At 42.6% G+C, this 63,922-nt stretch overlaps 1 protein-coding gene across 1 annotated transcript; it reads left to right on the plus strand.

Annotated features, from left to right (window-relative positions):
- The first annotated feature begins 20,138 nt into the window (after positions 1-20,138).
- SBSPON (somatomedin B and thrombospondin type 1 domain containing) lies at positions 20,139-58,089 on the plus strand. The gene is made up of 5 exons (XM_004047147.5): positions 20,139-20,478; positions 32,102-32,296; positions 41,453-41,543; positions 43,336-43,512; positions 52,203-58,089. Exons 1-5 carry the CDS (start codon positions 20,265-20,267, stop codon positions 52,318-52,320), a joined length of 795 nt encoding a protein of 264 aa, XP_004047195.1. The 5' UTR covers positions 20,139-20,264; the 3' UTR covers positions 52,321-58,089.
- The last annotated feature ends 5,833 nt before the right edge of the window (positions 58,090-63,922 follow it).

Consider the following 63,922-nt stretch of genomic DNA (forward strand, 5'->3'; position numbering starts at 1 on the left):
CCTCAATTAAAATACAAAGCAGAAGTGAATCACTCACTTGCCAGTGAGCATTTCATACTTCATTGAAATAGAAGGTATATTATCTAGGTATTCTCTTGGATATTTCAGTACACCTAAGAAAATTCTGAGGAAATACTTTCTTTAAAAAGCAAAAAAATGCCAGCCATGTTGGTTCATGCCTGTAATCCCAACACTTTGGGAGGCTGAGGCTGGTGGATCGCCTGCTCAGGAGTTTGAGACCAGCCTGAGCAACATGGTGAAACCTCGTCTCTACAAAAAATACAACAATTAGCCAGGTGTGGTGGCATGCACCCTGTAGTCCCAGCTACTCAGGAGGCTGAGGTGGGAGAATCGCTTGAGCCCAGGAGGTGGATGTTGCAGTGAGCTAAGATGATTGTGCCACCGTACTCCAGCCTGGGCAACAGAGAGAGACCCTGTTTCAAAAAGCAGAGAGAAAGAAAGAAAAGAAAGAAAGAAAGAAAGAAAGAAAGAAAGAAAGAAAGAAAGAAAGAAAGAAAGAGGGAAAGAAAGAAAGAAAAGAAGGAAAGAAAAAGAAAGAAAGAAAAAAGGAAGAAAGAAAGAAGAAAGAAAGAGAAAGAGAAAGAGGGAGGGAGGGAGGGAAGGAAGGAAGGAAAGAAGGAAGAAAGGAAGAAAGAAAGGAAGGAAAGAAAAGAAAGAAAGGAAGGAGAGAGAAAGGAAGAAGAAAGAGAAAGAAAGAAAAGAAAGAATGAAAGAACAAAATAAAGAACGAAAGAAAGAAAAGGAAAAGAAAGGAAGAGAGAGAAAAAGAAATCCAAAACCCCAACAAAACTGGTAATGAACTCTGGACTTTAAATTGCGTTCGTGTGAAGGTGCATCCTCCACACCGTGGTAGAGTGTTTCCCTCTCACTGTTCAAGCCTCACTGCGTTTATGGCCTGGGCTGCTGTGGCTTGCCGGGCAGGTGGGCATGCCCTGCTCCCCAGTAATGCAAGTGCCATGAAACAGCTTGATTGGTGGAAGAGGGAAACCTAACCAGACAGGGGAAAACTGCTAACGTCAGTTTAAAAAAAAATAAGTGTCTCTGTTGTCAGAATCTTCCAACATGCTCTCAATGTACACATTGTAGCAGACACCTCTAGTGCTTTAATCCAGAAGGGTGACTAGTGGGGGAAATTTGAAGCCCCATAATGAGGCAGTAGATACAGGGGATGGTATTTATGAAAGTGGGGCTTTCTGCCCATTTCATACCAAATATGCCATCACTCCTCATGCCCCTGGCTATAGCCAGCCCGAATGGAATAGAACTGACCTCAGAACAATTGTTTGGCTATACCAAGTGCCGCTTTTTCACTGCCAGCATGGAACCCAGGAGAGCTCAGTGAAATCTGTGGTTTTAACCATATAACGCCTGCCACTGCCTGCAGGCCACATATTTTCCAGGATGTCCCATCTCCAACTCTTGTGTCACTTCAGTTTAGCTACGCCTGTCCACATTGCCACTCCATGCTGCTTCCAATTTCCTATGTCCTATCTTTGCTTGTTGTCCAGCTTTTATTATGCTGCTACAGCCCAAATACTCGAGTGGTGACTACATGTTCTTTTCTTCATTATTTGTCCAGCTCATGATACCAAATTACACAGAGTCTGGCTTTGATGTCAGTTGGCTGGCTTCTTTCCAGGTGTTAATTATTGAAGACCTTGTCTTACTATTTGATATTAATTACTTTGTGTGGGCTTCAGTGGAAAAAAATGGTCCAGGAATGGAATGTGACCTTAGAAAACAGGTCCAAACCCTGAATATTCTCCCCACAAGACAGGCTGCACAGAGCTTTTTAACCCTGAGAGGAATGATGCAGTGCATGCGGGTACCTTCAGAGAAGTCTTAAGACATTGGTAAACCTAAAGAAAAATGAGAAGAACAAAAACAGGAGGATCAAGGAGAGTGGATGGGTGTGATGGGTGTGCAGGACACAGCAAGGCAAAGATACTAAAAGGATGGGGACTCAGGGAGCACCCCTGCTAGCCATCCTTGGGATTAAAATGGGCTACAAATGGTCACTTTCCATGTAGTTGCTCCTGGGAGACATAACAGTTAAGACTACAGACTTGGGAATCAGAACAGTGTGGGTTTTAAGTCAAGCTTTTCCAGTTACGCAAGCAGTCTTCAGGCAAAGTGTCTCATCCCCTACGTTCCCAGTTTCCTCCTCTATAAAATGGGGATAAAATTGACTGCAGAATATCTTTATTATTATGAGACCCTCATTTCCCACCTCTCCTTTTATGATCATCCCACTTCCATTTTACAACAGGAAGATACAACCTATCTCTAATCTTACCATACTGCATTGTCCTGCATCTGACAAACCTCTGGGATGCCTAATAAAGGGACAATTTGGCAGATGGGTTTTTTTGTTTGTTGGTTTGTTTTGAGACGGAGTCTCGCTCTGTCACCCAGGCTGGAGTGCAGTGGTGTGATCTCGGCTTCCTGCAACCTCTGCCTTCCACATTCAAGTGATTCTCCTGCCTCAGCCCCTTGAGTAGCTGGGACTACAGGTGTGGGCCACCACATCCGGCTAATTTTTTTATTTTTTTATTTTTTGTATTTTTACTAGAGGCAGAGTTTCACAATGTTGGCCAGGCAGGTCTCGAACTCCCAACCTCAAGGGATCCCCCTACCTCGGCCTCCCAAAGTGCTAGGATTACAGGCATGAGCCCTTGTACTCAGCCTGGCAGATGGTTTTGATGCTGGTCTTGAGAAAGTGAGTGATTCTAATGATCAGGTAACACGTATTTTTGCAGTTCAGGTCGTTGTCAAATATTTGCTCTCAATACAATTGAAGGAAGTCCTTTTTGAGTTGTAAGCTGATTATTAAAAATAATTTTGATTATAGAATACTTAAATGATGTTCAAGAGGCTGAGGGGCTTTGCTATGACAAAACACCTTCCACTCTTGTAAATTTATACTAACTCTAGATCGTTGTAGCAATAAATATACATTTATCCATGGATACATGAATGAATTTTTTAAAATTCCAGCTAACTCATTAAGAGACATATTTCAAGACATACCCCCTCCAGCACCCTAGGGCATCTCACTACTGGGATCCCTTATTGACAGTTCTACGAACTTAGGAGAAGCCCTTACTGCTGGCCCCCTTTCCTGGACATGCAGACTGACTGGTGGGTTTCCCCAATTTATAGACAATCTTCTATGGTTCTCCTTAGCATATTGACATTGCTCAGCTGAATTAATTAAAGGAAAAGGCCTATGTTTTTAGTGGAAAGATACTGCATAAATGGCTTATTGAACAGTCAGAATTTAGTTGATCACAAACACAAAATAGTACAATTTTTTTATTCAATCGTTGCTTTTTAAAGTACTCTGTCAAATCCCTCATCCACAACTTTCTGATCACTTGTGGCTTTTAAAAAGTAGGATCCTGTCTAACTTAAAATGAAGTCATATCCAATTTGGCAATTGACCTGTATTATTTTATTGAAACTTTCTCTCTCCCACTAAGTAGTTTATTAAGAAAAGCACATTTCAGGGCTCCTCCCACCCTCAGATGAGGCCACCAGTTCTCTAACGCAGTGGTCATCAAAATATTTGTTTATACTCCCCACCAAAGGAATGTTGAAAAACTTTGTATCCCCATACTTTAAAAAATGTGACAAATAAGTTTTTTTATTTTGATGCAAAAGCTGTAATTTTTATTGTATTGTAAATATTGGCACTTATAAATAACACTACTATAATTACTCTTAAATAAACCCACTATGCTACAGATATGGTAGTCATTTTATAACCACTGTCATGCGTTTGTAATACATGGAAAAGTTCTCTCCTAACGGTGGGAAAGTTTGCAGTGCTTCTTTGCCTCCTTGGACTTGTATTTCCATTCCACTTCTCCCACAGAATTTTATCCTCTTATCTTGTTCTGCTTCAAAGTTTTTGCTAACCACCCTATCATAATTTCCTACAATAAAAATACCTCATGTAAATGTAAATGTTTTGATTTCCTGTGTCTGTAAGACTGTAAGTATTTTTTAAAAATGTATTCTGGAGTGAGTTATCAAGTGTTTTTAGGGCCAGGTAAGGTGGCTTATGCCTGTAATCCCAGCACTTGAGGAGGCTGAGGTGAGAGGATCACTTTAGGCCAGATCAACCTGTGCAATACAGTGAGACCGCCGTCACTACAAAAAATTTTTTAAACTAGCTGGGCATGTGGTGAGTGCCTGTAGTCCTGTCTACTTGGGAGGCTAATGTGGGAGGATTGCTTGAGGCTAGGAGTTGAAGGCTGCTATGAACTGTGATCATGCCACTGCACTCAGCCTGGGCAACAGAGAGAGACACTGTCTCTTAAAAAAAAAAAAAAATTTTAGGGCCGGGTGTAGTGGCTCATGCCTGTAATCCCAGCACTTTGGGAGGCCGAGGCAGGCAGATCACTTGAGGTCAGGAAGTTTTCGAGACCAGCCTGGCCAACATGGTGAAACCCTGTCTCTACTAAAAATACAAAAAATTATCTAGGCATGGTGGCAGGAGCCTATAATTGCAGCTACTCAGGAGGTTGAGGCAGGAGAATCGCTTGAACCCAGGAGGAGGTGGAGGTGGCAGTTAACTGAGATCACGCCACTGCACTCCAGCCTGGCAACAGAGTGAGGCTCTGCCTCAAAATATACATATATATTTAAATTTTAAATAAATAATTATTAAACATGAAAAATAAAAGTTTGTTAGAAGTTTATTTTAGGCAGCCTCCAACTTTTCCCTCCAGTCCTGTCCCACCCATGGTGCTGGCAGGGACAGTGCAGCAAGTTCTGGGCAAGGAGCTTCTTTCTCTTTGGGAATGGAAGTGAATGGTGGCTGGTGTGCAGGAGCCCCCGATGTGGGCCAAACAGCTGCACCTCAGTTCTTTCCCAGGTGGCTACCTTCTTCCACAGGCCGCTTGACTTCTTTTAGTCTCTGTTTCCTACCCTTGTAAACTGGGGTTAATATAACATGTGCCCTGTTTCCCTCAGAGTTGTAGAAAGCTTCACCCAATATAATGCAAAAGTGCTTTGTAAGGATTAAAAACAAAAATACCATTGTTAGTCAGTGTTTTGTGTAAGAGGGAAATGTCCTTTCTGAAATTTGGCATCAGAGGCCTGGAATTTACACTGCAGTTTTATCTGACCTGTTTGGTATTGCTTTAGCCTTATCTGTATCCAAGATATTAAAGTACATTTATTTTTCTAAAGAAAATTATAAGGATCTTAATGATCCTTGAGGTAATCTTAAAAATAAAATTAAAAGAATTCTTAATAATCCTAAATGATTCAGTGATCACTCGAGTGAGAAGTTAGCTCTGGGTCAGTCCCCAACCAGGACCTGGAAACCAGGGAAGGTGTATTACCAACTAGTCAACCAGGAGTGAAGTTGTGAATCACGGAATCACACAACCAGGCAGCTTCTGGTCTTAGGAGCTTCTCATTCAAGGCCCTTAGAGGAGAGGAAAGATGGGAAGGGAGGGAGAGGAGAGAGGGAAGGAGGGAGAGAGGGAAAGAGGGAGAGAGGGAAGGAAAAAGAATGTCTTTCAAGAGTACACAGATATAAGGAAATAAGCAAGAGAGAGAAGAGGGGAAAAGAAAAACAGAAAAATGCAGCATGTGCAAAGTGCCCTCATCTTGATTCCATCAGTTAAATCTCTGGAGAGTAAACAAAGTGAGCCCTGCGCATCTGTAGTCCCAGACCTGGGTGGGTCCCAGTGTGGAGGTGGAGGTGTGGCATGCTCTCCCCTGACAGATCCTACATCTCAGCTCCTCTTTGAAGTTGACCTGAATGATCCTTTTTTCGGGTTTTCGATATTGCTGTGGCTATAATTTAAACTTGAAACAGGAACAAAGTGTTTTTGCTATTGAGTAACTCCTCTGTTAGAAGAGATTCTCCGCATGCAGATGGCTTCCCTCTGTTCTCCTCTTCCTGGTGGTGCATTTAGCCCCCACATTTCACACATCAAGTCTGGAAACACATCACTCTGCAGAACAAGACAACAAAACACACATCGGGACTGACTGTGGGGTCTAAACACTGACAATAGCTTTTCCCAAGCTTCTCTTTGTCCCTTCCGACCTTACTCTCTCCATTCCTGTCTCCTTTTCTTTTTCTTTTTCTTTTCTTCCTTTTTTTGGGGGGGCTTATTTTCTTTTCTCCCTTTCTTAAAATAGTTTCTTATAATGCTAATGCAGTAGTATTGTAAATATTATAAAACATTAAGAAAATACAAGTAAGCAAAACCAAATCAAAATAAAAACATGAATTGCTTTATCCAAAGTTTCTCGGTTAACATTCTAGTAAAAATTCTTCCAGGATTTCCATCTACTTCTCTCTCTCTCTCCTTTCTGTCTTTCTCTTTCACTCTGTGTGTGTGTGTATGTGTATGTGTGTGTGTGTGTGTATGTGTATGTGTGTGTGTGTGTGTGTGTGTATGTGTAGGTAACTCTACTAGAAATAAAGTGTCTTGAGGGTAACGACTTTCATTTTTCTCAATTTGACCCAGTTCTAAATAGAAGCTTCCTCTTGTTTTCTTCAGTAGAGATATTTAAGCTTTATCTACAAAGAGCTAACTCTCAGACCATGTAATCCAATGTGATTTTTAGGTCACAGTTACTTGAGAAGGTCAGTACTAAAGTTTTTGTTCCTGATGGTGACTTGGGGTTAAACTTTCAGGGGTGTGAATAGATGCTGAAATCAGAGCTATTTCTCTGAGCAGGCTTTTCTGATCTTGACCAATAAGGTGTGATTGAAAAGTGTGAAGTAAAGCATACCCTCAACAAGTCCCTCATCAACTGCCCTCCTCCTCAGCTAACTCTGGCCCCTACACATTCCAAGAACCCATTGTTCTTTGTGCTACAGGAATTCTGGGAGGATTTGCAAATGGAAATGTGCCTGCTTGTAGATATCACACCAAAGCCTTGTCATTGGTGTGACGGCATTGAAGGACACTGACTTGGATTAGATCATCAGTTCCTGGGAAGAGAAAAAGACCTTGACAAAGGTGTGGGTTGGGTTGGAGGAGAATTAGGGAGACTGCAGAGTTAAGGGAAGGGAAAAATGAGGAAAGATTCTGACATTATACAGTTCCTCTAATTTGATGAGTGTTCAATAGCAAGGATCAGAAACCCACTCGACTTAGTGCACACTCATACACACACACAGAGAGAGGGAGGGAGGAAGGATTCCTGTAAAGATCCAGTATTCTTAGAAGCTACGGGGACATGAAATAAAGTAGAGCCGGTCCTTGGCAGTTGGAAATTCAGAAAGAGTTCCTCTCTTCCTTCTCTGACTCTTTCTCTCCAGTTCCTCTATCCCCCAAGCAACACCTTCTAATCACTCACTTGGCACTTGGCCTAAAATGGTCTCAAGCTGTGATATTACAACAACCCTCTTCCAGTACCCACCACTGCTGAGAATTGTTTCTGTATCTTTTAATTCAAATTTACCGGAGTAGTGGCTCCCAAGACTGGCTTGTTATTTACATCAGTTGGGGCAATTTTTAAAGATCTAGATTTCTAGGGTCTCACCCCCGAGGACTCAACCAGAATCTCCATGGAGAGACAGTAGTAACCAGCACATCTCTGTCTTGGCAGACTCTGTCATAGCTGCTGGTTGGTTGCCCTTAGGTCAAGTGACCATCCAAGGACACTGAGCTGTGGTTAGGGTGGAGGGGCTTCCAGAGACAAAGGGGGCCACTTTAGGGCTGCGGCTAGGGCAAACCCTTCAGTGCTGCCTTCAATTCACTCTCTACTTGTCACTAGGGAGTTTTTTAAAAATATGTAGAAATCACATCATGCTCAGGCAGCTTCAAATCCTTTGATTGATTAGCGATCTTTTTAGATAAGGATCAAAATTCTTAATGTGTGGCTCACAGGGAGAGAAAGACGAGGGCAGGAACAGAGGGAAAAAAATAACTAGACAGAAGAAATAAGTTCTAGTGTTCTGTAGCACTCTAGGATGACTGTAGTTAACAATAATATGCTATATAGTTTCAAACAGCTGGGAGGATATTGAATGTTCCCAACACAAAGAAATTATGTTTGAGATAATGGACATGCTACTTAGCTGGGTCTGATCACTATCCATTATATGTACTAAAACATCACCATGTACCCCACAGATATGTACAGTTATTATTTGTCCACTTAAAAAATATAGCCGGGGGCGGAGGGAATATGGCTGAGGCAGGAGGATTGCTTGAGGCCAGGAATTTGAGACCAGCCTAGGCAACATAGAGAGACTCCATCTCTTAAAAAAAAAAAAGGAATAAAATAAATAAATACAATTTAAAAAATAGAATGGGAAACATTAAAAGCAAAACTAGAGTCTGGAGATCTGAATGCTGGTTTGGATTCTGCGACATCTTCTCAGTCTTACAACTTCTCTGGCCTCAGCTTCTTTACTATAAAAGTATGTAGGTGGGCCAAGCATAGTGGCTTAGGCTTGTAATTCCAGCACTTTGGGAGGCCAAGGCAGGAAGATTGCTTAATCCCAGGAGTTCTAGACCAGCTTGGGCAACCTGTCTCTACAAAATATTTAAAAAATTAGTTAGGCATGGTGGTGCATGCCTGTAGTCCCAGCTACTCAGGAGGCTGAAGTGAGAGGATCACCTGAGCCCAGGAGTTCAAGATTGCAGTGAGCTATGATTGTGCCACCGCACTCCAGCCAGGGTGACAGAGCAAGACTCTATTAAAAAAAATATATATATGTATAATATTTAGCGATATGGATAAGATGATCTCTAACTCTCTCAGCTTTAACATTCTGACATTTCTTGTTCCTGTATCACAATTTTGGGGAAAGAAATCCATTCCAGGGCAAGGTAGGATTTGGCTGGTGCAACATGGGTCATGAATACATTCACCTCTTATTAATTAATGAAATGTAAAACTAAAAAATCAGTGGTAATAGAGGACTCTGTGTACAAGATCCTGACCAAACCTTGGCTTTATAGACAATAAACATGCAGACTTTTTCTGTCTTTTGATGACACAAATGATTTAAGTGAAAATCATGATTCTGAGACTATTCTTTCAAAAAGGATAATTCTAAAGCTGACTTGCCAGTGCATCCAGGTTTTAGCTTGGTGAGTATGTGGCAAATGATGAAATAATTCAGTCCTAAACAAACTGCAAGAATTGGTGCAAGCGGAAATGATGTGAAACTAACTACCAAGAGAAAATGAAAAGTTTCTATGGATGACTGGCCACATTGCAGCTCATAATAGTCATCTGTAGGGCAAATGAAATAGTGTGTCAACAATTCATTGGTTGGATGATTATAATGATACTTGTAAATTGATGAAGAGGCTTGAATTGCAATTTTTAAAGCAAGTTCAGAAATACTTCATTCATTTCCACCGAGCAATGTCCGTGTCCCTGAGGTCAAAGACAGCATCCATCATTTTAGTGTACCCAAGTCCTTAACAAATTCAAACTAATCTACAGCAGTAGACTGAGGCCCGTGGTTGGATGAAAGACTGCTCAAAGACCCTTTCACCTGGTATCCCACTTGCACTTCCAAGCTGCCTCCCAGGCTTCCCGCAGTGTACTAAAATGCCTTTCTCTTCTGCAGGCCGGGCTTGGTTTCTTAGGCTCAACCTACTGAAAGATTTTATGTTCACCAAAAATGCTGTCCTTTATTGCACGGATAGGGACTGATGACTTCTGATACCTGATGTTTAATTAATCTCTGCATTTTGTGTGCTGTCATGTCATCTTACAAATACCATGATTACAAGGCTTGGAGCATTATGTCTGTCTGCCCTCTCATTATAGCAGACATCATGAGTCACTTCTGTATCTCCCACATCTACCACAGTGCTCAGCACATAACTGGTTCACAATAAGTACTTAGAGAAAAAATTGTAATGATGTCTTGGGCGGAGTGACGTGGGTGGGAAGGGGAGAAGAGATAGTTACCATCTCATAAGGACTTTTTTTTTCCAAGTGTTTTTTCCTAGGGATAGGGTCTTGCTCTGTCGCCAGACTGGAGTGCAACGGCATGATCACGGGTCCCTGTAGCCTCAAACTCCTGGGCTTAGCCTCCTGAGTTGCTGGGACCACAGGTGCATGCCACCAGACCCATCTAATTTTTTAAAAATTATTATTATTCTTATTTTTGGTAAAGACAGGGTCTTGTTATGTTGCCCAGGCTGGTCTTGAACTCCTGGGCTCAAGCAAACCTCCCGCCTCAGCCTCCCAAAGTGCTGGGATTATAGGCATGAGCCACTGTGCTCAGCCAGGAATTTTATTCCAATTTATTTTGTGCCACTTAAAATACTACACATTGACAATGTAAATATATCACAGTGCAATAGAATTTGAATATTAACGATTGAAACAGGAAAATGCTATGTGGGAAATATTTATCTTGAACGATGGTGCTTGAGAGAAAGAAAACAAACTGGTTTAAATAAAGGACAGTGAAGAAAAACCTTCTGAAGATAATGCATACCTCCTGAGTGATTTTAGGGGTTGCTCACAGGTCTAGTTAAATTTCAAAGCACATGGCCTTCTTTTCCTAGACATGCCCATTCTTATGTGTTCCCATTCTGTATGGGATAATTTGTAGGCTGATGGGGTAGGTAGAGAGCATGTAGAAGAGAGATTGAGAATAAAAGATTGCCTTGAGGGGTCTGAGCAAATTGGAAGAGAAAAGAAGAAGAGGAACAGTTATGGCTTGAACTGTGTCTCCCCCCACCACCAAATTCATATGTTGAAACACTGGGTGTTAAGCCCAGTATTTCAGCATGTGACCTTATGTGGAAACAAGTTTGTTGCAGATGTAATCAGTTAAGTTGAAATTTGGGAGGGCTTCAATCCAATATGACTGTTGTCTTCATAAAAAGGGAATATTTGGACACGGAGACACGTACACAGGAAGACTGCCATGTGAACATGAAGACAACCTTCTATAAGCCAAGGAGAGAAGCATGGAACAGATTCTTCCCTCACAGCCCTCGGAAGGAACCAACCCGCCAACATCTTGATCTCAGACTCCCTGTGCTACTGTGAGGCAGTCAATCTCTCTTTAAGTCACCCTGTTTGTGGTACTTTGCTATGGCAGCCCTAGCAAACTAATGCAGGAATGACAGAGAATGTGTGTGTACATGTCAAAGAATGATTTACTGAGATAGAATTAATTGAATCGTGGGCTGTGAAATAGCAGGTCTGGGGACGACAGCTGGCGCTAGACAGTTCAGAGGAGGAAAAAAGGTGAGAAGATACTGACTCTGTTCCTGGCACTAGCCTGCAGATGGGATGCTGATTGGAACAGCTCTCTGTAGGAGGAGGAGAGATGTTTGTACTCAGTGGGTCTTTCTGATTTGTCAGATATTTGAAAGCAGAGTGGCCACGTAGCCACAACATGGAAATTGCTGGACAGGCTGACTACTGCTAATCCGTGGCCCTGCATCCTCTGTGACTCTTGGAAGGCTGTAAAAGCAGGAATCTGTGGGAAATAATATTGGTGGCTATAATCTAGGTGGGTGCACATGTGTGCTGTGTGGTGTGTGGGCATGGAATTTAAACTTTTGCCACATCTGACATTGTATTTTAATGCAAACTCCTAAAGAGTTTGTAACTGTGGCTGTACCACTCTCTTGGCATAACATCCTATGCAAAGTTAGAAGATAGTTTTTCTTTGTGATAATAATTTTATCCTTTTAAGCTTGGTGAAAGGAGACATACTTTTGAAAGTTATATTTTTAAGCCAATAGTAAATGTACAAAGCCTGCATTTACATCTACTGAAATCTTTGAGACATGCTTCTGTTTATTTCTTAGAATATAAACATTTTAATATAAAAAACTTCAATATAAAAAATGGAACCCAACAGTAACCAAGAAATAATAGTGAGTGTTTTCAAAGCACTTTCACATATACCATTTTACTTGACCCTTACGAGATCCCTGTGGGATTGTCAAAGTAGATCTTGCTGTCCCTCCCTTACAGATGAAGAAAACAGACTTGTAGAGTTTAAGTAAACGCCCTAATCACACGGGTAGAGAGTAGCAAAAACAAAACTAGAACCTTGGCTAGTTTCAGTGGCTCATGTCTGTAATCCCAGCAAATTGGGAGGCCAAGGCTGGAGGATCACTTGAGCCCAGGAGTTTGAAACCACCCTGGGCAACATGGCAAAACCCTGTCTCTACAAAAAATGCAAAAATTAGCTGGGTGTGGTGGCGCACATCTGTAGTCCCAGCTACTTGGGAAACTGAGGTGGAAGGATCCCTTGAGCCCGGGAGGTGGAGGTTGCAGTGAGCTGAGATCGTGCCACTGCACTCCAGTGAGGGCAACTGCACTTCAGCCTGGGCTACAGAGCGAGACCCTGTCTCAAATAAATAAATAAATAAATAAACCTTTAGAACCTAGTTCTTTCCATCTCCAATTCAATATTCTTTATCATTAACTAAATATCTTAAAATTTAAGAAACTTAACAGAAAATAATACCACAAGGTTTAAGGTCTTAGGTTTTTTAATTGTCTAACTATGCCCTATTTGTCATCAAGATATTTATCATAAAAAGCCTATGAAATCTTAATAGAAATCCAATTGCTAACTATGCAATTCGTTTTCTAAGTAGAAAAAAAATGTGGACTCTGGAAATTGCAGAACTGGTTTGAATATCTCTAATTTGGGCACGTTATTTTACATCATTAAACTTCAATTTTTTTCAGCTGTGGAAGATAAATGGTAACACCTGCCTTATAAGCTCCAACAAGATAAGATACATTAAATATTTAATATAGTTCCTGGTACTAAATAGGCCTTAATAAATGTATTGTGAATAAGAGAGTATTTGGAGGCTTAGTGTGCAAAGAACATGTTTTCCCTCAAGCAAATGTCCAGGATCAAGGTCAAAACCATAATATGCACCCATGAGCTGCATTCACACCCACACAGGGCTCTGCTGCTGGCCAGTGAGTGCACTTACTTCCCACTTACTTGTTAGAACTAAATGGGATAGAACATTCCTCTCCCTCGAAGGGGCACATTTCTCTCTGGTTTGTTGTGTGGCAGGCTTCTTAGGACTCTCTGCCGTTCGCTGACACAAGGAGAGTTTTGCACGTAGGAAGAAAGAACAATTTGCTATAAAAATCTCTGCTGTGGATCAGAGAAGGCTATTTACTACAAAAGGAGCAAAATTAGATGACTTCTTTAATCTCATCCGATGATTTTCTCCTTTTCATTTTTGGAAGCACTCTTATAATCCCACAGCATTTTCTAGCAGCACAGGATTAACCTTGGCACTATCCGTAGTTTTGCCATCATAAACAATGTTTGCTGGGCGTGAGTGTTCTGGCTGCACCTTTTTAATTTTAGAATTCCATTTTATCTGAACCCCTTACATATGGATGAATGCTGTGTAGTTTACAAAGTGTTTAATGTCACTTTGCCTATTGAATGCATCCAGCTCTAAATTTTATTATTTTTTATTTATTTATTTTTGAGACAGAGTTTCGCTCGGTTTCCCAGGCTGGAGTGCAGTGGTGCAGTCTCAGCTCACTGCAACCTCCGCCTCCTGGGGTCAAGTGATTCTCCTGCCTAAGCCTCCCGAGTAGCTGGGATTACAGGTGTGCTCCACCACACCCAGCTAATTTGTGTATTTCTGGTAGAGACGGGGTTTCACCATGTTGGCCAGGCTGGTATCGAACTCCTGGCTTCAAGTGATCCACCTGCCTCAGCCTCCCGAAGTGCTGAGATTACAGGTGTGAGCCAGTGTGCCCAGCCCAGCTCTATGTTTTAGTTCACGGAATTTTAGAGCTGGACAGATTCAGTAGGCATTGGCAGACATTTTCTATAAAGGCCAGGTAGTAAATATTTTAGGCTTTGCAGGTCTTACAGTTTCTGTCTGCTGCAACTACTCAGCTCTGCCCTTCTAGCATAAAAACAGCCATAGACCATATGGAAACAAAGGGGCATGGTTATGTTCCAATAAAACTTTACTTATGGACATTGAAATTTGAATTTCATTTAAATTTCACATGACACAGAATAATATTCTTTTTTTGATTTTTGCCCATCATTTTAAAAAATGTAAAAAAAAATTAGCTTACAAGCCATAAAAATAGGCATAATTTGCCTACCCCTGAATTAGAAGGTTTTATTCATAGAATCAGTGTTGGATTTGTAGGAGATCTCATAGATCCTCTCAAAGCCTTTCTTTTTATAGCTGGGATTCTGAGCACAGAGAAATTCCATACTTTCCCTAAGGTCATACAGCTAGTGAGTTATGGACACAAAACTACAATATCCATCTCCTGATTCTTAAATCAAAATTTCTTTTTACCATGTAATTGCTTCAATAATCACCACGACTTATGCACATCCAGGAAAGCATCTACGATGAACTTGTAATTAACCTGTGGACATAAATGTCTGTCTCCAAATTAGCTGTACTTGGAGAGACTTTGCAAAGTCACTTCTGCAGTTGTGTTACTTGCATCCTACTATTAAGGTCAAAGAGATCACATGTGAGACCACTCTCTTGTGGCTTACACTGTTACTTAAATTGAATATTACAATTTTTGAGCTAACAGGGTTCTTGGAGATTTTCTTGGCTCCCATTATCAAATTATATAAGGGAAATTGAGGCCCAGAGAGTCTAAATGAACTGCCCCAGATCACTCATTGGCAGGATCAAAGCCAGGGCTTTAGACTCCCACTACAGAAGTCTTCTGATTGCACCATGTAGCTTGACACACTAGTTAATGGAAAAAAACAAAATTAGTCATCATTAAAGCATGTCTTTTGTGTTAAAGTCCAGGGCTAAAATACAATAATTATTAATTACCAGCTCATTTTTATGAAGGAGGAACTATACTAGACATGTATAAATTATATAATTAAATGCTTTTCTTATTTATCTCCATTTTTACAGATCAAGAAGCTGAGGCTTGAGTTTACAATAGTTTATTTCATGTTGCTAGTGATAGAGCCACAGTTCAAATCTACTTTTCTCTATAAAACTTGAGCTCTTTTCACTTTCCATATCCCCTCTGTTGAGTGCTTTTGTTTAAAGCCATGGAAACTGCAATTGAAAATGGCATAAATTATAAAAAGAATTTAATAGGGCAGAGGATTGAGAAGGGGGAAATTCGACTTCTAATGTCAAGCAAAGCCCCTGTGATTTCCTGGCTCTCTCTTCCCTGGCTTGTCGCCTAAGATCTCAGGCTGGCTTCACATGGCCAAATGCGTCCCCATTCTCCCCTAGTATGTGAAGAGATGAAACCAAGTCATCTATTGAACAAATGTCCCTGATCCCTGGGGCTGTGATTGGACCAGCCTCTGAGTGATGGGTTCATAGACTGAGAATAAGATTAACCCTCAAAGCTCATCCCTAGAACTAGGGGTGCAGTCTAATGATGGAGGGAAAAGGTGCTTCCTCTGGAAATGAAAATCTAAAAAGTCTGTTAGAAAAAGAAGGGAAAAATCGACTGAATTTATTTTTACCACTTCCATATCCAATTTACATTTTTTTCAGTGACAGGGTCATCAATTTTTCTCTTCTTTCCTCTGTCAATGAAAAAAATGTAAACTGGATATGGAAGTGGTAAAATAAATTCATTGACAGGGTCAAGGGCATAGAAATGGCAGCATAAACCTTAGTGGTGATGTACTTGACTGCTTTCTATAAGGTGATAGGAGAATTACTCAAAGGGAGTTATGCATACCACCTTAAACAAGCATCTTTGGATACTTGTCTGCACATTTTGGCATTATTAAATAAATGCAGGTACTAGCCTATACAGGCAGTACCTTTCCAAAAGTTATTGGAGGTTTCCTGGTGGCTGAATCTGCATTTTCCCGGGAGAATGTAAAGGGATGAATCCTGATCTTTATAATCCAAATTCAAAATCCTCCTTGTCTGCCCTGATCCAGTGTCAGTATCTCAGACATCCCTCCCCCTTCCCTTTAATGGTAACACTTATCACCACCTGCTGTGGTGACTGCTTACATGTCCAGCTCCTCCACTGGATTTTGATCTCCTTAGGGAAGAACCATTTTTATCCACGTTTGACCCTCAACGTGGAATGACATCACACCCTCAGGAAGAGAATGAATGCAACCATAGGAACAGTGCTAGCTCTCCAGAGGGGGCTGGGCTTCAGACCGTGGGACACTGCCCAGGTCATTTAGCTCCTTTTAACCTCCCCTTCAGCAAAAACAAGTAAGTTAACAACAACTTCATAGGATTGCCACAAAAGCGTGTTATAAAATGTAAAATGATGAAAATGATATCTTGTTCCGTTTTTTCATTGGTTGAGGGAGGCACATGCTTCCAAATTTAAACATCTCTGAAATTGAAATCTGTCCTACAATCACGTATAAGTATGCATCACAGTGTAATTGGCAGGCAGGGTTTTTTTTGTTTGTTTTTTGGTTTTTTTTCTGTGTCAGTGTCAAATAAAATACTGGTGCATCTTATAAGCAAAAGTGGCTAATATCCAATGAAATATTCTCTCTCTCTCTATCCATGCAGTATTCTGCCTCTGACAAATGTCCCCAAACTGTGTAAGAATCAACTACCTTATTTGTCAACCTCAAAATATTCCCTCTACAGCCCTTATAGCATCCTGGTTGCTCTTAAAAACTTTTTATTCATCTTACACAGATAAAACATAGGCTAGGCACGGTGCCTCATGCCTGTGATCCCAGCACACTGAGAGGCTGAGGCAGGCAGATCACTTGAGGTCAAGAGTTAGAGGCCAGCCTGGCCAACATGGTGAAATCCTGTCTCTACTGAAAATACAAAAATTAGCTGGGCCTGGTGGCACATGCCTGTAATCCCAGCTACTCTGGAGGCTAAGGCACAAGAATAGCTTGAACCCAGGAGCTGGAGGATGCAGTGAGCTGAGGTCCAGCCACTGCACTCCAGCCTGGGTGACAGAGTGAGACTCTGTCTCAAAAAAAAAAAAAAAGTAAAATTTACGTTTTAAATGCACCCAAACCTTTCTGGAAAGTATTTGTATTTTGATTTCCACATACACTATTATAGTTACAGAATTTAGTACAGTACTTAATCAATCTTATTTGTCTTTACTTTCTATTCCAATCTTTCCCAACCCCTCATAAAAAGCTTTATGTAAGGGGAAGAACATTGCGGTGTTTTGGAAAGAATAATTTCACTTCTAGTCCTGTTTTGCCACTAATTAGCTACATATCTAATCTCTCTGTCATCTGCGAAATGAGGATGCTAATATTTTCCTAACAATTATGCAGCATCAAATGAGATCATATATGTGGATGTTTTCTTAAATTACTATATTCTGGCCAGGTGTGATGGCTCACACCTGTGATTTCAGTGCTTTGGGAAGCCAAGACAAGTGAATAGCTTGAGACCAAGAGTTTGAGACCAGCCTGGGCAACACAGCAAGACCTAGTGTTTCCAAAAAATAATTAGCTGGGTGTGGCAGCATGTGCCTGTAGTCCTAGCTACTTGGGAGGCTGAGGTGGGAGGATCGCTTGAGTCCAGGAGTTTGATGCTGCAGTGAGCTATGATTGTGCCGGCGCACTCCAGCCTGGGTGACACAGCAAGACCCTGTCTCAAATAAATAAATAAATAAATTACTATGTTCTAGAATGATGAATAGGTAGATCTCCATTCTCTCCCCACTCTCACCCCCCCACCCCACCCCCGTAATTTTACCAATCCTGGACAGCTTCCAAAGACAACACTTCAGAAGAAAGTGTGTCTTCTAAGGTGCATTTTATTACTTCCTATAGTCATCCACCTGATCACTGGGATGATTTCTGCTCTCCAAACATCTCCAGGGCAAGGAAAACAAAGCCACTAATTGTTACAGTTGACTGCATCCAGTTTCCAGTAAGGATGTGAACTCCATTGCTTTAAATGTCAGGGTCCTCTGACTTTGCCCATTCCTGCAGGAACTGCTTCCTTTGCTACAGCCTGCTACGGGAGGATTTTCTTCATATTTTCAAGACAGTACAAGCTTTAACTTGAGATTGTTTCTTTTAATGTTACTTACCAGAGACAAACTCCTTTTTATCTGAGCTGTTAAAGTAGTAATCATTTGTGGTTTTCTTTTCCTTTCTTTTTTTTTTTTTTAAGTGACAAAATCTTTTTGCTTTCCCCTATTTTGCACACAACCAAAACTGCACTTGTCTTTGCTTGGTTTAGGCTTAAATTATGGAGTGGGAGTGGGGTGGACATTATGACATTAATAGATATTTAGTTCCCACTAACATCGCCTCGTCTCTGTGGGCATCTCACAACAATCTGAAAAGATTTAGTGTTCTGTGTTTGAGTTGAGGGCACTGAGATTTGTCAGAAATCATAGAATCAGAACTAGACCCAAATTTTGTAATTCTGGAACCTAAATCTCATGAGCACAGACCCCCTAACTTTGTTTTCGATTTCCAATTTTGGTTTTGTCTATAAGGAAAAGGGTTGGTGGGGGTGGGGAGCGGGCTGAAAAAAATGGTATTTGAGCAGGCGTTTGGCATTATACTTTTAATTCTCTTAAACCAGACCTCCTCTTCTCCTTCCTGTTATCACTTCGTTTCATGTTTTATTCCTGAAAGTGAACTTGTCGGCAGATCATTTTCCTTTACATCTTTCTGGAACTGTTCCAGATTCTTATGGCATTACAAAAAAAGTATCTGCCTAAAGGCGTTCTATAAAGCAGACAGCCTTAGAGAAGGCGTGGGTATAAATTACATGAATGAGTTAATACAAAACTGCTAATAAAATCTGTGACATGGGAAAAGGCAGAGGGTATAATTTGCTGGCAGTTATTTAGTTCCAGCTACAAAAACTAAAGATACACACCCACACCCACACACACACATATATAAATATATATGTATATGTTATTTCTTTAGACTACAAAAGTAAGAGAGACTTACCTAAAGACAGAAAAAAAATCTCAACGTTGAGAATTTATTTGTATAAGCTCACAAAGAAAAAATTTCTTTTTGACTTTAGAGTGTGTTTTTCTTGGAAGATGAAATAAGATTACAGTCTCCACTGGTCAAACTTTGTGGTTAGAGTTTATAAGATAAAATTCTTATAATGTATTAAATCTTATTCATTTCACAATGTGTTTTGTATGGTTGATTACCGTATTGTTTCACTACTTTTGTAGTCAAGTTTTTCATTTCTACTTTTGTTAACTTTTCTCTCTGATGAGTAAAGAAAATTCCTCTGTAAATCCTTATATGAGAAAGAAAGTCTATGAAATTAATTTGATTTCTTAGGTTCGCAGATGCAAAAAACGTTATATTCCTGGTTTCACATAAAAACCATATTAGGGTAAATGATTTAATAACATAAAATGAAAATTCCAGAATAAATTTGGGTGAACAAAAAGAGTGGTGCAGAAAACGTAACACATTTGGAGAGAAAGGGGGAAGAAAATATATATATTAAAAGTTAGGCAAGCGTTTTATTAAAGTGAAAGTTCTAAAATATCAGTACACAGAGTTTTTAGGGGGAGAAATTGGTTTATCAGAAAACAGAGCCCCGTTATTTTATTTGTTCTTCCCACCATTCACAAATTGCCTCCTCGTGAAGCGAAGTGGCATTTTCCTGGGGCAGAAGAGTCCCATTATAAATGCAGCAGAAAGAAAGGATGCTTCTTTGGACTTATCTTCTAGCTTCTCTGCGGCCTGCGGGGACTGAGAGGGTGGGCGAGCTGGTGTCCACTCTGTATTTGAATGAGCTTTCCCGGGCGAAGGCGGGGTGGCCCGCGCAGAGTGCTGCTGAGACACGTTTGGTGCCCATCGAGTGCTCTTGGTCTCATGGCTTTAGAGTGAAAATGCCCGCTCGCTAATGTGTCCCCAGGCGTTAGAAGTACAGTTTAGAGCCAGGAAATGTGGCCTCCCCCGCCGGGCTCCTGGCTACGCCCCGGCACCCCACCCCGACCCCCGCCCCGCCAGCACCTGCTTTTCCGCTCCCGCGCCCCGGAGGTCCCCGGGTTGGAGCTGGGGCGCGAGCTGGCAGCGGGGAGTGGGTGGCGCCCGGACCGTCGATTGCGGGCGCGTCCCGGGAACTGCAGCGTCCTCCCCACCTGGGCAGGGCAGCCCCGCCACCCGCCCGGGCCTCGACGGGCGCGCCGCCAGGGCTGGGGAGGGGCGGCGCGGAGGGCGGGGGCCGTGCGCGGGGCAGGGCCCGGCTGTGCCTTGCCGGCCGCTCGGGCAGCTCCCGGGCCGCGGCCAGCCGAGGAGCAGAGCGCTTGCCCCGGGGATCTGTCGCGTCGCAGGCGCCGCCGGAGCCCTGGCCATGAGGACCCTGTGGATGGCGCTGTGCGTGCTGTCTCGGCTGTGGCCCGGGGCCCAGGCCGGCTGCGCCGAGGCCGGGCGCTGCTGTCCCGGCCGGGACCCCGCCTGCTTCGCCCGCGGCTGGAGGCTGGACAGGGTCTACGGGACGTGTTTCTGCGACCAAGCCTGTCGCCTCACCGGGGACTGCTGCTTCGACTACGACAGGGCGTGCCCAGGTGGGTGGTCAGGCCGAGGGTGGGGCGCCGGCCGTTCGCCTGCAACCAACGGGCACAGGGCAGGGCGCTGTGCCAAGGACCTCAGTCCCTGAGCCAGGTGTCCCCCAGCCCCTTTATCCCCACCCATCCCCACCACCGCCATCCAGGTACGCCCGGCTCCGTTCATCCTAGGGTCTCCCAGTCCTCTCCTAGACATCGAAGTGTCCCCCCACCCCCAAGACAGACCAGAGCCCGGATGGAAGGGCTGGATCCCTCTGTTCTCCAGCGGGATGGAAGGGAGCCGGGAGACGAAATCTCCGACTCAGAAACTCCAGCTGGATAGGGCCACCTCTGGCCGGCAGAGATGGCACTGACAGATAAGGGGCATGCCCCTGGGCCAGGCTCCACCACCTTCATTCTGTTAACCCTCGGGGATCTTTGGGGCTGGTAAGGGGTGATGAGGGCAGGACTGTGTAATCTTCCCACTTTGTGCCAAGGGCGTGCTCTGGGAAGGTATTAATACTTTCTTCTGGAGAGCAAGGTCTTAAAAATCTGAAGATGTCCTCATCTCTGGACCCCAAAATGTAGCACAGCCTCTTTCTCCTAGGAGGTGTACAATATGTTCTTGGAATTTAATTTTCTCTGTACAGCATGACAAGGATTTTATCTCGAGGTCCCTATTATGCTGTAATCTTGCTGGTTTTCCTTTAGGGTCAGTCTTTTTCAACTTTAAATTTCCCACAGTATCTCACAGTTCCTTGTCCTCGTAAGGGCTCAATAAAAGCTGGTTTAATTGAATTAAAAGATAAAGGAACAAATGATGAGTACAGCCCTGAGGAACAAGGTGTACCTGAGAGAAGCCAGCCATGGAAGTGGAAGTCGCCCTGCTCCTGTTAATCACATCATCCCCAAAGCCACACAGATATTAGGGTTCGAGCTGAAGGATCCCAACATGTGGGAGCCTCAGCATTTTCTGGGGCTATGCCATTCCCTGGGCAACCGGATACCCAGTGGCAGGGAGCACCCCTCCTGCCTCTGCGCTGTTTGAAGAGGTTTTCAACCCGTGGCCAGGCCTGATGCTGAAAGAACACAGTTGAAAGCATTAAGATTTTTTGACCCTGGTTGAAAGCTAATAATTTACCTGTGAATATTGATATTCTTTTTGATAAAGCTTTTTGATAAGCTTCTTTCCCTTTCTGGCTCTAAGGTCAGAGTATTTTACTACTGAAGTAAGATGGAAGAGTCAGCTATTTAGGAAATGCAGTGCCCTTGAGCCAGGTAACTCCAGCCCCTCCTCACAGCATCCTAAACAGTCGGCTTCATTTCCCTGCATAACTCAAGCAAAGCCTCTCTCTCATGAGGGGCTTGCATACATTTTAAAGGTAATTATGGAATTCCTGTGACCCAGCTAATGTCCCCTGATCTGTGGTAAGCGCAGGGATAGAGAAGTGACGAAGATGCAGTCTCGGCTCTCTAGGACTTTCTACTCTAGCTGGGCAACCTGTGCAAACTCCTCTTCGACACACTTAGCACTGAAATAGGTGATCCAGGAGCTGACCTGGAAGGGAGCACTTAAAAGACCCAAGGAATTCAAGGAAGACTCACCTGAGGAAGTAATGGGCGAGCCTGGGCCTGGAGAATGAGGAAGAGGCCTGCTGGAGGAGAGAGAGGCAGGCTGTAGGAGGGAAGCCCAATGTCACAGTCCAGCAGTTACTGTGGGCATCACCTGCTTGTGCCAGGCCCTGTGCTAGGCCCTGAGGCCAAAATGGTGAACAGGACAGATGCTGGAGGCAGCCAGATCTGGAGAGATTCAGGCACGTAAGAGGGATGAGGAGAGACAAGGCGAATGTCTCGAGAAGAACTTGCTTTCCAGTGAGACCTAACAGCGCTCCCAGGAATTGGAAAACCCTGTCTTTATTTGGTCAAAAAGAAATTGCTTATTTTCAGCCTAGGCGGTAGAATAGTGAGACAAAGAGCCTATGGTTTTGGAGTGGAGATTTAGTGGGTAAGTGTGGAAGCGGTGAGACGGCCTGCTGTCTTGTGAAGCTCTCAGAAATCACTGTAAGTGTGTGCCCCAGAGAAGAGCTGTGAGTGGGGGAAAAGGAGATGGTGTCAGATGGAATTTTAAAAGGAGCATATTCTGAAGCCCTCAATACCCTGTGGCAGAGTCAACAGAGGACCTTGCAGGCCTAGAAGGAAGCAGGTGCGGGACTGAAAAGCTCCGTGTTGAGAAATTCCCTGTGCCTGAAGTTTCTTGCGAAGGGAGGAGGAAAACAAAGACAATTGGAACGTGGCCACTTGGTGGGACTGAGCCTGCCCCTCCGAGGGTGAGAGCAGAAGGCCCGGAGCTGAGAGGCCCAGCCTGCTCAGCCCTGGACCCGTGCCACAACCATGCCGACTGTGGCTCCTGGGCAGGGCGGCCACCGCCTGCCTCCCGGGCTCAGAGCTGACCTGGCAGCTGGAAGCTGGTTCGGGGCAACTCCTGGAATGCAGCCTTCCCTCTCACAGAGTCTAAGTCTCAAATATTTGTTTTTTATTTGTGATTTTTTTAAATCCCAGAAGTAACCCGAATGCCTCAATTTTGCCTCTAAAGTCAGAATCCTGGGTTCAGCCTTTACCCTGGTGCCATTTGGCTTTGTGACTTTGGAGAAGTCACCCTCGTGTGGCCTAAAGTACCTCATTAAAGCGGAATGATACTGCCAGGCAGCAGTGACTCATGCCTATAATCCCAGCACAGTGGGAGGCCAAGGCAGATGGATTGCCTGAGCTCAGGAGTTTGAGACCAGCCTGGCCAACATGGCGAAACCCTATTTCTACTAAAAAGACAAAAATTAGCTGGGTGTGGTGGTGCAATTGTAGTCCTAGCTACCCAGAAGGCTGAGGTGGGAGGATCATCTGAGCCCAGGAGGTAGAGACTACAGTGAGTTGTGACCATGCCACTGCACTTCAGCCTGGGCCACAGAGTAAGACCCTGTCTCAAAAAAAAGTAGGGGCAGGGGAGATGAAACCACTGTGTGGTACTGTGGAGTTGACAGAAGGAGGCTATGCCTGGCAAGCCCAGAGCACTGCACCTGGCATGTGGTAGACATTTAGGTAGCAAATGTACTGTTGGTTGGCTGTTAGCACTGGTGGACAGCGGAGAATATTTTATTTGATTAAATATTTACATCATAATTTTCTGACAACATATTGCTATAATTTGTATTTGTTAATATTAAATCATAAATACATTTTATTCAACTCACACCATGTGCCAGATACTTAATACTTTGTCTCATTTAATCCTCCCAACAATTTTTTTTTTTTTTTTTTGAGACGGAGTCTCATTCACTCTGTCACCCAGGCTGGAGTACACTGGCGTGATCTTGGCTCATTGCAACCCCCACCTACCAGGTTCGAGCGATTCTCCTGCCTCAGCTTCCTGAGTAGCTGGGATTACAGGCACCTGCCACCATGCCCGGCTAATTTTTTTGTGATTTTAGTAGAAACAAGTTTTCACCATGTTGGCCAGGCTGGTTTCAATCTCCTGACCTCAAGTGATCCACCTGCCTTGGCCTCCCAAAGTGTTAGGATTACAGGTGTGAGCTTACCACGCCCAGCCGTCCTAACAATTGTTAAGAAAGGCAGGTCAGGTCCACAAACCCATATGACAATCCCAATCTAAAAAGTGCTAACATTTTAAAGCTTTTTCATAACTCATTTGGTGGCAAAAATCTCACCTGACTTGCACTGATAGAAGGATATTGATAATCTTTGTTTATATTTTGCCTCAAAAATATTAATATATTTTGCAAGGATCTGCTCCAGACCCTGCTGAGGAGAGGGGGACACCCCAAATAAGGTACATAGACTGTATTCCCTTTCTAAGATCCAGGAAGTCCTGAGTACTGAGACTCAACTGCCTCAAGCATTTGGGAAAAGAACCTGGTGACCTGTACTAGCATTTTTACAGACAGAACAGCTAAGGCTTTCCAAGGGTTTCCATTACTCAAGCTAACACCAATGAGCAGAGCTGAGATCTGAAGTGCCTGATTTCAGACGGCCAATTGCTACATATATTTGCCAATTTATGGCTATTACTTATTCCTAGATAAATCAGGTTTCAGCATCTTAGAACCCCCAGTTACTCTATACTCATAGAACCATTCTGCCTCTTAGACTCTCTTCTTCTCTCTTTTTTTTTCTTTTTGAGATGGGATCTGATTCTGTTGCCTAGGCTGGAGTGCAGTGGCATGATCTCAGCTCATTGCAACCTCCACACCTCTGCTTCACAGGTTCAAGTCCATCTTCCCACCTCAGCTCCCTGAGTAGCTGGGACTACAGACCTGTGCTGCCAAGCCTGGCTATTTTTTGTGGAGACGAAGTTTCCCCATGTTGCCCAAGCTGGTCTCCAATTCCTAGGCTCGAGCAATCTGCCTGCCTTGGCCTCCCAACATGCTGGGATTATAGGTGTGAGCCAGGGTGCCTGGCCCTCTTTTCCTTCTTACCCATTATTTTACCTATTGTTGCTGCCTAAAGCCTTTTTTGACTGATATTACATTCAATGTGAATGGAAAATGTAACTGAGTCAGTGTAACTAAGCATGCTTTACTTCTATTCCTTCTGATTTTTTCATCTTGATAAATGCATTATTATTATTGTTATTATGTGGCTAAGAGATAAAATACTGGCATTTCTTTTTCTAAGTAAAAAGACTTTTTTTCTCATGTAAAAACTAAAATGTTATTGAATCTATACAATTACTAAACTGTCAAAGACATCTGTTCCGGAATGATCTCAGGAAATCTCCTTATGACAATGGCATGAGTTTCAACACCAAGGGAGCATCACAGCTCCCTCCCCACCTCCTCTAAAAAAGGGATGGAAAATTCTCCACTGGCTGTGCCTTACCAGGGATGGGGAAAAGTAGAGTAGGGGAACAGATCCAAGTTACCCTGCCCTGGAAGAACTTCTTGGAAAACTTGCTTATGAGGTGGATAACACCCCAATCTCTGATTCTCCAGCTGGGTTGCTAGAATTTGCATTTTCTAAGATCATAGAACAGTAGTTGCATTAGATCATTGATTGGCAGCTTAAGGAGAGGGTAATAATTAACCCAAGTGAAGCAGGACAAACATTGAATAGCCTATATGGGCTGGTGTCTTCTCCTAGATTTATGGAGAGTCTAGGAAACAAACTAGCCAAAGTCTGATGACATCATATCTGGAGGGAAAGAGGCACCATGCTTGAAAATATGGGCTCCAAACTCACCCAAAGGAAAGATGCCAGAGTCTACAATGATTTAGAGAGTTGAGGCTTTACAGGAACCAGAACAGTCTGAGAGACATCGCCTTTGGCTTTGAAGGAAAAAAACGAGCGGGGCCTGACTGGAGCCAGTATTCAAATGGACTTGACTTAGCAGAATTTGGCTGCGGCCCTGGGTGAGCAGTGAAGGAGGGTCAAGTTGTTAACACTTCACATTTCCTCCATACCAGGCGCTCTCCCAAGCACTTCACAGTTATTAACTTACTTGGATCCCACAACCCGCTGATGTTAGTCCTCATTTTGGTCTCATTTTACATACGAGGTAAGCAAGGCACAGACAGGTTGGGTAACTTGTCCAAAGTCACACCACTAACAACTGGTGTAGTGAGATTTGAACCCAGGTCATCCGGATCCAGAGCCCATATGTCAAAACATGTTTTTCTGCCTCAGAGAAATGAGGTCTTATGAGAAGCAGTGTTCTTTGCGGGGTAGGCCCCACATAAACACCAACAGAGTGAGCAAGGCTCCTTCCTCCATCTACTCGGGGCTCCTCGAGGGCAGAGTGTGTCTTGCCTGTGTTCATAAACTCCAGTGGCTATCATGATGCCACTTAATAATGTTTGTCAAAAGAATATGAGCAATCGTCCCACCCATCCCCACCAGGTGATGTTATCCATGGCTTCAGACGACACTGCCATCCAGGGTGGAGCCACATTTCCTCTATAAAAGATTTTCTTTCCTTAACTACAAAATATATGTTTGTTGCAGAAAATTTGGAAAATACAGAAATGCACAAAACAAGAAAACAACTCACCTGGAAACCTGTTACCCAGAAAGAAAAAGTACTATTATCTTTTTTATTCATATCTTTTTTTCTCCTGGGTTACATAGTATATAAAATTCTATTTATCAAATGACACAGCCCATATCATCTTGCTAGTACTTCAGGAACTAACTAGTCCAGTAAATGTCTCAAAAGAAAAAAAAAACCCTTTGGGGGCCAGATAACATGGTTTCTGCAAGAGGGGGAGAAAAGTCTTGATCATTTTATTTGAGCTTTCTGAGGGAGTAATAGGCACTTGGGGAATGTAGTCTCATTTGGCTTTCAGAGAAGCTTTGACAAGGTTCTACGGAAAGAGGAATACACATGGAGAAAAAGAAAGGAAGGTGATGGCCGGGCACGGTGGCTCATGCCTGTAATCCCAGCACTTCGGGAGGCCGAGGTGGAAGGATCACCTGAAGTCAGGAGTTCGAGACCAGCCTGACCAACATGTCAAAACCCCATCTCTACTAAAAATACAAAAAATTAGCCAGGCAGGGAGGTGCGCTCCTATAATCCCAGCTACTCGGGAGGCTGAAGCATGAGAATCTCTTGAACTCAGGAGGCGGAGGTTGCAGTGAGTTGACATCACGCCATTGCACTCCAGCGTGGGTGACAGAGCAAGACTCCGTCTCCAAAAAAAAAAGAAAAGGGAGATGATATATATTTAAATTTGTGTCATTATGAGGTGTGCATGTGTGGGTGTTGGGGGATAATAGGGCTGTTTTATTTTTCTTCCACAGAATGTGAAGAAACAATAGCTATGCATAAATGGGTACTGCTGTGGGTACGGTGTAAGAACATTTCCTTAGGAATGATTAGGACTATTTGAACTTAACGATGTGAGGGAGAAAGCACTTGTTTGTGGGTGGCCTTAAACTTTTAGATGGCAAAAAGCCAGTAGGCAGGGCTAGATTACAAAGGAGAGTGCTTGAGTCTCTGTGATTAACCAAGGAGACACTGCTACATGAAAACAAGAACAAGGCCTCACCTCGAAGAAAAAATAGTCCAAACTCTCTTTATAAAATGAATGGCTCTGGCTGTCAGCTCATTTTGTTGCTCTCCGTGTGCATGTATTTGACATCACCTAGAAAAGCATTTGAAAAAATATATATATTTTTAAATGACCCTTTGGTACCTAAAGGCTGAGAATAGGGTGTCTTGCTCTGGCTGGCACAACTCCTCGAGCTGCGAACAGACCTGGAGAAAGTCCAGTGGTAACTCCGAGATGAGAAGTGCCTAGAAAGATGGGTCCAAAAGCAGAAGACATGACCTTGGAGAGTCTGGCTGGGAGGAAAGGAGACCTCCCCAAACCATGAGTGGCACAGACCATGTCAGACCATGAGTGGCATAGAAAAGGTAAGCATGGATTTTTTTTTTTCACCATATTCTGAAATTCTTGAGTGAGGGAAATTTGGATCAAATGAAAGGAAATGCCATTTTGTGCCACAGATAATAAAAGTAAAGAAGCTTGTTACTTTCAAAATGTGGTCCTGGCAGGAGATATAAATAGATCAGAATGGATCTAAAGGACTTATAGCTGCCAGGAGAAGCTTGGACCTACCTGATCTTAAGGCACAGAAAACAATGCTCCTTCCAATGGACACCCTTGGGGCCATTGCTGCCAGGAGAGCCCAAACTCTGGGCCAGGCTAAGAATTCCCATGGGTTTGGCTGTGGGGGCTTCTGATTCACTCGTCTCCTTCCACCCCACTTCCTTCCTTTGCTGGAGCCTCCTTCAGTACTTTGGATTCTAACTAATGGTCTGTTTTAATGTAGAACATTATCTAGGGAGGAGGGGAAACATGCCCAATGCCATGTCATTCATTCATTCAATGAATATTATTAAGCACCTACCATGTGCCAAGCACCAGGAATGAAATAAAAAACTATCATGATCCTCAGGGGCATCAATAATAAACACAACAAATGAATAAGTAATTATAAATTATGGCAATGCTACAAGGCGAGGAACACCAAGCTCTGAGAGGAAATAAGTGTGTGTGTGTGTGTGTGTGTGTGTGTGTGTGTGTGTCTGTGTGTCTGTGTAGTGGGGCTAGGCGAAGACTAGAAAAAGCTGGCCAGAAAAAGACTCCCTGAAGACGAAGTAGTTAGCCTGGGAATTAAAGGGTGAGTGGGACCCAGCCATGCCCAGTGTAGGGAGAATATTCCCAGCAGAGTAAAAATGTGTACAACGGTCCCAGGGTGGGAAAGAGCTTGGTGTGTTCAAGGGGTAAAGAGGCCCATGTGGCTGAACTTGGAGCAGAGGTGGGCAGGGAAGTGCAGGTGGAAGTGGAAGGTCAGGCAGATGCCAGGTCACACAGGAACAGAACCTTGTAGGTCACAGCAGGGAGTTCAGATGTCAGATGAAATCCAAAGGAAATGAGGGAGTTTAAGTCATTTATACTTTTAAAAAATTAGTGATACATCTTTTAAAGTAATTGTACTTGGACATGACTGGCTATCTCCATTAGGACTGTGAAAATGTGCTGCACTCTTGTGTGTGATTCATTACTGAGATATATAACTTATTCTCCTTTGGCTGTGGTAGGAATCTCTGATAACTGGAAAGGTCTTGAGAAAGGGGGACCAGTTGGTAAATGGGCAAGGACTTGATAATTTCTTGCACTCTGAACCTACATCCATTATCTCACTCTCCAATGAGCTGAAAGTCAGGGATGCCCACCAGACCTTCAGCAGAGCTTTTAGCTTTTTTCATTTTCTGTCTGTGCTCTCTTCTGTCTCCCTCTCTGACTCTGTTCTCCACTCCTGTATGGTGCTTGAGATCACCTCACAAATAAATTACTTGCATTTAAATCCATGTCTCACAGGCTGCTTCTGGGAAGACCCAACCTGAATATTAGCTTGAGTTTAAACAAAGAAGAAAAGAAAAGAGCAAGCTTACTGAGCTTCCTGGCACCCATTAAATCTAGGCTTTCTTCTCCTAAAAGGGGTGGATGATGTCATCAAATCCTAACTCTGAAGCAACTGAGAAGCTGTGACAAACTTGGAGTCAAAGGCCACCATGCCGCTCCTAGGTGCCACAGTCTATCGGCTCCATTAACAGCTGGTGAAACTCAAGTGAAGATTGAGAAGGTCAGATTGTAAAAAGAATATTTTGATATGCTGTGAATAGATGTGAGTTAGATAAGCTAGTGGGAAAGGGGACATGAATACTATTGGCATCGTCCAAAAGGAAATCTATGTCAGGCAGCTGTAATAAATGACTTGAAATAAATCTGTCAGAGGTTTCCGTATTTCCCCTAACCTCCATGACCAAAGATCTCTTGTGATCTATGATGGCTTGCAATCCAAATAATCAAAAGTTCACAAGCTAACCAACAATAGAATCTTTGGTGCAGAATAGGAATAAATACTTCTTAATTTATTTAATCTTCCGACACAAAATATTTTGTGAAACACCTTTTTATTCCCATAATTCTGAGTGAGTGTTTTTTATTTTGTCTCATAATGAAGCTATTGAGATGTCATTGTTCTGGACCCTACAACTTTCTGATTCTCTTTATGGAGCTTTTAAAATCATGGATTGGAAAAACAGGATATAGTGTTTTGCTAAGGACAAACTTTAACGAATAGGAGCAACTTGATGCAATGATTGATTCTGTAATTTTGAGGACTTCAACTGTGAGACCAAACCGAATACAAGAAACAAATACTAGACAAGAGACACATATGATGATGGAATCCTGGGAGGCTAAGTTCAGTCAGAAAACCTTCCCCCGTGTCATCTTTTACCATAAGGACCAAGTCTAATTCAAGGCCATATTACTAAGTTCTGAGTTAATGCTATGGCAAAATTGTATTTTATAGTGATGTCCAAATGTTAATCTTTGAAACAAGTGCATTCTTTTGTATGCAATATTAAGTGTTGTTCAAGCCCAGCACATCACAGCAGGACTAGCTAGACTCAAGGCTGAAGGTGGAAGAAAAGAGGCATTGAAATAATGAAGGATAGGAGTCCTTCTCAATCAGCTCGCAGCCTAGGAGATCTCTTGAAATGCTTTTTGGTTTGATGGACCAATGAAATTATGAAATTAAGAAAATAAAAAGGGAAGGGCTAACAAGAGCCAACAAAAGCAGGAAGTGACCTGTTAGTGTTTTTCCAAAAGATGTATGCATGGCAGATATTGGGAATAAACTGTAACGTGGCTTATTCTGGCTTCTTTAGGTAGTTGACATGTGATACCTGTGGGTATTTCGTTGATGAATGAAAGCATGTTTTAAACTAATATGGAAATTTTAAAATTACTGACATGTTTATGTTGCATGGGACCCTTTTTATGTCAGGGGTGGCTATGCGCTGCCAAATCACATGTCCTCCAAAAACCATGAATGCAGAAGTTCAAGTCAAGCTTTCAAAGAAGTCAGAGTGCTAATTCTTGTGGGAAACATTATGAATTGGAAAGTGTGAGGATGATAGGAAAGTGGATCACACTTCAAGGGGAAAAAATGTTTAGCATCTAGGTCATGGGCATGTCTTCTGTCTTCTAGTTCTTTCCTTTTCTTATATTTAATTTTAAATCCTGAAATAATTCAATTTAAAAGCTGATTACAGTCTGAGATACATTAGAACTTTCAATGAGAAAGTTAAATGTGACGCCATATTGATTTTATGGTCATGGTGAGGAAATTGCATTTTTAAATTACATCTTCAGATTTGTTAAGTGGACTTCACAATCAAGGAAGAAGAATGGCTTTAGTTGTCCATCAGGGGAATCCCAGTACGTATTGCTGGACTCCAGGGAGCAGCCCAGTGCACGGCTGTCTGCTGAGAAACCAGCTGAGCCCCACGCCGACCAAATCATGTGGAAAAGCATAGACCAACAGCACAAACAAGACTCCAGGGCCAGATTCTTGGCCTGACACTGCTTCTTCATGCGTGACTGTGAATACTCTTTACCTCTCTGGGCCCTGGTGGCTCATCTCTAAACTTCAGCCCTCATAGTTCATGAGTCTACAAGCCGTGGAGAAAGAAAATAGAGTAAACAGGAGAAGCTTAGAGTATAGGGGTCCCTGTGCATGGCCCTAAGCCCTGTTTCTTATGAAGACACATTTGCTGAAAAGAATTGACCTGGGTAGGTGATGGGATTGCTGGTGGGTGAAGTACATTTTCTTTTTTATACTTTTTTTTTGTTGTTTATGTTGTCTATGATGAGAATATCTTGTTATAATAAAAATGTTATGGGCAGGGGCAGATAAAGTTCATATCAGGGAAAAACAAAAGCAAATATCTGATCTCAGCCCAGGGAGTATGAGAAATTCCCCTGAAAGCATCCATTTCATCTCCTTGGGTGTGTTTCCCTGGGTCAGACCCACATTTAGGATCCCAGGGTGTCCAGCTACTTCTAAGGGGTACCAGGTTATCAATTCACCATCGGGGTGGGCAGGTGTAATCAGTGTCATCTGGGACCTGCTGAGGCTTTGTGTGCGTCTCCTGGTACAGGGCCTGGGGCCAGGCAAAGTTTACATGGGGCTAAACTCAGCTGTTTGTGTTGGCGGGAACAGCCTGGCAGCCTGGCGGCATTTACTCAGGTGAGCGTCCTATTGTGCTGTTTTTCAGCTCGCCCGTGCTTCGTGGGGGAATGGAGCCCCTGGAGTGGTTGTGCAGACCAGTGCAAGCCTACAACCCGTGTGCGGAGGCGCTCGGTGCAGCAGGAGCCTCAGAACGGCGGGGCGCCCTGCCCACCCCTGGAAGAGAGAGCTGGCTGCCTGGAGTACTCCACCCCACAGGGCCAGGACTGCGGGCACACCTATGGTACTGATGTTTTCATGGTTGCTGCCTTTGTTATCTGTGATGACTTTTTGACCACTTCATTCTATAAAAGGCCATATGCTGTGCAGGGAAGGTTCCATGCACCACAGGGAGTGGTATGGGCCAGGCTGCCCAAAGTAGATAGGAAGCTCAGGAAATGCTTAATAAAGGAATTATGGCCAACTGTGCAGACGCCTCCCTTTCCCTCACTTCCCTTGGTGTGTTTTATAATCCGATGGCCCATTCTCATTGTGCATGGACTCAGTAATGAAATAAACCGCATGCTTGTGGTTTTGAGTGAACTCAATCAAGCTGGTGATAAAGGACTTTAGATAGGAGGATGACATTTCACACAGCACAGTAAGTGTCCAGGAAGTATAACGCTATTTCACCTTCCACTGCAATTCCTGTTTCATTATGCACACTCACACATGTGGAAAAATCGTGGAAAAATCACAGAATTCTAAACAATGATAAAGTGATTCTTTTATTATTATTATTATTTTTGAGACAGAGTCTCGCTCTGTCACCCAGGCTGGAGGGCAGTGGCATGATCTCGGCTCACTGCGAGCTCTGCCTCCTGGGTTCACGCCATTCTTCTACCTCAGCCTCCCGAGTAGCTGGGACTACAGGCGCCTGCCACCATGCCCGGCTAATTTTTTGTATTTTTTAGTAGAGACGGGGTTTCACTGTGTTAGCCAGGATGGTCTCGATCTCCTGACCTTGTGATCCACCCGCCTCAGCCTCCCAAAGTGCTGGGATTACAGGCATGAGCCACTGCGTCTGGCCTTTTATTATTATTTTTTAATGATTCGTTTTACCTGCCTCTCCTCTCAAGACTGGATTGGGGCTAATGTAATTTGAAAAGATCACTCTGGTTTTGGAGTGGCCAATGGAGGGGCCAGGAATCGGCTCATTAATGAGCCAGAGACCATACAAGTCTCACAGAGAAATAAATGAAAAAGCTGATGTGTTGATCTGCATTGAATCCAATAGGGCAAAACACTGACTTCTCAGGATAGCAAAAACCATATGTTTCTCATAGGAATGTGGAAATTTCATGTCAACACAATCCTTGTCAAGCCATTTTGTTTCTTCTTTTTTTTCACACACAAATATTTATTGAGAGTCTACTTGATGCCAGGTGCTGGGCTGGCGCTGGGGTCATGATGGTTGATGTGGAGAAAAGTTGATGTGGAGCCTACTGTCAGGTAGATCACAGCCTAGTGAGAGGGGTGCAATTATCAGATAATCCAGGGAATTAATGGATTTACAGCTGCAGTAATTGGTGCAGCTGGTAGCAAACGAGTGAGAGGTGCAGGGAGCTCTCAGCGGGTGTAATCAGGTGATTCCCCTCGGTCTTGGGGGAGAAGGAGGAGGAGGGGCTTTCCTGGAGATGGAGCTGAGGTATGTGGGGCTGAGGTGTGTGGGGCTGAGGTGTGTGGGGCTGAGGTATGTGGGGCTGAGGTGTGTGGGGCTGAGGTATGTAGAGCTGCCCAGGCAGGCAGACTAGTGTGGTTAAACCTGATGGCCAGGTGTAGAGGGTTTGAGGGATTTGGGAGCTGATCAAGGGAAAAGCTATATCCATGAGAGGCAGTAGCACAGCGAAGTTTATTGGGCATTGCTTGGACAGGGCTGCATGAGAGAGGACGTCCTCACAGCATGAGACTGTTCAGAGGCTTATGGTGGGCTGGGGAGGAGGGCACAGCAACTCCTGGGGGAGAGGGAGATTGGAAAGAGGCCTTAAACGTCAAGGTGAGGTCATCCAGCAGCACAGTGGGGAGTCTTTTGGTCAGAGACCTCAGAAGGGCAGCAGCATCTTGGGTTCTGATAACACAAGGCCTATCAGTGGCCAACAGATGCTGGGTATAGTTTCACAGGTGTGCAGGCAGGCAGGCCCTAATGGCTAAAAATCTGCCTGTTTGTCTATTTAAAAACAGTTGCATGTATAAAAAATTTGAGTTTTGTGCCAGCATGTTTGAGCTAAAGGGTCTCAGCCTAGGGTGAGGAATAAGCATCTTTGGCTCTTTTATGTAACATGGGGGAGCACAAGGCCCGCATGCGATTGGCAAAGGAAGGTCGGCATGTGGGGCGCACAGAGAACACCCTATTTGGGATTCTGGGCTTTATCTTAAGAGCCATTGGGGTGTTCTTTGCCGGGGAGAAGATCACTGTGGTAGTGGAGTGGCAAATGGAGGGGCCAGAGTGTTGTTCCCCCATTGATACGGTGGTCATATTAAGGTCACAGGGAGGTCATTCAGTGCTTCAGACGTGGTTGCTCACAGACACAGCCATAGAACAAAATTACGCTCAGTCACTTTGCAGAGACAGTACACAAACTGCTCGGGGAGGAAGACGCTGTAGGACATTATGGATGTTTTTGGTGGTTCTTAAAAGCTAGCGCCAACCTATCTGGAAAAGCAGCCCACCTACTCCTGTGCCGTGCCTGACTGCTAGAGGGTTCCCTCAGCACATCGGGCTCTTCAGTGGGGCACCAGGCCGTCGCACTCACCTTCCCAGCCCTGGGTCTCTACACCAGGACAATGCAGGAAGTTGTTAGAGACTGTGTCTTAACATATCTGTACTGAACAGCCTCCTTCCCTACTATCATAAAATAAAAGATGTCAGCTTGGGAAGAGAGGAGAAATCTCTACTCGAGGTAGGGCGGCTGGCATTTGCAGTCCTGACTTTGGTCCCCAGCATTCCCCTCCTGCTGGAGATGTCTTGGTGATGATTACTCCTGTCACAAGCTAGTTGGGGAAGACAGGATCCCTCCAGCAACCCTGTCTGATGATTCCTAACGGGTGGTCCTGGATCAGCAGCATCAGGATCTGGTTTCTCAGCCCCACCCAGACTCATGGGATCATAATCCCTGCATGTGGGCCCAGCACTCTGCATTCTAGCAAGGCTTCCAGGGGCTTCGGATGCTCACTGGAGTTTGAGAGCCACTGCAGTAGCCCAAGTGTGACAGATGCCCCTCTGTCATAGCTGGGTCACCTAATCAGCACTTTCCTGGAGGCAGAAGTTCCCAAAGAGTATCCTCTTTTATTAGAATAGTTGTGCAAGAAAAGGGATTAGTAGGAAAATATGGGGTAAATCAGACAGTTTTCTCTACCAAAGAACTTTTCAGAGCCTTTATTTTGTGGATCTGCATTTTCATTCCATAAGAGAGAGAGAGGATTTGCAGTGTTTTCCCACTTAATTTGATTATATGATCCCCTTTTCTATGGGGCGTCCCACTAAAATCATTCATGTGCTGTCGAATGATCTTTGAAAAATGATGGCTTACCAGAGGAAAACAAGAGGGACATGAGAGGCAATCACGTGAACATCCAATTTGGTGGATTCTCCATGGGCCCCAGGCCCTGTTTGGCTCCACGCACTATGCATTCACTTATGTGTTTCATTAACTTAACACTCACTGAGCACCTCCTGTGTGTGCCAGCACTGTGCTAGGTTTTAGAGATCCAAACTTGATTAACAAACATATGACAGCTAAATAGAACTCACGGTGGTGAGCTCTGGGATAGAAGGAAACACAGGTTGGTGTGGGAGCATGGAGAAGAAGCCCACACTCAACCTGGAGGCTCTCATCCTGCTGCATGGTCACCTGTGTCCCTGTTACTGCCTTCCACCCCCACTAGACTTCCTGTTCGCAGATCAGGCGCCTTTGAGGCGCGGCACACGAATCCCTTATGTTTGCATAGCAGAGAGATCTTATAGGCATCATTGGTTCAGCCTTCATAGCAACCCCGTGAAGGAGTGTATTCATTTTCTACGGCTGCTGCTACAGATTACCCCAAATTTAGTGGCTTAAAACAACACAGATTAGGCCGGGTGTGCTGGCTCATGCCTGTAATCCCAGCACTTTGGGAGGTCGAGGTGAGTGGATCACCTGAGGTCAGGAGTTCGAGACCAGCCTGACCAACATGGTGAAACCCCATCTCTACTAAAAATAAAATATTAGCTGGGTGTGGTGGCATATACCTGTAATCTCACCTACTTGGGAGGCTGAGGCAGGAGAAATGCTTGAACCTGGGAGGTGGAGGTTGCAGTGAGCCAAGATTGTGCCATTGCACTCCAGGCTGGGCAACAAGAGTGAAACTCTGTCTCAAAAAAACAAAACAAAAAACCCCACAGATTTATGATCTTACATTTCTGAAGATCAGAATCTGACATGGGTTTCCCCAGGCAAAAATGAAGGTGTCAGCCGGGCTACAGGCCTTTCTGGAGGCTCTAGGGGAGACTCTTCTTCCTTGCCTTTTCCACCTTCCAGAGGCTGCCCACATCCTTTCCTCACTGCCGCCGTCCTCCATCCTCATAGCTAGCAACAATGCATTTCTCTGTGCCTTTCTTCCGTTGCCACATCTTTTTTTTTTTTTTTCTTTTCATATAAGATGGAGTCTTGCCCTATTGCCCAGGCTGGAGTGCAGTGGTGCGATCATGGCTCACTGCAACCTCTGCCTCCCAGGTTCAAGCGATTCTCCTGCCACAGCCTCCCGAGTAGCTGGGATTACAGGCACACACCAACACACCCAGCTAATTTTTGTATTTTTAGTAGAGATGGGGTTTCGCTATGCTGGCCAGGTTCTGACCAGCTCTTTCTTAGGATCCTGTGATTACATTGGGTCCACCTGGAAAACCCAGGCTATGCTTCCTATTTTAAGGTCAGCTGAGCAGCAACCTTAATTCCACCTGTAACCTTAATTCTTTGTTCCCATGTAATATAACATATTCACAGATTCTGGGGATCAGGACATGGACATTCTTTGGGGGCCACAATTCTGCCTCCACAGAGAGGTAGGACAGAGTCATTATCCTTGGTTTACACCTGCGGAAACTGGAGTTCTGAGAGGTGACAGCACGTGTGAAGGACTATTGGAACTAAAACCTGGATCTCCCGGCTCTAAGTCTTATGGGATTTTCCCACCTCAATAGTGTTTTGCTATTAACTGTCATCATTACAGCTAAAATTGTAATTACAGATTCTTGTAACTAAGTAGAAATATAAATGCCCGTGAAGCTAGTGAAGGAAACGTGATCCCTGAAGCTCTCTCATTAATGACTGAGTAGCTATTTCCTTTTTCCTGTTTCATTTAATGCATACCATGATTCTATTTTTATTACAAAAACAAATTTAAAAAGCCACGTTACTGAATGTGTTGCACATCATTGACAATTGTTTATATATATGTGTTTTCCTCCTAAAAGGAGATCAATGTGCATTATTATAAACCATATGCCTCTAGGTAGATATTATTTGTCAATTTTTCATTTTACTCTCTTCTGTACTATATCTACAGACCAGTGATCCCAGGCCTGCTTTTGTGACACCCCATTGTGTCAGAGGGCGTTATGAAATTCTCAAAGCAAATTTAATTTACTTTCATGTTCAAAGTAAGTATATGCAATGCCCTGCTTTTAGAAGTGGAAGTTGTTGTAAAACCAAACAATGGGAGGCTGATAGAACGCCAGAAACATTGGCAAATTGCCTGTGAACAAAGAATATATTGCACTTGAATACTGTTGCCAGGAAGGGGAACTTAGATTTATTGGGGGCCTTTGTCCCAGGGATGCTGGGTTACGTGCTTCCGCACATTAGCAGAAGTGTGGCGGGAGGCAAAAATAATTTCTAAGTTATTTCATTACTTAAGTAATGAAAATTGAATTTGGGGGGTGTATTAAAAAGTGATGCTGGTTCTGGGACCTCCAGGCAGTCTGGCTCATGTGAGAGGGACCTTGGCAATAGAATGTGCCACCACCAAGCCCAAGGCCTGGGGACAACCCTGGGTACCTGGCTTGCTCTTAGGATGCACCCTAATCCCAAGAGCATGAAACTGAGCTTGATAGAAAGTCCTGAAAAACAGATGGGCCAAGCTTGGTGGCAGATGCCTGTAATCCTAGCACTTTGGGAAGCCAAGGCAGGATTGCTTGGGCCCCAGAAGACCAGCCTGGAAAACAGAGTGAGACCCCATCTCTACCACAAACAGAAAATGGAAAACAAAAATGCAAACCCCCAAGCCCTCAGAAGATAGCTTCTGTGCTGGGTCCTTGCTTAGTCACTTACTACTTATTTTCCCTTCATTTAACCTCGGTGAGCCTCAGTTTTCTGATGAATGAAATTGGTATAACACCATTTTACAAAGTTTTTGTTGAAGGTAACACATGATGTGAAATTACTTTGTAAATGAGCAGGCTATACACATACCAGGGGCCATGGTACCCAGAGGGTGACCCTGCACCCACTGTGTGCCCTCCCTGGCCTCCTCACCTCTCTCATGGACTGAGGTGACTCCAGATACAAGGGGCTAAAAGTTTCTCTTTTCCTTTCTTAAATCTGACTTCACATAGAGCATAATGATTCGTGACAGAAAGGGAAAATAAAGCCAAATTTAAATAATTCATGGGAAAGATGCTGCAAACAGTACTGGAACTTTGTCATCTGTACTATTATAGAGGCAGTGGAGTGCCGCCCTGAGGAGTTTGATTTCGGAGATGTTGCCTGGCTGTGCTATATTTAGATGTGAGCCTTAAACACATTTCTTAACCTCTCTGTGCCATAATTTTCTCGTCTGTGAAATGGGGAAATAATAGGATCTATCTCAAGAGGCTTGTGAGAATTAAATAAATACCTGAAAAGTGACTTAGAGTTGTCCTGGAAACTTAGAAGTGCGTATTTTTATTATTATAGAACCTTTTCCAAGAATTTTGTATGAGAAACTAGAATCATATATTTATGTTTTCCTTCCACTTCATAGCCTCTTTTTCTGAGCTATACATTAAGTACCTTGCCTTTGAACTTTTGTAATGATATATGCAGTACAAATTTGATTACATAAATATCTGAGCTAAAGAATCCCCAAAAAATTACAGGTGGACTTGTGTAATGCTGCATGGATTTAGCAGTAAATTGATTCTTCACTTAGTGAAGAAACACATATGTGTGTCTGAAGAACAGAAATGAAAATGGATGGGAGAATTAAATCCTTTAGATGTTTGTGTTTCTGATAATTAGGTCTCAGAGAAACAGAGAGGGATCCTGATATACATGCACTTACTTGTTCTTTCTAATTCTGTCTGTAGATCTTAGAAATGCAAACGCTACAGTCACATTTAGAAAACAATTAAACATGTCAGTGCAGCAAAAAAGAGCCACACAGGAACAAGTGGCTACCCGGTATTAGGCAGCTGGTCTTGTCTTTTTTTTTTTTTTTTTTTTTTTTTGAGACGGTCTTACTCTGTTGCCCAGGCTGCAGTGCAGTGGTGTGATCTCGGCTCACTGCAGCCCCCACCTCCTGGGTTCAAGTGATTTTCCCAGCCTCCCGAACAGATGGGTCTATGGCCGAATGCCACAAAATCTGGCTCATTTTTGTACAATTTTTAGTAGAGACAGGGTTTCACCATGTTGGCCAGGCTGGTCTTGATCTCCTGGCCTCAAGTGATCTGCCTGCCTTGGGCTTCCAAAGTGCTGGGATTACAGGCATGAGCCACTGTGCCTGGCCTTTTGTCTTAAATTCCCTAGTAATACAAAAATAACTCCTCATTAAGAAAAGCTCAAAAAGAGTTAAGGTTTATCATCTTGGGACAGTAAAGAGACAGGTAAAATCAACATGTAGGCTTGAAGCATCTATTTTGCAACCAGTATCCTCACATTGTTGCGTTCATGTTGATGATGACTTTGGCATCTCACAAGTTGATATCAGCTTGTATCTACCCTTCCTGGAATCGCCCAGTTTCTGAAACAGAGGTAGAGGACTGCTGAGCCATCTTGGCTGCAAGGTTCAGTATAGGAACGGAAGACTGCAGGGAAGTAGGGCCTGTGTGTCTTGGCTGCAAGCCATGACCTCATTCATTCACTCACTGGCCCATTTATTCCTTGCACAAATATTTATTGAGTGTGTAAATGTGTGAAGCTATAGTGATGGACAAGGCAAAACCCTGCCTTCCTCAAGATGACAACAGAGTCAGTCCAGGAGACTGACACCTATAGGTGTTATTATAGCAACAAATGCCTCCCTAGACTTAGTGATGAGGTAGAGAGGAGACACACAAACACAATAGAATTAAAGTGAGCAGAGACAGGAGGAAGGATTCTTGGTGCCATTTTTTTTTCTCTGACCCAGAGCATCAGAGTTGGGGTAGGGTTGTGGGGAGGAAGAGGGAAAAGAAGGGGACCACTGAAGACTTCCTTTCCCTGAGCTGGTGTGGGGACAATGCTGTGCAGGCTGGCACTGGGCAGCCACATTGATACTATGTGGTGGGCAGAGCTTCCATGAACTTTTCCTGCTGTGGTTACCTGAGGCTTGGGGAAGACTCACCTTCTTTCCTCCTCTGCTTCTTCTGCCTTTTTCTTTTTGAGACGGAGTTTCACTCTTTTGCTCAGGCTGGAGTGCAGGGGAGCGATGTCGGCTCACTGAAACCTCCGCCTCCCGGGTTCAAGTGATTCTCCTGCCTCAGCCTCCTGAGTAGCTGGGATTACAGGCACTTGCCACCATGCCTGGCTAATTTTTGTATTTTTAGTAGAGACAGGGTTTTGCCATGTTGGCCAGGCTGATTTTGAACTCCTGACCTCAGATGATCCACCCACCATGGCCTCCCACACTGCTGGGATTACAGGCATGAGCCAACACGCCAGCTGCTTTTTTCCTTTCTCATTTTTTTCTCCCTTTGGTTGTCTGTTTTCTCTCCTTCCATCCACTTTTACTCTCTTTTGTCTTCTCTCTTTCCTTCTTTGTTTCCTTTCTATTCTTTTATCTTCTTATTTTTCCCTTTCTTTCTCTATTTCTCTTCCTTTCATTTTTAAAAACCTCCTCTTCTCTTCATAATCTCTATTATCTCACTTTTCCCCTTGTTCCCCTTCCCACCCCCATCTTCCTTTCCTTCTGATTTTTCCTCCTGGCCCCTCTCCTTCCTCTCACACAGTTTTATTACTGCAGACAAATGTGCTTGTCAAAGGCCTGCAGGCCCCCTCCCTACCCATCTATGTGCACACACATCTTTATTGAATTTGTAACTTGGCCTCATTTCACACCTTGATGGTGTGCCGTAGCCCTGTGAGTTTAGGAAAGGAGACCCTTAGACAGGTACAAAACCAAAATTGGGAAACGATGCTCTGAGTACTTTGGCTCCCTGAATTCAACAGAAATCTCCCTTTTCCAGTTCCTGCCTTTATAACTACCTCTGCATTCAACAAGGAGAGAACACGACAAGCTACGTCTCCACACTGGTCTACACACACAGAGGATGCTGGGTAATTTCGTGTTTTTTTTTTTTAATCATGTTTTTCAATTGTATAGTCAAGTCAATGCAAGAGGATCAACTTGGTTTATGTTTTCTTCTTCTTTCTACTTGCTCTTTGACTTTGGCTAAAATATGGACTCTTCATCAGAGTTGGGAAAATACTTGTCCCCTCCTGGTTTTTGTGGAGCTATAAAGATGTATCTACCTCTCAGGTCCAATCTCCAACAAGAAACAAACTATATACAAATGAGATTATTTTGTGAGCTTATTTTATCAATCATACTAAGGATGTTTCTCTTACAGTCTTTATGGGACGTTAGACTTCAGCACCACCTCTGTTTGGTGAATTTGAAAGTGACACACACTTCAACTCAGAGGTTTCTTATGGAAACCTATTGGCACAGGCTGGAAGTCACCTTCATGCTCAGCTGAAATCCATTCTTCTGCTGTCAGATAAGGGATACCAGACAGCTGCACGCTCAGGTCCCCACACTGCCCTCACTAGCATAAGACCTTGAACAACTTGTTCCACCTCAGTTTTTTCTTCCTAAAAAATGAGACTGTTAATAACCTACCACATGAGGTTGGTATGAGCATTTAATGAGAAAATAACATTGAAGAGATGCCTGAGGCTGGGCCTGGTTGCTCATACCTGTAATCTCAGTGCCTTGGGAGGCTGGAGCAGGAGGATTGCTTGAGCCCAGGAGTTTGAGACCAGCCAGGGCAACATAGTGAGAACCCCATCTCTATGAAAAATAAATACTTTTTTAAAAAGAGCTGTCTGGGCTTAGCTCTCTGAAATTGATTGAAGCCACATTGTAGGATTTCTTACCTCAATAACTAAAGATACTTGTTACCTTTAGTTACTAATTAGCTGTACCTATCATTCTTAAAGATCTTTAAAGCAGATTCTCCAAACACTTCCCATTTAACCTATTGCAACTCATAATTGTATGGGTAAGAAATTAGCCCATGGAACTGAAAATGCAACAAGTTTCTGTTACAATACTCGGAGTTTTTACTATGTCTTGTTTCCCTGAAGAATTGGAAAACTGAGCTGAAGTACAAATTTCTAAAATATTCCTCATGTCTGGATGCTCCCCTGGGCTTTCAGTGTCTAGTCACATATAATGTTAGAGTTTTCCGCAGCTCAGTTTAAGGTGACACTAACTTCTGTCAGAAAAGTGTGTCTCAGCCTCCCACTTCTGCTTTCACCTGCGATGCCCAATGTAACTATGATGACTGACTTCAAGTCAAAACTCATCATCATTACTCCAGATCATACAAGTGAGGTGGGTGGAGAGGGTGGGGAAGATCCCGGGTACTTTCATGGAGCAGAACAGCAGAGGTGCTGGCCTAGGTGTTAAGGGCTAGCCCTCCTGGGCTCACATTTTTAGGGTTCTCAGGCTCAAGCAAGTGCTTGTTCAATTTATAGAATTCCTTTAGATCAGCAAAATTATCAAGGACTTGGTTTCTACAAAAACCTGGACTTCTGTGCACAATTTAGTGATCTGATCAGACAGGATACAGGATATCCAAATTTCTGCACATTTATATTGCCCAGAGAGCTCAATGATGGACTGAAAAAGGGCAAAAGTTTCTTTGTGATTATCAGTAATATTTCACCATGCTTCAGGGAATGAGAAACCTTAAAGGTGACTGACACGTAACTTGTGAAGATGTACTCACTACCTGCTCCAGTCGGCCAAATGCCCTTGGAGGCGACAGGCTTTCTAAGAGTTTCTACAGCGTTAGGCCACTGCTCATTACAGCAAGTGTCATTGTTACTTCTTTTGATGTAGATACTGTATGGAGTTTAAGACAGAGTCCTTGACTCCTCACTGTGCTCTGGAAAACCGGCCCTTGACTAGATGGATGCAGTATCTCCGAGAGGGATACACGGTGTGTGTGGATTGTCAGCCTCCAGCTATGAACTCTGTGAGCCTTCGTTGTTCTGGAGATGGCCTGGACTCCGATGGGTAAGGATGAAAATTAACTGAAGTACTTTTCTTGTCACTCATTCTGAGAAATCTGTCCTCTCCATGTCCAGACAGCTGACCAGTATGTAACATATCAAGGGATGACTGGGAAGTCAAAACAGTAGGTGAGGAGGACCATCCTCTGGCACTGCCTGGGGCCAGGGCTCCAGTTCCCACTATGGAACCCACAGGCCCTATACACCAGCAGTTAATATGGGTCCATTTGGATATTGGGGGCTGGGAGTGGTGGCTCATGCCTGTAATCCCAGCACTTTGGGAGGCCGAGGTGGGTAGATTGCTTGAGCTCAGGAGTTGGGACCAGCCTGGGCAACATGGTAAAACCCCATGTCTACAAAAAATAAAAAATTAGCCTGGCATGGTGGCACATGCCTGTAGTCTCAGCTACTGGGGAGGATCACTTGAGTCCAGGAGGTGGAGGTTGCAGTGATCCGAGATTACACCACTGCACTCTGGCAGGGGTGATAGAGCCAGACTCTGTCTCCAGAAGAAAAAAAAAAAAGGATATTGGAGTTTAGATCACATTCCCAAATGATCACCAAAAACCTGATCACTCCAAAGTGGTGTTCTGAAGATCACTAGAATCAGAATCTCGTGAGATGGAGATGTAAAATGTGCAGATTCCTGAACCTCATTTCCGACTAACTGAATCACTCTTTGGAGGTGGATTTTTAAAAATGTCTTAGGTCAGGACCCAGAAAACTTTTTCTGTAAAGGGCCAGAGAGTAGATATTTTTGACTTTGCAGGCTGTGTGGTCTCTGTGACAACCCCTCAACTCTAACTTTGTAGCAGGAAAACAGTCACAGACACTATGCAAACCTTGGATTTGTTCTAACAAAACTTTATTTATGGACCCTAAAATTTGAATTTCATATAATTTTCATGTGTCACAAAATATCATTATTGTTTTGATTTTAACACTTTAAAACATAAAAATTATTCTTAACTCACAGTCCAGACACAAAGAAGGGGTAGGCCGGCTTTAGCCTCTACGGGGTCCTAGTTTGGGGACCCCTGCCCAGGTAATTCATACCCACGATGAAGTTTCAGAACTGTTGCTCAATGGGGCTTCTTCATAAAACCCTGACTGAGACAGTGGTGGGGTCATCTCTGCAGTATAATAATCTTATATAAATCTGTAGATTTCTCTGAAATAATTGACTCCAAAAACATTTTACAGTCATGCACCTGTATCCCAGTTCTGCACTTATTTAGTGTTTAAATTTGATAACACTATACAAAACTAAAAGAAGAGTCAACTTCGTGCTGGGCAACTATTGGGCAAAGACTAATTTAGGTCACACATAGATTATGGTTTTCAGTATGTCAGGTGTAACTGGTAGAAATACAGATTAAAAGGTAAAATATGGGCCTTTCCAGTCAATTATTATTCCTGTAGAATGTTTTCATATTTAATAACTTGAATTTATGTTTATTAGTCACTAGTGCCTCATGGCCTCCATTGAGCATACCATAAGAACAATAAAGTGGGTAAGGAATTTATATCAAATAGAAAATATTTACATAATATTTTTCTGAATACCTCATCCATGTTTTGGTTTTAAATGAATTTATAATTTAATTTGTACCCATATAGTATTTAAACCCTGGCTGAGGTAGCAGTGACTTTAAAAATAATAATTTTAATAATCTGGCTTTGCTCTTTTCAGCTCTCTCATTGTTTTTTTTTTTTTTTTTTTTTTTTATTATACTTTAAGTTTTAGGGTACATGTGCACATTGTGCAGGTTAGTTACATATGTATACATGTGCCATGCTGGTGGTATATCTCCCAATGCTATCCCTCCCCCCTCCCCCAACCCCACAACAGTCCCCAGAGTGTGATATTCCCCTTCCTGTGTCCATGTGTTCTCATTGTTCAATTCCCACCTATGAGTGAGAATATGCGGTGTTTGGTTTTTTGTTCTTGCGATAGTTTACTGAGAATGATGGTTTCCAATTTCATCCATGTCCCTACAAAGGACATGAACTCATCATTTTTTATGGCTGCATAGTATTCCATGGTGTATATGTGCCACATTTTCTTAATCCAGTCTATCATTGTTGGACATTTGGGTTGGTTCCAAGTCTTTGCTATTGTGAATAATGCCGCAATAAACATACATGTGCATGTGTCTTTATAGCAGCATGATTTATAGTCCTTTGGGTATATACCCAGTAATGGGATGGCTGGGTCAAATGGTATTTCTAGTTCTAGATCCCTGAGGAATCGCCACACTGACTTCCACAATGGTTGAACTAGTTTACAGTCCCACCAACAGTGTAAAAGTGTTCCTATTTCTCCACATCCTCTCCAGCACCTGTTGTTTCCTGACTTTTTAATGATTGCCATTCTAACTGGTGTGAGATGATATCTCATAGTGGTTTTGATTTGCATTTCTCTGATGGCCAGTGATGATGAGCATTTTTTCATGTGTTTTTTGGCTGCATAAATGTCTTCTTTTGAGAAGTGTCTGTTCATGTCCTTCGCCCACTTTTTGATGGGGTTGTTTGTTTTTTTCTTGTAAATTTGTTTGAGTTCATTGTAGATTCTGGATATTAGCCCTTTGTCAGATGAGTAGGTTGCGAAAATTTTCTCCCATGTTGTAGGTTGCCTGTTCACTCTGATGGTAGTTTCTTTTGCTGTGCAGAAGCTCTTTAGTTTAATTAGATCCCATTTGTCAATTTTGGCTTTTGTTGCCATTGCTTTTGGTGTTTTGGACATGAAGTCCTTGCCCACGCCTATGTCCTGAATGGTAATGCCTAGGTTTTCTTCTAGGGTTTTTATGGTTTTAGGTCTAAGGTTTAAATCTTTAATCCATCTTGAATTGATTTTTGTATAAGGTGTAAGGAAGGGATCCAGTTTCAGCTTTCTACATATGGCTAGCCAGTTTTCCCAGCACCATTTATTAAATAGGGAATCCTTTCCCCATTGCTTGTTTTTCTCAGGTTTGTCAAAGATCAGATAGTTGTAGGTATGCGGCGTTATTTCTGAGGGCTCTGTTCTGTTCCATTGATCTATATCTCTGTTTTGGTACCAGTACCATGCTGTTTTGGTTACTGTAGCCTTGTAGTATAGTTTGAAGTCAGGTAGTGTGATGCCTCCAGCTTTGTTCTTTTGGCTTAGGATTGACTTGGCAATGCGGGCTCTTTTTTGGTTCCATATGAACTTTAAAGTAGTTTTTTCCAATTCTGTGAAGAAAGTCATTGGTAGCTTGATGGGGATGGCATTGAATCTGTAAATTACCTTGGGCAATATGGCCATTTTCACGATATTGATTCTTCCTACCCATGAGCATGGAATGTTCTTCCATTTGTTTGTATCCTCTTTTATTTCCTTGAGCAGTGGTTTGTAGTTCTCCTTGAAGAGGTCCTTCACATCCCTTGTAAGTTGGATTCCTAGGTATTTTATTCTCTTTGAAGCAATTGTGAATGGGAGTTCACTCATGATTTGGCTCTCTGTTTGTCTGTTGTTGGTGTATAAGAATGCTTGTGATTTTTGTACATTGATTTTGTATCCTGAGACTTTGCTGAAGTTGCTTATCAGCTTAAGGAGATTTTGGGCTGAGACAATGGGGTTTTCTAGATAAACAATCATGTCGTCTGCAAACAGGGACAATTTGACTTCCTCTTTTCCTAATTGAATACCCTTTATTTCCTTCTCCTGCCTGATTGCCCTGGCCAGAACTTCCAACACTATGTTGAATAGGAGCGGTGAGAGAGGGCATCCCTGTCTTGTGCCAGTTTTCAAAGGGAATGCTTCCAGTTTTTGCCCATTCAGTATGATATTGGCTGTGGGTTTGTCATAGATAGCTCTTATTATTTTGAAATACGTCCCATCAATACCTAATTTATTGAGAGTTTTTAGCATGAAGGGTTGTTGAATTTTGTCAAAGGCTTTTTCTGCATCTATTGAGATAATCATGTGGTTTTTGTCTTTGGCTCTGTTTATATGCTGGATTACATTTATTGATTTGCGTATATTGAACCAGCCTTGCATCCCGGGGATGAAGCCCACTTGATCATGGTGGATAAGCTTTTTGATGTGCTGCTGGATTCGGTTTGCCAGTATTTTATTGAGGATTTTTGCATCAATGTTCATCAAGGATATTGGTCTAAAATTCTCTTTTTTGGTTGTGTCTCTGCCCGGCTTTGGTATCAGAATGATGCTGGCCTCATAAAATGAGTTAGGGAGGATTCCCTCTTTTTCTATTGATTGGAATAGTTTCAGAAGGAATGGTACCAGTTCCTCCTTGTACCTCTGGTAGAATTCGGCTGTGAATCCATCTGGTCCTGGACTCTTTTTGGTTGGTAAACTATTGATTATTGCCACAATTTCAGCTCCTGTTATTGGTCTATTCAGAGATTCAACTTCTTCCTGGTTTAGTCTTGGGAGAGTGTATGTGTCAAGGAATGTATCCATTTCTTCTAGATTTTCTAGTTTATTTGCGTAGAGGTGTTTGTAGTATTCTCTGATGGTAGTTTGTATTTCTGTGGGATCGGTGGTGATATCCCCATTATCATTTTTTATTGTGTCTATTTGATTCTTCTCTCTTTTTTTCTTTATTAGTCTTGCTAGCGGTCTATCAATTTTGTTGATCCTTTCAAAAAACCAGCTCCTGGATTCATTGATTTTTTGAAGGGTTTTTTGTGTCTCTATTTCCTTCAGTTCTGCTCTGATTTTAGTTATTTCTTGCCTTCTGCTAGCTTTTGAATGTGTTTGCTCTTGCTTTTCTAGTGCTTTTAATTGTGATGTTAGGGTGTCAATGTTGGATCTTTCCTGCTTTCTCTTGTGGGCATTTAGTGCTATAAATTTCCCTCTACACACTGCTTTGAATGCATCCCAGAGATTCTGGTATGTTGTGTCTTTGTTCTCGTTGGTTTCAAAGAACATCTTTATTTCTGCCTTCATTTCGTTATGTACCCAGTAGTCATTCAGGAGCAGGTTGTTCAGTTTCCATGTAGTTGAGCGGCTTTGAGTGAGATTTTTAATCCTGAGTTCTAGTTTGATTGCACTGTGGTCTGAGAGATAGTTTGTTATAATTTCTGTTCTTTTACATTTGCTGAGGAGAGCTTTACTTCCAACTATGTGGTCAATTTTGGAATAGGTGTGGTGTGGTGCTGAAAAAAATGTATATTCTGTTGATTTGGGGTGGAGAGTTCTGTAGATGTCTATTAGGTCCACTTGGTGCAGAGCTGAGTTCAATTCCTGGGTATCCTTGTTGACTTTCTGTCTCGTTGATCTGTCTAATGTTGACAGTGGGGTGTTAAAGTCTCCCATTATTAATGTGTGGGAGTCTAAGTCTCTTTGTAGGTCACTCAGGACTTGCTTTATGAATCTGGATGCTCCTGTATTGGGTGCATATATATTTAGGATAGTTAGCTCCTCTTGTTGAATTGATCCCTTTACCATTATGTAATGGCCTTCTTTGTCTCTTTTGATCTTTGTTGGTTTAAAGTCTGTTTTGTCAGAGACTAGGATTGCAACCCCTGCCTTTTTTTGTTTTCCATTTGCTTGGTAGATCTTCCTCCATCCTTTTATTTTGAGCCTATGTGTGTCTCTGCACGTGAGATGGGTTTCCTGAATACAGCATACTGATGGGTCTTGACTCTTTATCCAACTTGCCAGTCTGTGTCTTTTAATTGGAGAATTTAGTCCATTTACATTTAAAGTTAATATTGTTATGTGTGAATTTGATCCTGTCATTATGATGTTAGCTGGTGATTTTGCTCATTAGTTGATGCAGTTTCTTCCTAGTCTCAATGGTCTTTACATTTTGGCATGATTTTGCAGCGGCTGGTACCGGTTGTTCCTTTCCATGTTTAGCGCTTCCTTCAGGAGCTCTTTTAGGGCAGGCCTGGTGGTGACAAACTCTCTCAGCATTTGCTTGTCTGTAAAGTATTTTATTCCTCCTTCACTTATGAAGCTTAGTTTGGCTGGATATGAAATTCTGGGTTGAAAATTCTTTTCTTTAAGAATGTTGAATATTGGCCCCCACTCTCTTCTGGCTTGTAGGGTTTCTGCCGAGAAATCCGCTGTTAGTCTGATGGGCTTCCCTTTGAGGGTAACCCGACCTTTCTCTCTGGCTGCCCTTAACATTTTTTCCTTCATTTCAACTTTGGTGAATCTGACAATTATGTGTCTTGGAGTTGCTCTTCTCGAGGAGTATCTTTGTGGCGTTCTCTGTATTTCCTGAATCTGAATGTTGGCCTGCCTTGCTAGATTGGGGAAGTTCTCCTGGATAATATCCTGCAGAGTGTTTTCCAACTTGGTTCCATTCTCCGCATCACTTTCAGGTACACCAATCAGACGTAGATTTGGTCTTTTCACATAGTCCCATATTTCTTGGAGGCTTTGCTCATTTCTTTTTATTCTTTTTTCTCTAGCCTTCCCTTCTCGCTTCATTTCATTCATTTCATCTTCCATTGCTGATACCCTTTCTTCCTGTTGATCGCATCGGCTCCTGAGGCTTCTGCATTCTTCACGTAGTTCTCGAGCCTTGGTTTTCAGCTCCATCAGCTCCTTTAAGCACTTCTCTGTATTGGTTATTCTAGTTATACATTCTTCTAAATTTTTTTCAAAGTTTTCAACTTCTTTGCCTTTGGTTTGAATGTCCTCCCGTAGCTCAGAGTAATTTGATCGTCTGAAGCCTTCTTCTCTCAGCTCGTCAAACTCATTCTCCATCCAGCTTTGTTCCGTTGCTGGTGAGGGACTGCGTTCCTTTGGAGGAGGAGAGGTGCTCTGCGTTTTAGAGTTTCCAGTTTTTCTGTTCTGTTTTTTCCCCATCTTTGTGGTTTTATCTACTTTTGGTCTTTGATGATGGTGATGTACAGATGGGTTTTCAGTGTGGATGTCCTTTCTGTTTGTTAGTTTTCCTTCTAACAGACAGGACCCTCAGCTGCAGGTCTGTTGGAATACCCTGCCGTGTGAGGTGTCAGTGTGCCCCTGCTGGGGGGTGCCTCCCAGTTAGGCTGCTCGGGGGTCAGGGGTCAGGGACCCACTTGAGGAGGCAGTCTGCCCGTTCTCAGATCTCCAGCTGCGTGCTGGGAGAACCACTGCTCTCTTCAAAGCTGTCAGACAGGGACATTTAAGTCTGCAGAGGTTACTGCTGTCTTTTTGTTTGTCTGTGCCCTGCCCCCAGAGGTGGAGCCTACAGAGGCAGGCAAGCCTCCTTGAGCTGTGGTGGGCTCCACCCAGTTCGAGCTTCCCGGCTGCTTTGTTTACCTAATCAAGCCTGGGCAATGGCGGGCGCCCCTCCCCCAGCCTCGCTGCCGCCTTGCAGTTTGATCTCAGACTGCTGTGCTAGCAGTCAGCGAGACTCCGTGGGCGTAGGACCCTCCGAGTCAGGTGTGGGATATAGTCTCGTGGTGCGCCGTTTTTTAAGCCGGTCTGAAAAGCGCAATATTCGGGTGGGAGTGACCCGATTTTCCAGGTGCGTCCGTCACCCCTTTCTTTGACTCAGAAAGGGAACTCCCTGACCCCTTGCGCTTCCCAGGTGAGGCAATGCCTCACCCTGGTTCGGCTCGCGCACGGTGCGCGCACCCACTGGGCTGCGCCCACTGTCTGGCACTCCCTAGTGAGATGAACCCAGTACCTCAGATGGAAATGCAGAAATCACCCGTCTTCTGCGTCGCTCACGCTGGGAGCTGTAGACCGGAGCTGTTCCTATTCGGCCATCTTGGCTCTCTCATCATTTGTTTTTTCATTATGAAATCAAAGAGTTGGAAAGCATTAAAAGAGATCATTTAGTTCAGACCTCCCAGTTTAAATACACATAGAACAGTCAGCCATTTTCCTTTATGCAGCACTTGTGCTCAGATAGAACAGGAAAAGCAAATACAGTAACCCCAAGTTACTCTGTCAACATGAGGGTGTCCTAAAGTAGCAATGAATTAAAACTGGCTTTGACAGAAACTAAACAAGGGAAACTCTGTTTGTGATCATTAAAAAAAAAATTGGGGAACTGGGTGCAGTGGGTCATGTTTCTAATCCCAGCGTGAGCCAGGAGGCCAAGGCAGGAGGATCCCTTGCACCCAGGAGTTTGAGACCAGCTTGGCAACACAGTTAATTTAAACTCCATCCCTACAAATAATTTTTCTTTATAAAAATTAGCCAGACGTGGTGGCATGCACCTGTGGACCCAGCCACCTTGGAGGCTGGGGTGGGAGGACTGCTTGAGCCCAAGAATTCAAGGCTGCAGTGAGCCATGATTGTGCCACTGCACTGCAGCCTAAGCGGCAGAGGGAGACCCCGTCTCAAAAAAAAAAAAAAAAAAAAGAGGAAGGAAGGAAGGAGATAACAGTTTTCATGTACATTACAAAAAAAAATTTTTTTTTTGAGACAGGGTTTCACTCTGTCACCTAGACTGAAGTGCAGCGGTGAGATCATGGCTCACTGCAGCCTCCAGCTCCTGGGCTCAAGCAGTCCTCCTACCCCAGCCTCCCAAGACCATAGGCGTGTGCCACCATGTCTGGCTAATTAGGAAAAAAAAAAAAAAAAAAAAAAAAAATATATATATATATATATATATATATATATATAGTAGAGACGGGGTTTCACTATATTGCTCAGGCTGTGATCAGTTTTTTTTAACTCTGAGTTTTAATTCTGTAAATTAGACCTTTCTTCGGTATGCTTTTAGTGTAACTAACATTTTCGAAATATCGTTTCAGAAATCAGACTCTCCATTGGCAAGCAATTGGTAATCCTCGATGTCAAGGAACTTGGAAAAAAGTTCGGCGAGTAGACCAGTGTTCTTGTCCAGCTGTTCACAGTTTTATTTTTATATAGATGGTGATATAAATATTTCCAAACGCATTTGTAAACATGCTAAATATTCTCAAGTCATGTTCAATGTTTCCTAAACCTTCAATTTTGGCCAAAGTCCCCAAACACATCATTGCCACACTCTGAAGTAGAGAAAGAAAATTTAGGGGCCAGTTCTCAACGAACACAGGTCCTTTATTTTTATTTTAACTAAATTGAAGACCCACTCAAAAAGTTCCTGTGGTTTTATGTTCTTGACCTTTCAACTGGAGTCCTCTCATTCAGCAGGTGGCCCGTGAGACACAGAATACATGTCTGTTTGCTAAAGTAAAATTACTGTAACTCAGTCCGATTATTGGTGATGGAAGTGTCATTTAAGGGGATCTATGTTTTGAATCTTGCAGTCTTTCTATTTTATAATCTTTTAAAAGTTTCTCACTTTAAAAAATGTATACAGGTATGCACACTCTACACATATATTTCCATATATTTAATATTCCATAAATTCTGAAATAATTTCAAGCAAATTATCACAAATAATTTTTCCACAGGGCAAATTACTTAAAATTTTAGTAAGCATTCTGTAATGAAAAACCAACAGTTATACTAAAAACATTTTTTGAAGAAGAAATTTTTTTTTCACTTAAGTGAAAGGATCAAATGCTCATTGTAGGTCAATGGGAGTTCTTTTAAATGTTATCATTTTCATGAAAAGAAATGTTGACACCAGTGAATGAAACAATTGCTTTCATTCTGAAAATTCTACCACCATTTGCATCTAAGATTATTTCCAAGGCTTAAAGCCTGAAGCTGAATAATCTTTCAGAGTCCAACTTCAAGTTTAGTTGATGTAAGCTATTTTTTTCCTACCGCATGCATTTTCTAATGTTTGGGGTGGATGGTGTGTTGGTTATGGAAGGCATAGACGTCATTACAGGTGCTACGATCTCACACATACACGAGGAAATGTTAGTCTCCTTATTTTATGATTGGAAAATCAATGACCTAGAGGCAAAATGGCATGTTTAAGGACCTGGGATGACAAGTCATTCTGCAGTCAGCCACAGAGCCAAATTTGGACTCCTCATCCAGAACTCCATGAAAAGCCTGACTTTGCCAAACACTGTGCTGGAAAAGCTAAGCCCCTTTCATTTGTGAAGTAAATTTTAGATTCAAGATATTTAGTTTAGAGAATTGAGTCTTGAGATGTAAACTACATGAAATTTCTTTGGTTTCAATTGAATAATATTCACTAACAAATGATTTACTAAAATACGTATTTCTTGGTCCTTATCATGTAATGACAGATTCACAACAGCAATAAGGATGGAAATTTCCCCAATAATTAATAACACCGAGAGTAGCAATATTTTTGACTGTATTTTCATTTAATTGTCAAAGTTGTTTTTGTGGAAAATTAAATTCTTCAGAAATTAATAATAAAATATGTGAGTCTCATCAAGGCTAGCAACTTTAAGTCAGTATTAACATTTTCATACTGTTTCTAACATTTATAAAGCTAGATTTTTGAAGTTATGTCTGGGTAATTTCCAATGTTACTTAAAAGTTTTTTTTTTTTGAGACAGAGTCTCGCTCTGTTGCCCAGGCTGGAGTGCAGTGACCCCATCTCGGCTCACAGCAAGCTCCGCCTCCCGGGTTCACGCCATTCTTCTGCCTCAGCCTCCCAAGTAGCTGGGACTACAGGCGCCGTCATCACGCCTGGCTAATTTTTTGTTTTTTTTTAGTAGAGACAGGGTTTCACTGTGTTAGCCAGGGTGGTCTCGATCTCCTGACCTCGTGATCCACCCCCCTCAGGCTCCCAAAGTGCTGGGATTACAGGCGTGAGCCACTGCGCCTGGCCTGTTACTTAAAATTTTTATACTAGTAAATAAACTTTTTGTTCACATTTATAAAAGCTCTATATTTGTTTGACTAGAAAATAACCCAAATTTTCTGGACTAGTCAGAGAATGATAAAATTTCACCAAAAATAAAACAAAAAATCCTTCAGAATTGATAGGTATAGGTACAACAACTACTAATAGCAATAAAGCAATGGTGCATTTATAGTTCCGATATGTGTTATAACATTTAACATAATTGAGTTGTATAAAATAAATTTTTCACCTTATGCATTTAATTTTTCGTGGATGACCAGTAATTGCTTTCTTATTGAAGTTAAATTTTTGTTATTTCTATTCTTGAGAAAATTTTATGGGCTAGAGGAGTTAACTGTTAAATAACAGTTTTGAAAAGCTTGTTATTAATTTTAGCAAAGCCCAAGGGAAATAGTTCAGAACTGAAACATGTAGTCCAAGTGATGAATGAAAAACCAAAAGTTTTTATTTTCAAATTTAAAAATCAAAGTATATAAGACCTCTTGGCACTCTTTTTTAATAAGTACCTTAGTCTTTGGGCCCTATCCCCAGGCACTCTAAAAAGATTTATGAACTCTAAAATCCCTTAATAGACTGATTTTCAAAAGTACTCATGGAAAATAATTTGAACAAAAATAAATACAGCCACCAGGAAAGAAGGGAAAAGAAGCAAGGGATAATGGCCATTTTTGAAGAGAAAAGTGAAAAACAAGTGAAGGAAAAAAAGAATAGAAAAAGGAATAAGGTGAACTATAATCACGGTATTCTTTTTGGAGTTTTGCTTTGGTTTTTATTCGAGAATGTTACAATTAAGCATAAACCGCAACAGCAATAATTTAAAGTGTTTGGTTATCATCTGGCATAAAAATTTCAGTTAGCTATCTTTTCTAGATATGCACAAAATTGATGTTAATAAAACTGGTTCCTGCCCTGTAAGAATATTCTAGTGAAGGTTCATACAAACAACCACAAGTTGGCTTAGAAAACAAACACCTGGGCCTTCTGAGGTCCAAGCAATCAGACAAAGAGCACTGTGAGGGAGGTCACACTCTAGGTCAGGGTGAAAGACAGACGGACACACGTTTACCCTCTCTCCTTCCTCATATCCCACTGAAGAGACATGATTCACAGAAGAGAATAAGTCCACAGCAGATGAGAAGTGAGGTGGGCAGAATCAGCCTACAGTTTGAATAATTTTTTTTAAGATTGAAAGCAAATGATAACCTACTGATAGATGAACCAGAATAAAGGGGCCATATCCTTTAACACGGGGTACAGAAGAAGCTGGAATCAGAGATGAGAGCCATTCTTGGTGGGGCAGTCCCACCAAGCACCAAAGGATGAATAAAAAGACTCTCAGCCCTAGAGACAAGTTTGTGAAATTGAAAATGAAGGATAAAGAAAAGACCATATAACCTTCCAGAGAGAGAACAACAGATTACCTGTAAAGGAACAGGAGTCCCCATGAAGACAGCACTCTTCTCATCAGCATCAGTGCATGCTTAACATCTAACAGAAGAAAGCCTCCAAGCTCTGAGGGAAAATGAATGTGAAACTAACATTCGATAGCAGCCATCACTAATAAAGTGTGAAAGCAACATACAGACTTTTAAAGGCACAAGGATCGGAAGCTTTATTAAAAGGTCCTAAGCAGGACATTCTTTTTTCTGGTTAAACATGGCAGGTTGGACACATATATTTATGTCCCAATTCCCAGTAAAATTACAGTTAAGGGATTTTCAAAGCCATCCCCCCACCAAAACAACAACAAAGCCCATATATAATGAGGAGTTCAAGAGAGAAAACGCAGAAGAGATGGCCACATTTCAGGACCAGAAAAGAAGATGGCTATTAAAATCGGAGGAGAAAGCCAAACACCTAGATCTATGGGTGAATTTGAGTAAGCAAGGTAATTTCTAGCACTCTGGAAAGGCTCTGGAACTGAAGGTTCCAGGTATTTCTTTCAATGGAATGAATGGCTGATGGTTGGTCTAAGAAGTCAGAGCCTTAGATTCCCTCCCCCATGCTGCAGGTCAACAGCCTGACAGAAGGTTCAGTCTATGGAGGAGTTTGGATTGGAAACACCAGTCACAAGGACAGAATGAAGCCTGAATGAAAGTCTCTATTCTGACTGGTGACCCCTGGTTCCCTTTTCCATGTGCTGTGAGAATATTGCAAGCAGGGATAGATATGGCACTCCTTCACTCCCTCACTGCCACTCCTCTCATCCCTACCCACCAGTTTGTTAGATTCCTCTCTAAGGAAGTGGATTATCCAAGAGAAATGACAATAGGTGTTGACAGTTGAGGATGCCCTAATGAAAGAACCATGTCTGTGTCTAATCACTACAGCCATATCGCTACCTGGATGTCTTTGTTCAGCCTGCTATATGAAAAAAAAATACCATAGATTGGGTGGTTTAAGAAACGAACATTTATTTCTCACAGCTCTGGAGGCTGGAAAGTCCAAGATTAAAGTACCAGTAGATCTGATGTCCGGTGAGGGCCCTCTCCTTGGTTTGGAGATGGATGCCTTCTCACTGTCTTCACATAGCAGGGAGAGAGACAGAAGGAGAGAGAGAGGAGAGAGATGGGACAGGTGAGAGAAAGAGAAGAGCAAGCACGGAAAGCTTTTTCATGTCCCTTCTTATAAGGGCACTAATTTTATCATCAGGGGTCTATCCTCATGACTTAATTACCTCCCAAAGGCCCATCTCCAACTCCAAGTTCCATCATATTTGAGATAAAGGTTTGAACATATGAATTTTGTGGGGACACAACCATGCAGTTCATAACATTTGACATGTCCTATCAGTGCTCACAGAACTTGCATCAGCTTTTTTATTTTTTTAAGTATTACTTATTTATTTAGAGATGGTAACTTGCTATGTTGTCCAGATTGGTCTCAAACTCCTGGACTCAAGTGATCCTCCCACCTCAGCCTCCCAAGTCACTGGGATTATAGACATGAACCACCTCATCTGGTTTCAATCAACTTTTTTGTTCTTACCCATAAATTTAAATGGACAGCACAGGACAACCAGACATTTGAGAAAAACCACTAACAAGAGCAACCAAAATTAAACATGAACAAACAAGCAATATAACAAAACTCAGAGGAAATAAATCACTGATCGCTACCAGGAACAGAAGAGATTAAATGATAAATCACGGAATAAGGACAGGATGCTCTAAAAAAGGAATATTTAAAGCTCTTGAAGATTAAAAAGTTTAATAGTCATACATAAATGTTATGAAAATTTATAACATAAAGCTTAATGCCATTTTCCCCAGAAAGTAAACAAACAAATTAAAGAGACAGAAATTAGGAAGTAAAATATAAGGACATTTGAGAATCAGTCAAAAAGATACAACACCTGAATAATGGGAGCACGTCAAAGCCTACTGAGTGCCAGGCTCCTTAGTTTACAAAGAAAGGCTGGCCCAGTACAGTGGCTCACGCCTATAATCCCAGCATAGTGGGAGGCCAACGAGGGTGGATCACTTGAGCCCAGGAATTTGAGACCAGCCTGGGCAACATGGCGAGGCCTCTGTCTCTACAAAAGGTTTTTTTTTTCTTTTTATTATACTTTAAGTTCTAGGGTACACGTGCACAACGTGCAGGTTTGTTACATATGTATACATGTGTCATGTTGGTTTGCTGCACCCATTAACTCGTCATTTACATTAGATATTTCTCATAATGCTATCCCTCCCCCCTCCCCCCACCCCACGAAAAGCCCCGGTGTGTGATGTTCCCCGACCTAGGTCCAGGTGTTCTCATTGTTCAATTCCCACCTATGAGTGAGAACATGCGGTGTTTGGTTTTCTGTCCTTGGGATAGTTTGCTCAGAATGATGGTTTCCAGCTTCATCCATGTCCCTACAAAGGACATGAACTCATCCCTTTTTATGGCTACATAGTATTCCATGGTGTATATGTGCCACATTTTCTTAATCCAGTCTATCATTGATGGACATTTGGGTTGGTTCCAAGTCTTTGTTATTGTGAATAGTGCCGCAATAAACATACACGTGCATGTGTCTTTATAGCAGCGTGATTTGTAATCCTTTGGGTATATACCCAGTAATGGGATGGCTGGGTCAAATGGTATTTCTAGTTTTAGATCCTTGAGGAAACACCACACTGTCTTCCACAATGGTTGAACTAGTTTACAGTCCCACCAACAGTGTAAAAGTGTTCCTATTTCTCCACATCCTCTCCAGCATCTGTTGTTTCCTGACTTTTTAATGATCGCCATTCTAACTGGTGTGAGATGATACCTCATTGTGGTTTTGATTTGCATTTGTCTGATGGCCAGTGATGATGAGCATTTTTTCATGTGTCTGTTGGCTGCATAAATGTCTTCCTTTGAGAAGTGTCTGTTCATGTCCTTTGCCCACTTTTTGATGGGTTTTTTTTTTTTTTAATTTGTTTAAGTTCTTTGTAGATTCTGGATATTAGCCCTTTGTCAGATGGGTAGATGGCAAAAATTTTCTCCCATTCTGTAGGTTGCCTGTTCACTCTGATGGTAGTTTCTTTTGCTGTGCAGAAGCTCTTTAGTTTAATTAGATCCCATTTGTCTATTTTGGCTTTAGTTGCCATTGCTTTTGGTGTTTTAGTCATGAAGTCCTTGCCCATGCCTATGTCCTGAATGGTATTGCCTAAGTTTTCTTCTAGGGTTTTTATGGTTTTAGATCTAACATTTAATTCTTTAATCCATCTTGAATTAATTTTTATATATGGTGTAAGGAGGGGTTCCAGTTTTAGCTTTCTACATATGGCTAGCCAGTTTTCCCGGCACCATTTATTAAATAGGGAATCCTTTCCCCATTGCTTCTTTTTGTCAGGTTTGTCAAAGCTCAGATGGTTGTAGATGTGTGGTGTTATTTCTGACTCCTCTGTTCTGTTCCATTGGTCTGCATCTCTGTTTTGGTACCAGTACCATGTTGTTTTGGTTACTGTAGCCTTGTAGTATAGTTTGAAGTCAGGTAGCATGATGCCTCCAGCTTTGTTCTTTTTGCTTAGGATTGTCTTGACAATGTGGGCTTTTTTTTGGTTCCATATAAACTTTAGTTTTTTCCAATTCTGTGAAGAAAGCCATTGGTAGCTTGATGGGGATGGTATTGAATCTATAAATTACCTTGGGCAGTATGGCCATTTTCACGATACCGATTCTTCCTATCCATGAGCATGGAATGTTCTTCCATTTGTTTGTATCCTCTTTTATTTCATTGAGCAGTGGTTTGAGGTTCCCCTTGAAAAGGTCCTTCACATCCCTTGTAAGTTGTATTCCTAAGTATTTTATTCTCTTTGTAGCAACTGTGAATGGGAGTTCACTCATGATTTGGCTGTTTGTCTGTTATTGGTGTATAGGGATGCTTATGATTTTTGCACATTGATTTTGTATCCTGAGACTTTGCTGAAGTTGCTTATCAGCTTAAGGAGATTTTGGGCTCAGACAATGGGGTTTTCTAAACATACAATCATGTCATCTGCAAACAGGGACAATTTGACTTCTTCTTGTCCTAATTGAATACCCTTTATTTCTTTCTCTTGCCTGATTGCCCTGGCCAGAACTTCCAACACTATGTTGAATAGGTGTGGTGAGAGAGGGCATCCCTGTCTTGGGCCAGTTTTCAAATGGAATGCTTCCAGTTTTTGCCCATTCAGTATGATATTGGTTGTGGGTTTGTCATAAATAGCTCTTATTATTTTGAGATACATTCCATCAATACCTAGTTTATTGAGAGTTTTTAGCATGAAGCACTGTTGAATTTTGTCAAAGGTCTTTTCTGCATCTATTGAGATAATCAAGTGTTGTCTTTGGTTCTGTTTATGTGATGGATTACGTTTATTGATTTGCATACGGTGAACCAGCCTTGCATCCCAGGGATGAAGCCAACTTGATCGTGGTGGACAAGCTTTCAGATGTGCTGTTGGATTTGGTGTGCCAGTATTTTATTGAGGATTTTTGCATCGATGTTCATCAGGGATATTGGTCTAAAATTCTCTTTTTTTGTTGTGTCTCTGCCCGGCTTTGGTATCACGATGATACTGGCCTCATAAAATGAGTTAGGGAGGATTACCTCTTTTTCTATTGATTGGAATAGTTTCAGAAGGAATGGTACCAGCTCATCTTTGTACCTCTGGTAGAATTCGGCTGTGAATCCATCTGGTCCTGGACTTTTTTTAGTTGGTAGGCTATTAATTATTGCCTCAATTTCAGAGCCTGTTATTGGTCTATTCAGAGATTCAACTTTTTCCTGGTTTAGTCTTGGGAGGGTGTATCTGTCCAGGAATTTATCCATTTCTTCTAGATTTTCTAGTTCATTTGTGTAGAGGTGTTTATAGTATTCTCTGATGGTAGTTTGTAGTTCTGTGGGATCGGTGGTGATATCCCCTTTATCATTTTTTATTGCATCTATTTGATTCTTCTCTCTTTTCTTCTTTATTAGTCTTGCTAGTGGTCTATCAATTTTGTTGTTTTTTTCAAAAAACCAGCTCCTGGATTCATTGATTTTTTTAAGGGTTTTTTGTGTCCCTATCTCCTTCAACCCTGCTCTGATCTTAGTTATTTCTTGCCTTCTTCTAGCTTTTGAATTTGTTTGCTCTTGCTTCTCTAATTCTTTTAATTGTGATGTTAGGGTGTCAATTTTAGATCTTTCCCTGCTTTCTCTTGGTGGGCATTTACTGCTATAAATTTCCCTCTACACACTGCTTTAAATGTGGCCCAGAGATTCTGGTACGTTGTGTCTTTGTTCTCATTGGTTTCAAAGAACATCTTTATTTCTACCTTCATTTAGTTATTTACCCAGCAGTCATTCAGGAGCAGGTTGTTCAGTTTCCATGTAGTTGTGCAGTTTTGAGTGAGTTTCTGAATCCTGAGTTCTAATTTGATTGCACTGTGGTCTGAGAGACAGTTTGTTGTGATTTCTGTTCTTTTACATTTGCTGAGGAGTGCTTTACTTCCAACTATGTGGTCAATTTTGGAATAAGTGCGATGTGGTGCTGAGAAGAATGTATATTCTGTTGATTTGGGGTGGAGAGTTCTGTAGATGTCTATTAGGTCTTCTTGTTGTAGAGCTGAGTTCAAGTCCTGGATATCCTTGTTAACCTTCTGTCTCATTGGTCTGTCTAATATTGACAGTGGGGTGTTAAAGTCTCTCATTATTATTGTGTGGGAGTCTAAGTCTCTTTGTAGGTCTCTGAGAACTTGCTTTATGAATCTGGGTGCTCCTGTATTGGGTGCATATAGATTTAGGATAGTTAGCTCTTCTTGTTGAATTGATCCCTTTACCATTATGTAATGGCCTTGTTTCTTTTGATCTTTGTTGGTTTAAAGTGTTTTATCAGAGACTAGGATTGCAACCCCTGCTTTTTTTGCCTTTCCATTTGCTTGGTAGATCTTCCTCCATCCCTTTATTTTGAGCCTATGTGTGTCTCTGCACGTGAGATGGGTCTCCTGAATACAGCACACTGATGGCTCTTGACTCTATCCAATTTGCCAGTCTGTGTCTTTTAATTGGGGCATTTAGCCCATTTACATTTAAGTTTAGTATTGTTATTTGTGAATTTGATCCTGTTATTATGATGTTAGCTGGTTATTTTGCCCGTTAGTTGATGCAGTTTCTTCCTAGCATTGATGGTTTTTACAATTTGGCATGTTTTTGCAGTGGCTGGTACTGGTTGTTTCTTCCCATGTTTAGTGCTTCCTTCAGGAGCTCTTGTAAGGCAGGCCTGGTGGTGACAAAATCTCTCAGCATTTGCTTGTCTGTAAAGGATTTTATTTCTCCTTCACTTATGAAGCTTAGTTTGGCTGGATATGAAATTCTGGGTTGAAAATTCTTTTCTTTAAGAATGTTGAATATTGGCCCCCACTCTCTTCTGGCTTGCAGAGTTTCTGCTGAGAGATCTGCTGTTAGTCTGATGGGCTTCCCTTTGTGGTTAACCCTACCTTTCTCTCTGGCTGCCCTTAACAGTTTTTCCTTCATTTCAACCTTGGTGAATCTGACAATTATGTGTCTCAGGGTTGCTCTTCTCGAGGAGTTATCTTTTGGTGTTCTCTGTAATTCCAAATTTGAATGTTGGCCTGCCTTGCTAGGTTGGGGAAGTTCTCCTGGATAATATCCTGAAGAGTGTTTTCCAACTTGGTTCCATTCTCCTTGTCACTTTCATGTACACCAATCAAACGTAGATTTGGTCTTTTCACATAGTCCCATATTTCTTGGAGGCTTTGTTCATTTATTTTTACTCTTTTTTTCTCTAAACTTCTCGCTTTATTTCATTAGTTTAATCTTTAATCACTGATACCCTTTCTTCCACTTGATCGAATCGGCTATTGAAGCTTGTGCATGCATCATGTAGTTCTTGTGCCATGGTTTTCAGCTCCATCAGGTAACATTTAAGGTCTTCTCTACACTGTTTATTCTAGTTTGCCATTCGTCTAATCTTTCTTCAAGGTTTTTAGCTTCCTCGTGATGGGTTCGAACATCCTCCTTTAGCTCAGATGAGTTTGTTATTACCAAACTTCTGAAGCCTACTTCTGTCAACTTGTCAAAGTCATTCTCCGTCCAGCTTTGTTCCGTTGCTGGTGAGGAGCTGCGATCCTTTGGAGGAGAAGAGACACTCTGGTTTTTAGAATTTTCAGCTTTTCTGCTCTGGTCTCTCCCCATCTTTGTGGTTTTATCTACCTTTGGTCTTTGATGATGGTGACCTACAGATGGGGTTTTGGTATGGATGTCCTTTTTGTTGATGTTGATGCTATTCCTTTCTGTTTGCTAGTTTTTCTTCTAACAGTCAGGTCCCTCAGCTGCAGGTCTATTGGAGTTTGCTGGAGGTCCACTCCAGATCCTGTTTGCCTGGGTATTACCAGCGGAGGCTGCAGAACAGCAAATATTGCTGCCTGATCCTTCCTCTGGAAGCTTCGTCCCAGAGAGGCACCCGCCTGTATGAGGTGTCAGTCGGCCTCTACTGGGAGGTGTCTCCCAGTTAGGCTACACAGGGGTCAGGGACCCACTTGAGGAGGCAGTCTGTCCAGTTCTCAGAGCTCAAACACTGTGTTAGGAGAACCACTGGTCTCTTCAGAGCTGTCAGACAAGGACGTTTAAGACTGCAGAGGTTTAGGCCGAGGTGGGCAGATCACGAGGTCAGGAGATCGAGACTATCCTGGCTAACACAGTGAAACCCTGTCTCTACTAAAAATACAAAAAATTAGCCGGGTGTGGTGGTGGGTGCCTGTAGTCCCAGATACTCGGGAGGCTGAGGCAGCAGAATGGCATGAACTCAGGAGGCGGGGCTGGCAGTGAGCTGAAATCACGCCACTGCATCCAGCTTGGGCGACAGAGTGAGACGACTGTCCCAGAAAAACAAAAAAAAGACTGTAGAGGTTTCTGCTGCCTTTTGTTCAGCTATGCCCTGGCTCCAGTGGTGGAGTCTACAGAGGCAGGCAGGCCTTGGTGAGCTGTGGTGGGCTCCACCCAGTTGGAGCTTCCCAGCCACTTTGTTTACTTACTCAAGCCTCAGTAATGGCAGGCGCCCCTCCCCCAGCCAGGTTGCCACCTTGCAGTTCAATCTGGGACTGCTGTGCTAGCAGTATGCAAGGCTCCGTGGGTGTGGGACCCGCTGAGCCAGGTGTGGGATATAATCTCCTGGTGTGCCATTTGCTGAGACCATTGGAAAAGCCCAGTATTTGGGCGGCAATGTCCTGATTTTCCAGGTACAGTCTGACATGGCTTCCTTTGGCTAAGAA

Source organism: Gorilla gorilla, chromosome 7 (assembly GCF_029281585.2).
Source record: "Gorilla gorilla gorilla isolate KB3781 chromosome 7, NHGRI_mGorGor1-v2.1_pri, whole genome shotgun sequence".
Classification (NCBI taxonomy): domain Eukaryota; kingdom Metazoa; phylum Chordata; class Mammalia; order Primates; family Hominidae; genus Gorilla; species Gorilla gorilla.

Excerpts from the sequence above, each read along its gene's own strand:
- SBSPON (XM_004047147.5), top strand. The coding sequence starts at position 20,265 with ATGAGGACCCTGTGGATGGCGCTGTGCGTGCTGTCTCGGCTGTGGCCC. Across the intron at positions 20,479-32,101 it reads CTACGACAGGGCGTGCCCAG|CTCGCCCGTGCTTCGTGGGG; the intron begins GTGGGTGGTCAG and ends GCTGTTTTTCAG. Across the intron at positions 41,544-43,335 it reads ACACACACAGAGGATGCTGG|ATACTGTATGGAGTTTAAGA; the intron begins GTAATTTCGTGT and ends CTTTTGATGTAG.